The following is a 72,089-nucleotide window of genomic DNA, read 5'->3' as shown; positions in this document are numbered from 1 at the left end:
TCCCTTCTGCTAGTCAAGTTGTACCACAAACTTCTCTTCTCCCCAATCCTATTCAGTACCTCCTCATTAGTTATGTGATCTACCCATCTAATCTTCAGCATTCTTCTGTAGCACCACATCTGGAAAGCTTCTATTCTCTTCTTGTCCAAACTATTTATCGTCCATGTTTCACTTCCATACATGGCTACACTCCATAGAAATACTTTCAGAAACGACTTCCTGACACTTAAATCTATACTCGATGTTAACAAATTTCTCTTCTTCAGAAACGCTTTCCTTGCCATTGCCAGTCTACATTTTATATCCTCTCTACTACGACCCTAATCAGTTATTTAGCTCCCAAAATAGCAAAATTCCTTTACTATTTAAAGCGTCTCATTTCCAAATCTAATTGCCTCAGCATCACCCGACTTAATTCGACTACATGACATTATTCTCGATTTGCTTTTGTTGATGTTCATCTTATATCTTCCTTTCAAGACACTATCCATTCCGTTCATCTGCTCTTCCAAATCCTTTGCTGTCTCTGACAGAATTACAATGTCATCGGCGAATCTCAAAGTTTTCATTTCTTCTCCATGTATTTTAATACCTACTCCGAATTTTTCTTTTGTTTCCTTTACTGCTTGTTCGGTACACAAATTGAATAACATCGTTGAGAGGCTACAACCCTGTCTCACTCAATTCCCAACCACTGCTTCCCTTTCATGTCCCTCGACTCTTACAACTGCCATCTGGTTTCTGTACAAATTGTAAATAGCCTTTCGCTCCCTGTATTTTACCCCTGCCACCTTCAGAATTTGAAAGATAGTATTCCAATCAACATTGTCAAAAGCTCTCTCTAAGTCTACAAATTCTAGAAACGTAGGTTTGCCTTTCTTTAATCTATTCTTTAAGGTAAGTCGTAGGGTCAGTATTGCCTCAAGTGTTCCAATATTTCTACGGAATCCAAACTGATCTTCCCTGAGGTCAGCTTCTACCAGTTTTTCCATTCGTCTGTAAAAAATTTGCCTTAGTATTTTGCAGCCGTGACTTATTAAAGTGATAGTTCGATAATTTTCACATCTGCCAACACCTGCTTTCTTTGGGATTAGAATTATTATATTCTGATAGTATTTCGTCTGTCTCATACATTTTGCTCACCAGATGGTAAGAATTTCCTCAGGGTGGCTCTCCCGAGGCTGTCAGTAGTTCTAATGGAATGTTGTCTACTCGTGGGGCCTTCTTGCGACTCAGGTCTTTCAGTGCTCTGGCAAACTCATCACTGAGTGTTATATCTCCCATTTCATCTTCATCTACATCCTCTTCTATTTCCATAATATTGTCCTCAAGCACATCGCCCTTGTATTAACCCTATGTATACTCCTTTCACCTTTCTGCTTTTCCCATTTTTGCTTAGAACTGTGTTTCCATCTGAGCTCTTGATATTCATGCAAGTGGTTCTTTTTTCTCCAAAGGTCTCTTTAAGTTTCCTGTAGGCAATATCTGTCTTACACCTAGTGAGATAAGCCTCTACATCCTTACGTTTGTCCTCTAGCCATCGCTGCTTAGCCATTTTGCACTTCCTGTCGATCTCATTTTTGAGACGTTTGTGTTCCTTTTTGCGTGTTACATTTACTGCATTTTTGTATTTTATCCTTTCATCAATCAAATTAAATTTTTCTTCTGTTACCCAAGGATTTCTACTAGCCCTCGTTTTTTTACCTACTTGATTCTCTGCTGCCTTCAGTCACTGCCAAATGAAGATGTTGGCATGCTGTGGAGGGATGTCGGACATGGATGAAAACTGTCAGGATGCGCCATATTAAAACTCGACCATGATCCTCAAGTGTTTCATTACTCCCAGCTACCGTGTCGTGTTCCTCTCTGTCTATGTCCCATGGTCCTGTGATGCCGCAGACGCCACTTCGCTGTCCGCAAAACAGCTTGGCATGGAAGGGCTACCTCAGCAACCCGTGCAACATACTGCGGTGTGCCGGCCGTGTACAGCTGCGGTGTTTTGATGACATCAGGATGCGCCAGTAGCCGACTCAGCGGCCTTCATTCCTCTTGCCTCAGCGCCGCTCGCTAGGAGCTGCAGGGTGGTCCGCTGTGTGCTTCTTCGCCGTCGTGGTTAAGATCACGACGACAACAAGCGCCTGCCATCCGACATCAAATTTTGCGGCCCTCGCCTCGGGAAGCGTCTGGCGTGTGTTGGGAGCCCAGAAGACTGCCTGTGGTAGCGAGCCGTGGAGTGGCCCATCGCTGGCTGGCTACAGACCTTGCAGTGGCTTCAGAAGTTCGAACCAGTGACCCGCCGTAAACTGGAATACTGGCTATCCACCTGCTGCTGCGTGTAGCCAGTGGTTTGACTCGCCCCGCCGTCCAGGAGAGCTGTCACCCTTGAATCCTCTCGTCAGAAAACCGGCACCGATTTATACGCAGCTGTGCACCTCTGTTTTGCTATCATACCACTCCGAGTGAGGTACTCATAACACCAAGGTTGCGCCAGTGGGCGCATTCTACCAGTAACTTGCGCCATGCAAACCTCTGTATTTACTCTTTTCAGCGGTTGGACAGCTCTGTCACCTTCATACTACTTCACAACTGTGTAACTTACTGTCAACAGGCCTTCGCCTTACTGTAACTTGTGCGCTTAGAAATATTGCACCAAATCTAACTTTCTTATCTTAAATGGTGGCGCTGCTACAGATACTCCTCATACTTTTCTCTGAGCTGGTGGTAGTCTGGAACTTCATTCTTCAATGTACTCAAGATAGATTGATCACGTCTATATTCTAGCAATGAAGCACAAGTAGTGAAATAAATGAAGTGGTTAATTACTTTTAGTGTGCATTTCTTAACTCTGGCACTTATTCTATAATAGATGATCAACCTGTCGAGAAAGTCAACACCTCCCATATTTGAATTTTTGGTACTTACAATTGTGGGATGGTCTACTTGAATGTAGCTTTTTTCTTTCCTGCACCAGTGGCGACATTTATCAACTGGATTTACTTCTTCTCTACTGGACGTGGAGATAACAGGGCGATTGTCAAACCGATGCACTACACAAACTTGGTCATCATTTCTCAGTGACTGATCAGTGGATATCCTACCAATTTTTTCATATCCTTGTCCAGCGACAGGTGGAAGCCTTTGGAATTCTTGAGTTCTGTAATGTTCCAGTAGCTCGACACTCAACTTCACGGCGTAATTTGTCTAAAAGCGATTCCAATGTGAAATAACGGTTTTGTGTATGGTCATTCCTGGAGGAAAAGTGGCTGTCAGTTTTATAACAGCTTTTCCCTCTACATCCAAATTTTCATATTGAGCATCAATCACTATTGGATCACCTATCCCTTGAAAAAAGAAGAAGTCTTAAGGAACGCATTCAGTTGCAGCCAGTACAAAATTCTTTACTCAAGGGTGAGGTTTCGATTTTATGACTTGTGTTGTTGGACTGTGACCCCAAAATGAAATCATCTGTTAACCAACAAAAACGTTCGTGGGCCTGTCGTTCAACCTGCCACCATTCTGCTCACTTTCAAGAATAGGTCTCATTTTCCAAAACTGATTATTGGTTTTACTTCGAGGGGCACCTCATCATCATCAAGTTTCAGATGTTTTCTAATTGTAAAATATGTGTCACAGCAAATTTTCCTAGCAATACCTATCACCCCAGTCTTTTTGTTCAAATACATCCTAATCCTAGGATAGCACATGTATGACATCATCACTGTTGCAGAGATAAGCCTTTTCATTTAATCTACAGTGCATTTCAACTCTCTCTCAGTATTTTTAAGATACCTTCCGTTTGTATTTTAGGTAAGGATACTAAAAATATTTTCTGACGGATATTTACTCACATAGTCATGATGTGGTAATTTCAAACCGACAGCCACTTGTTCCTCATGTTCAGGTGCAGGTGGTAAAGGGAAACGTCCAAAGTCTTCCTCCAAAATGTCCTGTCGATGGTAGATTGAGTAGAGCGGAATATTTAAGACCTGCTATCGTCGCTGTCTGTAGATTCATCTTCATCTTCATTAGCTATTCCTGTTCATCACTGACACGGTTACATGGATCTGTATAGATATAATTTACATCACCAGCATTATCGCCATCATTTGAGAGCTCCAATTCACTAACATCTCCTTCAAATAATTCATTTACAAAATCTTCAAATGCCTTTGAATCACGAAAAAAATTCGAAATTAGACCTAAAAATTGTAAAATTGTTTACCTGTACATTATAGTTTCCTGAAACGTAATTAATATTAACCTGATATTCATCAAATAATATAAAATGAACAATTAAAATATTATTATTGTAAAAAAAATATATTTTGTTGACAAATCATGTTATACGTTGCACTAACTCCTGATGTTCCCTATGGGTCACAACCCAATTTCAATACATTTTTCTAGGACAATTGTAAAATTATTACAATTACAGTTTTAAATAATTATTCTCTGATTGTTCATTTACGTAATCCAATATAATTTATATTGTTTCAAACAGAATAAAATATTTTAAAAAAATTACAAATAGCCTCATCTCTGAAAACACGCTTTATTCAGAGAGCCATTTTCAGCCTGCCAACAATGTCGTTCAGCACAGCAAAGATCAGCTGCCCTTGCATGAGGTTCTGCCACGTCTGAACTTCCTTTAAAAATACTTTTCAATGTTGCCAACATGATACGAGCTCGGGGAAAAAATTTCAAATAATGCTATGTGTTATGCCCCCCATAGGGGACGGCAAGACTGAGGAAGTTAGGTGTGGTTGGTTGAACTGCAACATATTGTACAATTTTTGTAGGGCGGTGTGACAGTTATCAGTCTCTGCAAACAATGGGAAGTATGATCGTCATCATCTGCATAAAAGGATAGTTTATGCAACGTTGGCTAGCGTACTTTCAGGCACAACTAATAACACATTGATTTGTGTTCAGCTGGGGCGGTGTAAGAGGCTGCGGGCTCAGTGACACTGCGACCTGCAAAAGTCACCTACCGCCTTTTACTGCAAGACTTCAGCCGACGCTGCACTCCTTCTGGTGGCAATTCGGCCTGCTTTTAGATATATTTTAGAACAGGTGTCGCGTCCCAACTATGAGCTGTCAGATTTGGGAGGAATTCTTGATCACACTAAAATGGCAAACCTCTAATTGCAAAAGGTAAGCGCTGGAAACTGACTTGAAATAACCACTACAAGAAGTAGCACAGATTGAAAATACCGCTTTAGTTTTAAAGTTACTTTTATTTGAAGCTAGAAGAACCTTACGACTAAGGAGGTATTTTCGAACTTTGCTATAATGGTCAGTTGCGGATGTTCCTCCGACAGGATTGTTTGTCAACTACAAGTGTTTGTGACTTCTAAATTCATTCAGAAAACAGTTTATATTGTTGCTCTACTTGTTTGGAGGAGCTATACCCACGAATTTTCCACTCTCAGTACAGAGAGAGTTACTAGCTAGCACTATTCTTTCCGACTGAAATGAGACAGTCGTATTAACTGAGCCCACACTCAGTACGAGGCACACGGACTTCCCCAGTTATTCTCTTATGATTTTATTAACAGCACTGATGTTACTGCAGCTATTTCTGCCTAGCCCTGCCTGGCTACTGCCATGCTTCTGTCTCTCTGACTTCCCTGACTCACTGCTCGGATCGCCCTGCTTCCGAGGTTTGTTAGAGTTTCCTTTTCACCCCCAACATTCCCTGATATAACATGAAATGGCGTCGAAGGCCTCACGCCGCCTTATTGAGTGCAATTTTGCCCTGCTCGTCAGTATGTTTCTAGGGGATGGGTGGAGGGAGGGATAGGTGTCTTTCCCTGTGTGGTGAAACTTCATTTCTTAGGCCTGCCATTGGATTTTCAAGATGTATCAGTGTCCCTACCAGTGACACTCTCTCTTTACCCCTTCCGTCCCTCTCTTCTCTCTCCCTGGCCAGGAAGTGCTGGATTTACTATAATTGTCGATATTTGTACTGAATGCACCATGTTGATAGCTTATAGTGTTATCAGTATGCCGGCCGGACTGGCCGAGTAGTTCTAGGCGCTTCAGTCTGGAACCACGTGACCACTATGGTCGCAGCTTCGAATCCCGCCTCGGGCATGGATGTGTGTGATTTCCTTAGGTTAGTTAGGTTTAAGTAGTTCTAAGTTCTAGGGGACTGATAACCTCAGATGTAAAGTCCCATAGTGCTCAGAGCCATTTGGCCCATTTATTATCAGTATACTTGGTCACACAATATGTTGGCACCTGGCTGGATCATTGGGTGCCCTTTGACTTTTCATTGCCAGGACCTAACACCCTTACAGCTTCTATAGTGGTTAATATTTTTGTATTACACATGGCCTGTTCTGAGCGGATATTACGCAGGGAAGACAATAATTAAGCACTCAACGAGTCAGATGTGGACAGACTCGTTTCAGCATACAGAATACATATATAATTCACAAGCTACTTTGAAATGGCATGTTGTCTAATTACTAGGCACATTACGTCATGCAGCAGCCGCTGCTATTACGAATGTAGTTCTACTACCCACAGAGTATGGTAGCGTGGTCTGTCGCTGTCTAGGACGAACGACTCAAAAACTACAAATTTACCATCTAAATATAATGAAGTGGAATAAGCAGTACTAGTTTTTCACAATCACAGGTATTTGCTTTAATTATCTTCGTACTCTTATCCAGCATTAGGTGTCAAATCTAAGTTTTATACACCAGAACTGTAACTAAATAAAAATATGTGCGCACCTCGCGCCACCTTATGCATTTATACATCACATATCAGCTACCAATTTCTTTTTCGCTTACGAAGTGAAACTTGGGAGTGAATGCCATGGCCCCAAGAGCCGGAAATGTTGCTAGTTGCGGAGTTGTGGCTAAGAGCTGACAAGGATGGATCTACTTCCAGAGTGTAATATCGTAGCTGAATTTTTCTCTTGTGTAACTTTGTCTGTTTAGTTTAAGCAAGGTGTGTTCTTGTGTCACTGGGAAAGTTACTTCTCAGCTAGTGAGTCGTTCTTAGTTGCAGCTGATGAGTGGCAATACAAGTAATAACTGCAGTTAGTTATTTCTCAGTTTTGACAAGCGTTCTATCGTTTTTCGTCATCATCTGAAACAAAGTTAGTCAAAGCATCTGTCTGTATGGACTGGCATTCCCAAGTCGTCACGGCGGGGAAAGGACACCTGGTGCTGGTGTTCTCTCAATGTTTCAGGACAGAGGCCAACGACGGTCGCCGCCTGTCTGTGGAAGGGAGGACCAGCGCAGCTGGGGGAGCAGCACGCCACCTGCTGCCCTCCCTCCTCCTCCACACGCTCACGATGCGGCAGCCAGCTGGTGGGTCTAGTGACGTCAGCGGTCCTCGGTTGAGGTGAGGATTGTCGGTCGTCCCAGCAGGAATCTGGTCACCGACACTGCGCCTACTGTTGCTTAAAATTTTCCGTATTGCGATTGCACAGAGAAGGAGGAATAAGCATATTATACGATATTTATCTGAGGAGAAATATCCATTGTGATGATGAAATCATGAACTGAAACACATAATTTCCTGAGGCCATTAGTGTAAAACAACTGATCAGAAAACCAATGTTTGGGTTGTTAAGCAAATACCCTGCCGGCCTTAAAATGTAGACACGAAAGCAAAGTCTTTTCTTCCGAAATTCATTTTAGTCTTCCGGAAGTTGTATCTTGTGTAACATGGATATCAATGCTACAACCGTAAGAATCAAGCTTTTTATTATTTTGAATATATTGAAGAACTCCTTGTCGTCATTGAGTGTCACAAATTCGTAGTTCCAACCATCACTGACCCCCAAGTAAACTCATGAAAAAGACAAAGAGGAGAAACGATTTATCATTGTTGCTTTTAGGGTTCCCTACATCAGTCGGTAAAAACGTAACCCTCATAGCATCATTCTGTTATCGGTATGCTGCCTTCCTGACTGTTTGTCTGACTGTTCAAAACCCTTTTTCCTGGAACGTGTAGACGTGTGACGTTAAAATAGATGTCACATATTAAGATCTACGTTCCCCTTGGGATGTAAAACCGTCAAGCAACTAAAGTCAATGCTATCGAAAAACACGGACGCTTTTGCGATATATTTTGATGCTCGCAAATTAACGCATCACAGCCTTCATGGTACTTCTTGTTGACCAATAATCATGCTTTTTTCGAAGAAGCGGGGCATCACGCTGTAACCATAGAAACAACTCGGAAACTGTTTATTTGTAACTCATCACACGAAAAAAATTTATTTGCGAACTTTCCGGCCGTCCGTCAAATCCTATTTTTCTGAGGAATGGTTTGAAGTATCAGGTTTACATTTGTCACACGTACTGAGGTCCACAGTCATTATGCGGTGCAAACATTTCAAGTTACTTGGTCAATGCAATAAGAAGGTAAGGCCATTTATGTTACATATTTCGATACTTGCAAAATCACTCATTAAAACTTAAGGGGTAATTCTCCACCACGTAGAATCGTGAAATTTGACTAGAAGAAACGTTTTTCTGTTCAGTTAAAGGAAATAAGTCCGATATTGTAATTTGTATTTAAATTATATTAAAAAAACAATTCTTTTTCATTTGCTGTCTGACTTCACATTTAAAACAATCTCAAAAACCTTGGGATCCCTGGAACCGATATCGTGCCGGTATCAGTGTCGATAACAGCCGAAAATCATCGATATCCTCTATTCCCTGAGTGAATAAACTGTCTTTATACGTAGGTAATTTAGCACGGAACACGCAGCGCGTTAGTCCTTCTCGCAAATGGTCGTTTTATGTTTTTTCTTTTTTAGGATTATTCGCATCCTTTGTAGTTGTTTGTTCTTTTCTTGTAGCGATATAGCTTCTAGAAATTTTCCTTCAATTTTGAAAGCTCTTTGGTCGGGTGGCATAATTTTTCCAAATTCTGCAATCAAAGAAGTCGGTGGTAGATGAATTATGGACGATTTTGGAAGGCAACATTCTCACCAGATGTTTCTCTTCCTTCGGATGGAATGTGATAAGAGAGAGGGGGCGAAAGGGATTTATACCAACTCTGCAATTGGAATTCCTCCATCCACTTCCCTATCCATTTGCTATCGTAACCTGTACAGTTATTTCATCATGCGCAACTGCAGAGAGAGGTTACAAACATCAGAAATTAACTCGCTGGTGTTCCCTAGCACATCTTAAAAATTCTCCCGGCTATCCGTAAAACAATATTTTCTGTCAGCCATCCCACAGAGTCCTTTACCTCCCTTACACGGGGAAGCATAATTTCCATATTTTTACCGTGAAACCCGTTAACAATCATCATTAAATTTCCAACATCTTCCTGAAAGTGTAACTAGTCGCTCTTTTGCTGAAATAAATTGATTTTACGTTTCTACAAGTATCACACCTTCACGTTTAATATTTCCAACTTTAGAGTGTCAACTCCCCCTTTACTACGCAAGAAAAGGTGCAGGATGACCGGGGCTGTTCACTCCTTTCTAGCGTCACAGACAATGAGAAATTTAAATTGCAGTTGGCGCTCTTGGCAACTTAGTGCATCACGTAGTATAAGTTGCTTCGTGTAACACTGATACTAATATTAAAAATAACTTAATACAATGGGTACAAACAGCAATAGCGTAAATTTCATTTCCTTTTCTTTGGCACCGAACTACCCATACGTTAGTACTGTTGAAATCACAGTGGGATCTCGCTCCATTATATTCACTCACTAGGTTTTCTCTATTGAGGGCTATGTAACAGCTTGTGTATACAACTCTTTGAACTATTATCCTCCAAAGGCAGTTTTTTCGAGGGTAAAGTGTTTCAGATACATTTACGTAAGGTTAGCCCTGTTTTCAGTAATTTACATTTTATTATTAATTTCAGTAGCCATACATTGGCCATAACTTCTATAGATTCGATAGTGGTTTACTGTATTTGCATTTCTGGGGTGCTGAAAGTGAATTAATTATTCACATGTGCATATGGATGCAACTGTGCACATACATTCTTACATAAACTCATTGTTACAAACGGATTTTTAAAAAAAGAAAACCTCTCACATCATCTACCTTTACTTTCCAGTGAAAATTACTTCCATTTCCTGAACTTATCTTTTCCAGCAGAACCACGGAACATGTCAAAGTAATTGGTTACTGATCAGACTGTGATGGATAGGCAATCAAGTTGGCTCTTCGCTTTCAGGAGAAATACTCGAGCTTTTACCTCAACCGATGTAAAGAAATCAGCCTTCAGCTTTTTCAATTCTTCTTCAACAACCATTAAGCAGATTTCTTTACACATGAAAAAGCGTTGTATAACTGGCTTCATTACGTTGCTACCAGGGAACCAGTAGGTTACTATGGTCGATAAACTCAGTAAAGTCACAACATATCCTGATAAGCTGTAGACGAAAGTCTGTCTAAAATAAACAAAGTTTCCACGTCAGGTTTTTTTCCGTTTTCCACGCCGTTTTCTGTCGCTTTAACAAAACAGCACATAACCTTCGAATATTCAATATTTCTTGTTATGCCAAGAACAATGAAAAATGTAAAAAAAATGCGATTAAGATATGCGCTTGTAGCAATAGCACAAACTGGGTGGCAACAACCGCAAAAAAGTTGACGCGAACGTATCCACGAATCTGCTTTTTCAGGTATGTTTTTTTCCTGTGATGATAAATCACGTATTTCAGTAATTTTCACGTCATATGTTACGTGAGCAAGGGCCTAACGGCACTGAGTTCAGTCGTTTTGTCGAAGATAATTCACGGTGAAATCCACAGTACTAAATACTATGCGATATTCAGTAATATGACGCTGACCAGATGGAGTGCAGAAACGCACACATTGGGTGGGGCTGTCAGTGGTTGGTGGCCGGTGCCCACTCCACTGAGACGGAACTGTCGAGCACAGACTGACTGATCTAGGCATGAAGCCGCGAGCTCTTTCCCCGAAAGGTTTTTCTTAAATTCCATAAGGAAGACACTCTTAGCAGACAGACGAAATGCGGTTTAAAAATTTGAGAAATGTGTGGGTTCTGATATCTCGGCCTTGTATTCACACTACGCAACGCTTACCTCGAACTAATGAACACATGCAGCACCATTGCGGCTCACGTTGAATGCAACACTTCCTACTGATCCTCAATTCGTTCGCGAATGAACGTGGGCATCAGCCCAGCATTCACGTAACCGGGTGTGGCAAACACTTAACACCCACATCGATGTTGGACAGAAATCAGTTCATCGTCGTTGATCTGCCGGGCGGATGAGAAACGGACCCAGCACGCAACCCAGAATTCCGGGATTGGTGGGCTTTCAGAAAAGGTTCTGACTCCATGTCAACGACAGTCGGTACCTAACGCTGCAATAATTTGTTCTGTCGGTGAATGCAATGCCATTTCTTACAGCAGCACGTGAAGCTGGATATCTGCTCTTTGCCAAGCGACGTTGAAACCGCACACCAGTTCAATAGAGTCGTGCGGAGTGGGCTGAGGAGTTTTCGAATAAATACGCCACTCGCCGACTAAATTACTTCTCTGATGCTTTGGAGGTGTTTCCCCTACCATGTGACGGGTTCGCCCATTCAGGTTACTGTGAACATCAACTGGGATTTGTATTTAAACATCGTTGAGAAACCAAGTGTTTACTTTTCTTCTACAGGTCCATCTACGACGATGGCTGCAGTCATGTTGACAGGGAAGCACGTCTTCGTTCACGGTCTGACAAATACTCACATTCCCTGTCACATCTAGACCAACTCGCAAAGTCACTCTCTCTACGTTCTGTAGAAAATATCTGGGGCTGCTTCGAACAGTGGACAAAACTAACAAGCAGTGTTCCGAGAGTTTGATAACTTTGTGGCATCTAATTATCAGTGAGTGGCTAGAGCTGGATAAGGCCTACGTGCATAGACACGTACCGTCTCCTGCTCATCAAATTCGACCCATCATCAAGTGCAGAGCCGATGTCAGATGGGGCTAGCATGAAGTCTCCTAGGAGGGACTAATTTAAGATGCCCCCATAAACGAAACTTTCTACCAGTCTGGGATTCGAACTCGAATCTCGTGGTAATAACAGAAAGTAGACTGGGCAAATTTATCTTAAGGTGGGAAATGCATCAAACGCATAGTCTCTTGTTAATATACAGTGTGATTTAGATATTAAAGATGGATAAGGAAATTTTTCTGCTTTTCTTTGTATTAGTGCAATACCACTCCAAATTCAGTTTTCAAAATTTCTATTCCAAATTATAAATTATTATAAAATAATCATTTTTAATACACCTCTTATAACTGATTATCTCATTTCTCTCATCTTCTCACTACCAAAATGAACTGTGTCACTTCTACATCAATGTATGCTGCTACAAGTGACCAGTTTGGAATATCAATGACAAAGAGTTTTCGTAAGATTTTACATTTAACTAAATGTTATAGTTTAAACAAAACACAGGGAAATTTGTTTGCTACACTTATAGAGATCTATAGTCCAAATAGCAAGGGATTACATCTAATGTGCTCTGAGAAATAATTATGCAAGTGTCACAATACGTAATTTCCAGAAAGATTAATTTAAAGGTCAAACTTCTTCAATTGTACATCCTCAGAATGTTCCTGGATTGCAGACACGATCTTCTATGTCGTCAAGATTTGTCATTTAATTTCTTTTGTTTTGACATGTGTCCTTTGGTAGGCCATGAACAGACATGGCAGCTGTAGATTAACGATAGCGCTAATTTTCGTCAATAATTGTTAGAGTGAGTGCACGAGCGTTGAAACCGAAACGCTGTAATACTTTCCGCCCACCAACGTTTCGTAATTAAAAACAATTATGGTATCATATGTTGCAGATTTTACAACTGTTGATGACGAAAATATTATCTGGGGGCACATTCCAGAATAAGAATATTCGGAAACTCATTTGCATTTTGAGTAATGAGTTTTCTGATGATTACCCTTCTTTAGTAAATCAGAATTTGCCAGGAACACAGATGTGACCTTCGCAGCATTCATTTGACATTAAAGGATGATTTTCTTCTGGTTGTAGAAAGTGTTATAGCACAAACATCAAGGAAAGGGGGCGTGACGAGTTAAGATCGACGATTTTCATCGTCTCCCGTAATACTTCTGAAATGAAACTTCGAGAAATATTTCTCAATGAAGTTTGTTACTGTCTACAAACCAATTTGGAAAAAAAAAATTTGGCATTGCAAACGTTCTCCCTAAAGGTGTTCTATCCTTTCCCTACTACAACATTTATCCACTGCCCATGAAGCTTTCCAGGGATTTTTTCTAGGGATATCTTTCGTAGCAACCCCTCCCCCAAAAATGTATTTGTAGCTCAGTATCTAATTAATATGCCGAATGGTGCAGTAGTGGATAATTTTGCATCTTGGCACACTGTTCAGACTTTAATATATTTTTGGTCCCTCTTAAAATGATAACATTAGTTTCATATGTGTTGCACTCGTTTCTGCGATTAAAAGAGTTACTCCAGGAAAGTAAGCTTTTTCCAAAATTCAGAAACTGTTGTATAGTGGAAGTGTACCTAGGAACAAATATTTTATTCAAATTTATAAGTGTTTCAATCGAGACGAAACTGACAGTGTTGTATTTAATATTAAATGTATTTCATTATTTCTGTACTACAAATCAAGTAGCAGTAAGTGAATTCAGATTTTATGAAAAAAGTATTTTCAAAATTACGTAATCTAGAGAAGAGTTACAAGATGAAAACAATTTGAAGTGGAAACTACTGTCAGGCAAACACATTTTGATTTTCGGCTTTCAGAAGATTATTAAGACATTAAATTAACTCAGTTCGCTTACAAATGCTGCACAAAACACAAGCTCACGTCTTAAAACAAGAACAAACGTAGTAACCAATGCTGAAACTGCTCTAGTAGCTTTCTTTCATATCATTCCAAAATCGGTCACAGGACTGGTGCACCGACCAGGAATAGTCATGTGTCCCTGAGTACACTATCCTTCAGGTACGGTACTGTACCCTGTTCGATTTATTGTGTTTTCCAACTGGTTTGTAGATATATTGTTCTTGTATGTCAATGTGTTGGAGAAAAAGACATCATACTGATTGTCGTTTGGACTACCATAATAAAGCGTAATACTTACTGAAGTTCACAGAGAAATGAAGAGGGCCTCAGAGTAAGACGAAAAGTTTCCATTACTTGCTTCGAATATCATAGGTATAAACTATTTCGGCAATCTGTTATCGCCCACAAAGTTTACATATCGATTGAGATGCAAAACGAAAACGCTCGTCTGCTTTCCTACGACATTTGCCTACATACAGAAAGAATTCTTCTCAATGAATTAGGAGTGATGAAAGCTGTTGGCATCGATTCAAGTAAAAAAAAATTTCCTTACTTGTTTACAGAAACGTCATCTATTACTATCTCTGAGCATTTGTTTATTCATGCTAGAAATTGGTTATCATTTCTAGACAGCAACTTTTAACCATTCTATATTCCTCAGTTAATTGTTATCACAAAATTAACTACTTTGCTACATTATAAGTTCTAAGTATGCTTGTGAACCCTTTAACTTTACAGTACCACTGCATTCATAGTTGCCACTTTAATATTCTTCCTGTCAGTGACATTAATCTCAATAAGTCAAACAATTAATGATTTATATCTCTCTGTAAATAAGCATCACATTATTCAACACCTGTAACAAACTATATTTTATGAGCGATTTATTCTAACATTAACATCATATCTGAATGAATATAACATTTGAAATGTTCATCAACACTCTTATTTAACTTTAACACCTCATTCAATAAAAAATTATCATCACTATCATAAAAATTCCATGAATTTTCAAACTTATCAGTACAATAATAAGTTCTTACAATAATCTTCATTACTTGAATTAACACTTACATCTCAGATAACTACAACACCTCAACCATGATCCTCATTAGCTAATACATCAGTAATTATCTAATTACTGCTCTACAGTGGACAAAATTTTTTGTACATCGTAAATAGTGCACTTTCAACAAAACTTCATCCTAATGATGAAGAGAACATAAATCACACACGTTTCAAGATTTACGGTTTTTTGGCTTGAATCTTCTCATATTCTAGTGATTAATACTGACTTTAAACTATGAATGAAACTGTTCTGAAAAGGTATTACCTATGATATTCTACATTTCCTACATAATTCTTGCATAGCCTCTGGAATCACTGTCTTCTTGTATATATCATTGCTGTTACCACACATAAAAATTCAATTCATACACAGTGTTGTCAATAACAGTGGTACACTTATATAACCAGATAATTAGTAGAATTCAAATAATGCAACTTGTGTGTCAGTTTAGCCTCAAACAAGATGGAGTTGAAAAGAATTCTGTTCAGCTACAGAAGCTATAGACAGAATTGATTCTGTAAGCTCAAATATACACATGGGATAATATTAAAACACTGAAAAAATAACCGCATTACCACAGATAGAGTTAAAGCAATAGAAAGAGATAGTTGGATAGAAAATGGAGAAGATGACAAAATAGACACAGAAATGGAGAGTAAAATAATGATACCTTTTTCAGTGTCCAGTAGTCACAGGGATACAATGTCTTTATTTAACATTAAGCATTTAGCAAATAAATGAGTTATTTAAAACATACCACATCATAATTATCAATATCTTTAAAATATTACATACAACTTAAATCATGTTAGTTCATCCTTAGGAAAAATCTCAGTATATAAACCGAAAATCAGCACCATGTAACGTAGAAAGCAACATAAGCATGCAAAATTCAAAAGCCTACCTAGCATCACAAATGAAACTAACTTAATGATCTAAATTCTACTATGTTTGTAAGTAATGACACAAAAACAAACTCTGTTGCATACTGACACTCGAAGTTCAAGTGGTTCAAATGGCTCTGAGCACTATGTGACTTAACTTCTGAGGTCATCAGTCGCCTAGAGCATACAACTAATTAAACCTAACTAACATAAGGAAATCACACACATCCATGCCCGAGGCAGGATTCGAACCTGCGATCATAGCAGGCGCTCGGTTCCAGACTGTAGCGCACAGAACCGCTGGGCCACTCCGTCCAGCGACATAGAAATAGCTGGACTCTGCACATTGATGCACTTTTGTAATGGGTTTGTATGTTTTGGAAATATACAATTTTAAGTAAATCTTCTCTTTGATGTATTCATATGTTCACCGATTCCTCATACACAAACAGCAGTTGACCGGCGTTGCCTGGTGAAACGTTGTTGTGATGCCTCCTGTAAGGATGAAAAATCCGTATCATCACGTTTCTGACTTTGATAAAGGTCGGATTGTAGCCTATCGCGATTGCGGTTTATCGCATCGCGACATTGCAGCTCGCTTTGGTCGAGATCCAATGACTGTTAGCAGAATATGGAATCAGGTGGGTTCTAGAGGGTAATATGGAACGCCGTGCTGGATCCCAACGGCCTCGTATTACTAGCAGTCGAGATGACAGGCATCTTATCCGCATGGTTGTAACGGATCGTGCAGCCACGTCTCGATCCCTGAGTCAACAGGTGGGGACGTTTGCAAGACAACAACCATCTGCACGAACAGTTCTACGACGTTTGCAACAGCATGGACTATCAGCTCGGAGACCATGGCTGCAGTTACCATTGACGATTCATCACAGACAGGAGCGCCTGCGATGGTGTACTCAACGACGAACCTGGGTGCACGAATGACAAAACGTCATTTTTTTCGGATGAATCCAGGTTCTGCTTACAGCATCATGATGGTCGCATCCGTGTGTGTGGGACATCGCGGTGAACGCACGTTGGAAACGTGTAATTCGTCATCGCTATACTGGCGTATCACCCGGCGTGGTGGTATGGGGTGCCATTGGTTACACGTCTCGGTCACCTCTAGTTCGGATTGATGGCACTTTGAACAGTGGACGTTACATTTCAGATGTGTTACGACCCGTGGCTCTACCCTTCATTCGATCCCTGTGAAACCCTACATTTCAGCAAGATAATGCACGACCGCATGTTGCAGGTCCTGCACTGGTCTTTCTGGATACAGAAAATGTTAGACTGCTGCCCTGGCCAGTACATTCTCCAGATCTCACGAATTGAAAACGTCTGGGCAATGGTGGCCGACCAACTGGCTCGTCACAATACGCCAGTCAGTACTCTTGATGAACTGTGGTATCGTGTTGAAGCTGCATGGGCAGCTGTACCTGTACACGCCATTCAAGCTCTCTTTGACTCAATGCCCACGCACATCAAGGCCGTTATTACGGCCAGAGGTTTTTGTTCCGGGTACTGATTTATCAGGATCAATGCACCAAAATTGCGTGAAAATGTAATCACATGTCAGTTCCAGTACACTATATTTGTCTAATGAATACCCGTTTATCATCTGCATTTCTTCTTGGTGTAGCAATTTTAATGGCCAGTAATGTATAATGACTTCTCAACGCCCGCAGAATATTGTGCTTTCGGTGTCAAATTAAGGCGATTATCAACTGCTGGCCGAGGCAGTAGTCACGGACTTGATGAACAGATAACGCCTTTTGTCCACTCAAGCTTCCTCCTCTGCCTTGACCCTACCTTTTAGCCACAGTAGCATTGCAAGAAGAAAGGAGTCAGTTTTTGTATGAGTTTAATATTTGGCACATTCATAGACAGATAATCAAATGATCTCAAACTGACTGTAGCTGAATTTAGTATCTTTTACGAATTTTTACAAAATGGCAGGGAGAGTTGGACTACAGAATCTTGTCGCAACTGTTATCATAGGAAATCTGGACAGGAGTAGAAATAATTGGTGAACATATGAATACATCAAAGAGAAGATTTACTTAAACTGAATATCTCCAAAATCATATTGACTCATTACAAAAAGAGCATCAATATGCAGAGTCCAGCTATTTATATGTCAACAACGCTGGACGGAGTGGCCTAGCGGTTCTAGGCGCTACAGACTGTAACCGCGTGACCGGTACGGTCGCAGGTTCGAATCCTGCCTTGGGCATGGATGTGTGTGCTGTCCTGAGGTTAGTTAGGTTTAAGTAGTTCTAAATTATAGAGGACTGATGACCTCAGAAGTTAAGTCCCATAGTGCTCAGAGCCATTTGAACCATTTTTATGTCAACAACGGTGGGGCACCCGGAAGCAACTGTGACTGAAGCAGTCATACTGGAGAATCTCAACGTGCGAGTGGTGTGAGTGACATGAGTCAATCCAGGACTGGGATGCAGTCGTCCATATGCTTCAAATATCTCACATAAAATGTAGATTCCTCCGTATTGTACACTTTATTTTTAAGAAATCGGACCATACTCGCATTTTCACACCGCTAAGGTATCGTTACTTCTTGTGACAACCCAATACAACTGAATGGTATAGGCTATATCACCTGTACGTTCTCTCATCAGTTGAAATAACTATTCGTATCAGCTTAATATTCGCTACGTCCATCATCACGGGAGTTGAATATTGAACAGTTTTGGGTCATGACAAGGCGATAGGAGCACGTTCTACCTCTGTCACAAGATGTCTCCTCACTTTGGAACACATTTAATGCATTTAAATGCGTCATTACCTATGAAGTCTCTTAAGGTAGCAAAATAGCATCACAGAAGAGATGTACATGTAGGTTAATACCAAATGTCGCGTTATAAATCTGCTAATATAGCTGATTTTATTACGATGCCATTTTTCCCAGTGCAGATGAGAGATTTCGTTGAAAAATTTCGCTGCAGCGAGAAAACGCCTCCCGACAGCTCCCTCTAGCGAAACATATCTGTGGTAGTCTCGCCCTCGATTCCACCCACCTTGAGGCACGCCTCTGGTATCTAACTGTCTGAATAATTAATGAAATTGATCATGAGAGTCCCTATAAATGGTGAGTAAATTTTTTGCTCCAGTCGGATTAGACTCGCCAGGTCACCGTTGCAGACGCTTGTATTACGTCGCTTGGTGCTTCCTAAAGCTAGGTCGTCACTTCTTCCGATACCAAAATGGGTAGTATCCGGCGTCAAATAGCTGAAGATATGCATCGCTAATTACGTACTGCCTCTTGGTTACCTTGTCATACTAGTGGAACCAAGTCACTTAGAAATCCGGTATATTGCTCCCAAACTAATGCTGCTGATTCCTAGGGCTCTATAGGGGCAGGGAGGTATTTCATTTCTGCTCCATCCCCATGACACCTCCGCCACATCCCGGTCGCTGATTCCGGCTCACCTGTGAATATCTGCTACCGCTGACACCAGGTCACAAACCTCTGCCCACACATCAGGCCTGTACCGCTCTGCTCGTTGTGCTGGACAGCTGTTAATGATTTCCGACTCAGAAAAGTTGTCCTATCCTTGACGGAACTACTGGGCCCCTAAATGTCACTGGGGTAAATGCCAAGATGTTGAACAATATGGTTTCCCTCCTCCCACCTGCAAACCGAAACGTTCTTAGGTGTGTTTTCGAGAAATGCCGGGAGGACTGACCCAGTGAGCAATACCAAAATACGTGCCTGACCACCGCCCCATCCCAAACATGGATGAGCTTGCAGACTGGGATTTCTGTCAGAGTACAGCCCTCTTGAAGTGTTCCTATTGGTTCCTGCCAGATAAGTGGATGGGTGCTTGAGAACTCAAATGGCAATCCCTGGAGATAAGGCGAGAAATACTATCGAGAAAATTTAGAGTACCGACATATGAAGCTGACTGCAGAAGTATTCAACTCCTGACAACACTGAATTCGCATAGAGATCACAAAGACTGACTACGAGAAATGAGCATTCATACAGAGACCTATATTCATTCTTTTCTTCCATGTCGCTATATCTGCAATTAGAATAGGAAAAGAAATGACAAGCAGTGTACAGGGTACCTTCCGCCAGGCGCCATAGATGACTTGCGAAGTATGCATATAGATTTAGTTGTCCCTTATTTATCGAGAAAGCGAAAGACGGAACTTCTACTGCTGATTGTCTCTCAATAAAAATCTTCGTATCAGCCCCTAACTGCAGTCACATCGTGAGACGTGTGTTAGAGGCTTTTTTTATGGAGCATACATCCATAATACGAATCTAATGGTCACATAGCTTGCAATACACTATCCACTAAATCATTTACATCGGTGCAGCAACCTCATAACTCCACGCACAATTCAGAGCTACTGCAAGATTAGGGGATATTCGTGACTTAAACACAGCACTACCCACTTTCTACTCCCACATATTGCTCAACAGCGGATCGACCATGATGCTGTATTTTAACCCTGCGTAGTGCACATGTGCAAAGTGATGGTCATTTATTCAGAAGCAAATCAATTACTTACACGTTTATCCAACTATCGTACATCGAGAGCCAATTAACAAATAGTTACAAACCAGACCAAATCGTCATTGTTTTTTTACAGCAACAGCTGCCATGTAAGTACCCCTTACACCTAAATCGGAATTGTAGCACAACAGTCTCTAAGTGAAAAAGCGGCGGGATTTGCTGTAACTCGGCTTCTACAAATTCACATCTTAGTGTATCGACGACACACCCCTTAAAAATCCATGCAGATGAATTTGAGCTTGACATATTCTTCCGCTTTATCTCCACAACTAGCCAGTTTTTAGTGTTTGCATTTCTTCCCTCAAGATTCCCCAAAAAAAGTATCTGAACCTGACATGAGCATTCTATTCCAGCTCGCTCCAGATGCTTACTGCTAGGCATATTTTATCGGCAGTTAACGATTCCGGAGACAGTGTAAGGGATTTCTAGTCCTATTAACGTGCAAGAGATTTTTGTTACGTTCAGGTCAACTGCCAGCTGCACAACAAGTCGTCCAGCTTGCAGATATCTCCATCACCTACGAACATCCCCATCTAAAAGAAATAAACAGCAAGCGTCTGTAAATTGCGTGGTCGAGCGTTCATAGAACCAGTATTATCGATTACCCATCTGTCCCAATGTTACACGCTGAGTAAAAATTTGCCTATATACTTGCATGTATACCCTCAACCACCCCTAAATTTCTGGGAGAAATGTGTCAACTCTCCCCAATATTTTTTTCACCCGTGTATTCGAATGCAGTATGCCCACCTGTACGATGCTAGCTGCATCCACATGACGCTTATGCTTCGCAGACCATCGACCTAACATGAACAGATGTCCGCTCAAACGACTGGTAGATAGCGACTTTGATGTGTGGACCTGTCGAATCGACGTTGCTATTCACCAGTACACATCATTTCACCGTAAACTTGTGTAGCAGCTGACATTGACTTCAAAGGTATTGAGAAAATTGTGACTGTATAGTGAGGCATCAAGGTGGGGCTCTTTCACATACATTGAGGGAAACTATGCGTCAATGTGACATGTATATTGAGGGGCAGTTGGCGGCTAAGCGGGTTATGTTCTGTGCCAGGATTCATGTCTTCGGCAGTAGTAGTGTTATGCACCAAGATGTATTGTGCTTGGTATTGATGCGCAAAAATTAACTGCTTAGGAGTCATCACAGGAAGTATTTCTAAAGCAACGAAATTCTGTGAACACACATGGTCTGCAGATGTGGAATGTGCTACAGTGGTGCGCGAGTAGAATTGTGGAACTGTATTCCTTCAGATATTGGGAGGGCTGAGATGAACATGTACTGTTCGTTATTTCGATCACTCAGTTACTTTAAGTTCATTCAAGATGGTATACGTACTCTAACAGGTTTTGCTTGCAATAAATTTGGAATTTAAAGCACACAAAAATTCGCAAAAATTGCAAAATATGTCGCATAGCTTCGAAGCATCAGTCAATGTAATTTATGTACAGTGTTTGTTCTGTGTGTGGATCTCTCTACCACCATTAATAAAAGTTCTGTTAAAGCTACAGTCTTCCATTCCATGTACATGCTCATAAACTCCAGTCTGATTTCGATGCTTACGACGAACATACAGTTCATCCAAAGTAGCAATGGCATCAGATGTCTGTAACACAGCTACCAAAGGTGTGTCAGGGCTTTTTAAGTAAAATGATGATGCATATGCTGCTCAATCTTACCATTAACAAATGATTTATTATAACTACAGTCTTCCATTTCATACACAGGCATCTTGATGCTGTTCTAGTTTGGAATGCAGCTTGCTCAGGAAGAAAAGAATACCCTTCAGCACTACAGTAGTGTTAGATGAATGTAACTTCATCTCAGAACGTCTGTCAGGACTATTTATACACAGTGATGCTATGTGTGGTGATCCCTTCCACCATTTACAAATGATCCATTAAAATTAGAGTCTTCCATCTGATATACAGGCGTATTCTAATTTCAAAATGCAATTTTTCTAAGAAAAATACGCACTAATGCAACAGTGCACTGGAATCAGAAGCGTGTAATATTGGTCCCAAACAACTGTCAGGGCTATTTATGAACCGTGATATTGTGTGGTACCTCTCTTCTGTAATTCACTAACGAGCAATTAAACATTTATAGGAGAAAGTTTTTGTCAAACTTTGAAAAATAATGCGTTTATTACTTTCCTTATTACTAATATACGAATTTAATAATCTTAGAAGTGTTTTATGTTTTATTTTCCTTGGGACTGAGAGTAAAATACAGGTGCCTGAATTACAGACTACTGTCCATCTTGCGTGGGGGTTCGACTGCTGTGGATGGTGGCCACTTAAAAGACCACTTTCTTATGTCACAAAAACACGAACAAAGAAACATGCCATTTCGAATGCAACGACGATACAATAAATTAATTAATTTGCTCAATTTCAAAAATGGAACACATTACAATATTCAAGCAAGGTAACAGATCTAAACACAATGAAATATTACAAATTGCAGGGCCACACATTTTCTTTAGAATGAAATGGGTGAAGAAAAGAAGGCTGTTTTGTACTGCAGTGAGAGCACGCTTTGCTCATAACCTCGCATGAAAAATGTACCCCTTCATTCGTCACTATCTGTGGTTAAACGTTTCGGACATTTTTTCCATAAACTTTGCACTTGGGGATGTCTGTGTTCCATATTTCTTCTTGGTAGTAATATCTCCAGTTATTCCATTGGCCAAGATACTTCCTAATTTTAGGTGTGGCATTGGATTTCAAATATACTTCCCATCAAACTTGATTTTGTACCTCTGTCTCTCCATTTTGATATGGAAATATCAGGTTCCATAGTACAGCCATCCTGTCCTTATCTCATCTGCTTGTCTGCCTTCGGTAACATTTTAGGAAAATATCTACTATTTTGGAGCATTTTTCCACAGCCAAATGCTTCTCTAATTAATAATTTTGAAAGAAATGGTAGATCCGTAATTGTCTGTAAAAATATGCAATACCCAAAAATTGGAATGGTTTTTACAGAAAGCCAACGACCTTACCGCAGTGGTAACACCGGTTCCCGTCAGATCACCGAAGTTAAGCGCTGTCGGTCTGGGCCTGCAATTGGATGGGTGACCATCCAGTCTGCCGATCGCTGTTGGCAAGCGAGGTGCACTCAGCCCTTGTGAGGCAAACTTAGGAGTTACTTGATTGAGAAGCAGCGGCTCCGGCCTCGGAAACTGACATATGGCCGGAAGAGCGGTGTGCTGACCACATGCCCTCCCCTCCATATCTGCACCCAGTGACGCCAATGGACTGGGGATGACACGGCGGCCGGTCGGTACCGCTAGGCTTTCATGGCCCGTTCGGGAGGAGTTTTTTTACAGGGACAACTTTCTCTCCTAGGGGCCCTCCTTCCTTAAGTGAGAAATGCCTACATAAACCTGAAAGTTAACACTACCCTCCAATTTCACTTCCATGCTCTCGGATTTCTTTGTGTTATTACTTGAGTTTTGTATTTAGGATGTATAAACATATATATATAATGCAAAACACAACTATTAACCCAATAAATTTCCTACATTATTTTTAACTAATTTTCTGATTAACAAATCCTTACATGAATGAATATACGTCGGGCACACAAAATGGCGGCAAAGACACATTTCACGTGGACCGTGTTTCCTAGCCGGCTACCAACTCAAAAAGAACGTTCTATCAACCTCATACAGCGAAAGACTCAAGTAATCCATTTAGGAACACCTAATGTGTTCTTAAGGGCCAGCTTTCAATATAACAAGTTCGCTGTTTGACACTTATTAAAGGTGATCAATATATCAACCACTAGCCTACAAAGGATTACAACCGATGTTTTTTTGCACCATATACATCCCATATCGATTTTTGAAATGTACTTATGAACCGCAACATTTAAGCAAAATCAAACTCGTTACAATCAATTTCCATAGATACAAATTAGACCATTAAAATAAGATTCTTTTTAGTGGAGGGATCTCTATATCAAGTTACTACAGGAGCAGGAAGAGTCTGCGACACAGCCACTGTGAGGAAGGTAGATTTCCCTTGAGGAAGTGGGTTGTTGTTGTTGTTGTGGTCTTCAGTCCTGAGACTGGTTTGATGCAGCTCTCCATGCTACTCTATCCTGTGCAAGCTTTTTCATCTCCTAGTACTTACTGCAACCTACATCCTTCTGAATCTGCTTAGTGTATTCATCTCTTGGTCTCCCTCTACGATTTTTACCCTCCACGCTGCCCTCCAATACTAAATTGGTGATCCCTTGATGCCTCAGAATATGTCCTACCAACCGATCCCTTCTTCTGGTCAAGTTGTGCCACAAACTTCTCTTCTCCCCAATCCTATTCCATACCTCCTCATTAGTTACGTGATCTACCCACCTTATCTTCAGCATTCTTCTGTAGCACCACATTTCGAAAGCTTCTATTCTCTTCTTGTCCAAACTATTTATCGTCCATGTTTCACTTCCATACATGGCTACACTCCATACGAATACTTTCATAAATGACTTCCTGACACTTAAATCAATACTGGATGTTAACAAATTTCTCTTCTTCAGAAACGCTTTCCTTGCCATTGCCAGCCTACATTTTATATCCTCTCTACTTCGACCATCATCAGTTATTTTGCTCCCCAAATAGCAAAACTCCTTTACTACTTTAAGTGTCTCATTTCCTAATCTAATTCCCTCAGCATCACCCGACTTAATTAGACTACATTCCATTATCCTTGTTTTGCTTTTGTTGATGTTCATCTTATATCCTCCTTTCAAGACACTGTCCATTCCATTCAACTGCTCTTCCAAGTCCTTTGCTGTCTCTGACAGAATTACAATGTCATCGGCGAACCTCAAAGTTTTTATTTCTTCTCCATGAATTTTAATACCTACTCCGAATTTTTCTTTTGTTTCCTTTACTGCTTGCTCAATATACAGATTGAACAACATCGGGGAGAGGCTACAACCCTGTCTTACTCCCTTCCCAACCACTGCTTCCCTTTCATGTCCCTCGACTCTTATAACTGCCATCTGGTTTCTGTACAAATTGTAAATAGCCTTTCGCTCCCTGTATTTTACCCCTGCCACCTTTAGAATTTGAAAGAGAGTATTCCAGTAAACATTGTCAAAAGCTTTCTCTAAGTCTACAAATGCTAGAAACGTAGGTTTGCCTTTCCTTAATCTTTCTTCTAAGATAAGTCGTAAGGTCAGTATTGCCTCACGTGTTCCAGTGTTTCTACGGAATCCAAACTGATCTTCCCCGAGGTTGGCTTCTACTAGTTTTTCCATTCGTCTGTAAAGAATACGTGTTAGTATTTTGCAGCTGTGACTTATTAAGCTGATAGTTCGGTAATTTTCACATCTGTCAACACCTGCTTTCTTTGGGATTGGAATTATTATATTCTTCTTGAAGTCTGAGGGTATTTCGCCTGTTTCATACATCTTGCTCACCAGATGGTAGAGTTTTGTCAGGACTGGCTCTCCCACGGCCGTCAGTAGTTCCAATGGAATATTGTCTACTCCGGGGGTCTTGTTTCGACTCAGGTCTTTCAGTGCTCTGTCAAACTCTTCACGCAGTATCATATCTTCCATTTTATCTTCATCTACATCCTCTTCCATTTCCATAAATTTGTCCTCAAGTACATCGCCCTTGTATAGACCCTCTATATACTCCTTCCACCTTTCTGCTTTCCCTTCTTTGCTTAGAACTGGGTTTCCATCTGAGCTCTTGATATTCATACAAGTCGTTCTCTTATCTCCAAAGGTCTCTTTAATTTTCCTGTAGGCGGTATCTATCTTACCCCTAGTGAGATAGGCCTCTACATCCTTACATTTGTCCTCTAGCCATCCCTGCTTAGCCATTTTGCACTTCCTGTCGATCTCATTTTTGAGACGTTTGTATTCCTTTTTGCCTGTTTCACTTACTGCATTTTTATATTTTCTCCTTTCATCAATTAAATTCAATATTTCTTCTGTTACCCAAGGATTTCTACTAGCCCTCGTCTTTTTACCTACTTGATCCTCTGCTGCCTTCACTACTTCATCCCTCAAAGCTACCCATTCTTCTTCTACTGTATTTATTTCCCCCATTCCTGTCAATTGCTCCCTTATGCTCTCCCTGAATCTCTGTACAACCTCTGGTTCTTTTAGTTTATCCAGGTCCCATCTCCTTAAATTCCCACCTTTTTGCAGTTTCTTCAGTTTTAATCTACAGGTCATAACCAATAGATTGTGGTCAGAGTCCACATCTGCCCCTGGAAATGTCTTACAATTTAAAACCTGGTTCCTAAATCTCTGTCTTACCATTATATAATCTATCTGATACCTTTTAGTATCTCCAGGGTTCTTCCACGTATACAACCTTCTTTCATGATTCTTAAACCAAGTGTTAGTTATGATTATGTTGTGCTCTGTGCAAAATTCGACCAGGCGGCTTCCTCTTTCATTTCTGTCCCCCAATCCATATTCACCTACTATGTTTCCTTCTCTCCCTTTTCCTACACTCGAATTCCAGTCACCCATGACTATTAAATTTTCGTCTCCCTTCACAATCTGAATAATTTCTTTTATTTCATCATACATTTCTTCAATTTCTTCGTCATCTGCAGAGCTAGTTGGCATATAAACTTGTACTACTGTAGTAGGCGTGGGCTTCGTATCTATCTTGGCCACAATAATGCGTTCACTATGCTGTTTGTAGTAGCTTACCCGCATTCCTATTTTCCTATTCATTATTAAACCTACTCCTGCATTACCCCTATTTGATTTTGTGTTTATAACCCTGTAGTCACCTGACCAGAAGTCTTGTTCCTCCTGCCACCGAACTTCACTAATTCCCACTATATCTAACTTCAACCTATCCATTTCCCTTTTTAAATTTTCTAACCTACCTGCCCGATTAAGGGATCTGACATTCCACGCTCCGATCCGTAGAACGCCAGTTTTCTTTCTCCTGATAACGACATCCTCTTGAGTAGTCCCCGCCCGGAGATCCGAATGGGGGACTATTTTACCTCCGGAATATTTTACCCAAGAGGACGCCATCATCATGTAATCATGCAGTAAAGCTGCATGTCCTCGGGAAAAATTACGGCCGTAGTTTCCCCTTGCTTTCATCCGTTCGCAGTACCAGCACAGAAGGCTATTTTGGTTATTGTTACAAGGCCAGATCAGTCAATCATCGAGACTGTTGCCCTTGCAACTACTGAAAAGGCTGCTGCCCCTCTTCAGGAATAGGACTCGTGTAGCAAGTAGGTTGTGACACACTGAGCAAGTACAAATTTCACTGGGTGCATTTTTCAAATGTCTCTGCAGGCAGCTGACTTCCCGGTCTCTGTCAATAACCCGTTTCTTATTAGGAATGAGTCAGTAGTTAAAATGATATGAATTGAGTTTTAGTTATTCGGGGTTTCTATCTCTGTTTACAGCCTGTATCATTGCACACGTGGTTTAAGAATATCCTTGCATACAAAACACTGTGTACCTGCCATAAAAACTGTACAAATGGCAGAAAGTAGCGATAAGTTAAGGGCCTAAGATCGTAATCAGCGTGTGTAAATGAGCCATGCTTTATGTTTTTTCTAATAAAGATTTCAATCAACATTTTTCCCATAAACAACGCATTTAACACTAAATGCTATACAACCTCTAATGGCTAATGGCTGATGTAATAAAATGGCGACCATAGCATCACTCATAAAGCAGTTGGAGATCGTAACAATCTGAATCCTTGTTCAAAGATAACCTTCGATAAATTAGTTATCATAACAAAATAAACTTCCTGTTTACACTCTCTATGCAGCAAAGACCTGGGAGTTACGATCCACTAAGGCAGTTACATTTGAGGGCTGCTAGCAATATGTTAATGGTGTGACTTCGCACTTACAACTCTATCACCTAGCTGCTTTATTCTGGTGCACTGACTTCGCGTAGTGAACTTTCCTAGTCAGCCAGAAACATTCTGCCCAGTGTGCATTGCTGGTGTCAGCTGTTATCTGCACAAGCTCTTTGTTTGCGTTTGTTAATACTGAAGCTGGTGAAGAAATATGCCCATGGAGATACTTAAATGACAATTACTGTTGAGAGGATCGCTGTTATGCCTCACGTTACAGCTGAGCTTGTAGCACATCGCTGTAATGGTATGAATTCCTGAACCACGCAAGCTCATAAGAACTACTGAACGAGAAGTGCGTATAACGTAATTATGTAAGACATCTGAATTTCAACAGGCGTGGTTAGAGAGCCTGTATGCAGGGAGAGAGCGGCCTTAAGCGAAATCGCGCGTGATTGGCTGATCAGCTGCGACGCCATTTTCTGCCACCGGTATCTTTCTCTCTCTCTCTCTCTCTCTTGCATCGTATCGCTTTCCGAGATTTGATTATTGTTTTGGAGACTAACGGAAACAATCAGAGTTACAAACGTTGCTATTCTCTGTATAAATGTTTGAACTTAATTCAGACACCTTTTTGCACAGGTGTTAGATCTGCGAGCTTCAACACGAGTACAAACAAGAATGAGTTTTGTGGTGAATTCGGTACAGTTTTTAAGCAACTGCGATATTCACTTGTGCCATATGTATTTGACGATTTGTTGTTCATTCTGCCGCCATGTTATGCTGCTTCCTCATCTTCTACTTGGGAGAAGGTGGAGTTTGTGTGCTAGTATATTTGCAGAATGAGGAAAGATGGAAGCAGTGGAGAATTTCTGTGAACAGAGGTGCTAGAAGTCACTGAGCAGCCTTATGAAACGGACGAGGTATTCTTATCTATGTGAAGTAAGTGATTTTAGTTTTCCAGCAGCTTATAACACGAATTGCGTTATATGTGGTACTGTGAGACGTGACATTTGACATGTATGTTCGATTGTGTGCAATATTTTATAGCACACCTTATTAAACACAGAGTAAAAATAGGGCGATGTATCGAATGTGGACAGACTCTTCTGAGCTGCAAACACCTCATTGAGTGACATGCAGTTAGTGATACCATATTATTTGACAAGCCGTTCATCAGTTTATCTTTACTGTCTTTTCGGATTTGGTCTTGCTCTTTCTTTCTCTCTTCAGTTTAGTCGTGCCTATACATGTATTTATGATATCATGATACAAATTTTTTCTTTCCTTTCTTTATTGTAGAATGATTTCACTGATGACCAGGTGGAGAAAGTGAGTGTCAATGGCTCGATGAAACACACGTCCAACGTCACACCAGTAATTTTTTTCGAGTAGCTACAAAGCCTAAAAGGAAGAAACCCTAACTATGCCATCAGCATCCCACAGAAGAAAATGAGTGTAGTAACACCTCAGCAGAGGCAGCTGAAGAGGAGGAGGAGGAGGAGATTAGTGTTTCACGTCCCGTCGACAACGAGGTCATCAGAGATGGAGCACAAGCTCGGATTAAGGAAGGATGGGGAAGGAAATCGGCCGTGCCCTTGCAAAAGAACTATCCCAGCATTTGCCTGAAGTGATCTAGGGAAATCATGGAAAACCTAAATCAGGATGGCCGGACGCGCAGCTGAGGAAAACAGCAGTATGGAGAAGACCGAGGTTCCGTCTGAAAATGTTTCCCTTTGCGTGTAGTTTTGATACTTTTTCTAGACTGAACAATTACATCAAGATACACAGCCAAAAATTTTATATTTTGGACTCAGTTTACGAATGTCTAATTTGTGTTGAGTTTTCAAGTTTATGCTTCATTGTTATCCAGAAGTTCATGTTTTTCCGTTCCTATAAGTAGCTTTGCTAATTGTTGTCAATTTGTGTACTATCACAGGTACAAATATTGTGTGTATCTCGATATTTAGCAGTAATTAAAATGTAAACACACTTGTATTAACTTATGTGGTACATTCTGTGCTATCTTTAATGTAAACATGTAATAGTATTTTATACAGCGTTTTGCAACTGCGGTGTTTACATGTGCTTCATCTGCAAGAGGCTTCTCTTCTAGCTAAATGTTCTCTATGCTTTCCATTCAGTTTTCTGGCCAGGATATAAACATTTATTTTTTCTATCTCCATCGTTCAGTGCACATAAAGGTTCTTTAACAAAAATCCGTGGTCTATATCACTGGTTTACGCTTAGTTTTGATGACAACAGGTAATTTCAGCACTTGTATAAGATTTCTTTACACAGTTTAGTTATGAGGATTAAGTGTTAACACCATCTTTTTTCTTGATACTTTTTCAGCAGTCTTTGATTTCGTGTTGCGAGCATGCTTTTGGGCATTTAAACACACTGTTAACTGACACATATGTGTAATGAATGCTACTTTCAGTTTCTGCATCCAGCTAATCTGTATGTGCTTTTTATTTGTGCTCTTTAATGTAAAACTTAATTGTACAGTTAGTGATGTGTATTGTTAACTAATAACAAATACACTCCTGGAAATGGAAAAAAGAACACATTGACACCGGTGTGTCAGACCCACCATACTTGCTCCGTACACTGCGAGAGGGCTGTACAAGCAATGATCACACGCACGGCACAGCGCACACTCCAGGAACCGCGGTGTTGGCCGTCGAATGGCGCTAGCTGCGCAGCATTTGTGCACCGCCGCCGTCAGTGTCAGCCAGTTTGCCGTGGCATACGGAGCTCCATCGCAGTCTTTAACACTGGTAGCATGCCGCGACAGCGTGGACGTGAACCGTATGTGCAGTTGACGGACTTTGAGCGAGGGCGTATAGTGGGCATGCAGGAGGCCGGGTGGACGTACCGCCGAATTGCTCAACACGTGGGGCGTGAGGTCTCCACAGTACATCGATGTTGTCGCCAGTGGTCGGCGGAAGGTGCACGTGCCCGTCGACCTGGGACCGGACCGCAGTGACGCACGGATGCATGCCCAGACCGTAGGATTCTACGCAGTGCCGTAGGGGACCGCACCGCCACTTCCCATCAAATTAGGGACACTTTTGCTCCTGGGGTATCGGCGAGGACCATTCGCAACCGTCTCCATGAAGCTGGGCTACGGTCCCGCACACCGTTAGGCCGTCTTCCGCTCACGCCCCAACATCGTGCAGCCCGCCTCCAGTGGTGTCGCGACAGGCGTGAATGGAGGGACGAATGGAGACGTGTCGTCTTCAGCGATGAGAGTCGCTTCTGCCTTGGTGCCAATGATGGTCGTATGCGTGTTTGGCGCCGTGCAGGTGAGCGCCACAATCAGGACTGCATACGAACGAGGCACACAGGGCCAACACCCGGCATCATGGTGTGGGGAGCGATCTCCTACACTGGCCGTACACCACTGGTGATCGTCGAGGGGACACTGAATAGTGCACGGTACATCCAAACCGTCATCGAACCCATCGTTCTACCATTCCTAGACCGGCAAGGGAACTTGCTGTTCCAACAGGACAATGCACGTCCGCATGTATCCCGTGCCACCCAACGTGCTCTAGAAGGTGTAAGTCAACTACCCTGGCCAGCAAGATCTCCGGATCTGTCCCCCATTGAGCATGTTTGGGACTGGATGAAGCGTCGTCTCACGCGGTCTGCACGTCCAGCACGAACGCTGGTCCAACTGAGGCGCCAGGTGGAAATGGCATGGCAAGCCGTTCCACAGGACTACATCCAGCATCTCTACGATCGTCTCCATGGGAGAATAGCAGCCTGCATTGCTGCGAAAGGTGGATCCACACTGTACTAGTGCCGATATTGTGCATGCTCTGTTGCCTGTGTCTATGTGCCTGTGGTTCTGTCAGTGTGATCATGTGATGTATCTGACCCCAGGAATGTGTCAATAAAGTTTCCCCTTCCTGGGACAATGAATTCACGGTGTTCTTATTTCAATTTCCAGGAGTGTAGAAGTATCACATTCTATTCCGCTTACAGGCTTTTGTTTCCTGCATTTGACTGGTAGGCACATTTCTATATATTGTTAAACTGAAAATAAAATAAGATGACTTGGTCATTTTGAATGTTCTTAATAGGCTTGATATGGATGGATAATTAGGAGTTGTCTACTTTCCCCACACCCAGAAAATCTAACACACTATTTCATGAAATACTTTCTGAAATATTCGTTTAAATAATATCATGTACATTCATATTTATACATTAATGTCTGATTACGTTTTGTGCTCCCTCTTCTGTCTATTGTGGAATGAAAAACGTTATACAGCACTAGCATGTAGTGCTGCTGTCAGTCCACAACATTTGATTGCGTTACATGAATGAAGTAAGACGACACATGATGTTAATACTGCCCCACCTTATGATAATCACTGTTCTGAAAAAGAGGACAGGGAGAGAAGGAAGCACTGATATTAAAACAGACCACTGCTCAGAGAGTCCTTTCTGCACGGCTGTCTGCGCCTCCTTCCTAACCCCTCCCCACTCCAGTGTTTTTTTTATGTATGGTGAGCGGCAACCTCCGTCCATTTAGATTTTCTCCCTTACTGTGAGTCTGTGGGTCAATGCTTGTAATGTAATTCAACACTTTTTATGTAGGCCACGTGGGTAGAAAACTATATAAAATGGCAACTGTGAGTCTATGGGTCAATGCATGTGATGTAATTCCATGCTTTTTTTGATTCACGTTACAATGGTCTGTACACAGGTATGGCCGTTGCTGGCTTGTCAATTACAAATTTACTATCTCCGAACTATGCACGTAATCAGCATGAACCTGTGAGTATCGGCTTTAAAATTGTTTCATCAGCATTTGTGTGAATAATATTCTGCTTTTCTGTGTGCATTCGCATTATAAATAGTGCTTTAGGAGAATATCGCTATACCTATAGTTCGTTTTACGGATTTACACACGTTGCTAAAATTTTCTTATAGATTACATATTTCATTGAATCTCACATATTATTTTATTGTTTTGTAGACAGGAGGTGGTCTGGAGGACTGTCGCTGTGTACCACTGGTACACAGTTACTCCAGGGATGAGCTGGAGGCAGTTCTTAACTTAATTCAAGGCTCCTGTGGTGGTAAGTATCCTGTGGAAGAAGAAGAGAATCCCTGGGACGGCGACTGGCCGGGTTTGCCGGAATATTACTGTAAGTACCCACACCTCGTCTAGAGGTCAATTCTGTTGGTACTAAATGATTCAAGACGGTAGTACATTATCTGAGATTTTGTGCAGCTTGAAGATTCTAGAATTTTTTTGTTTCATTGTAACAGTATACTTAAATTGTGATGTATTCATAGACATATTTGAGGTGTGGAAGCGACTGATTCCTTTACGTAATTGGGGAATATTTGTGGAGGGATATTAACTACACACTAGCTTGAGAATAGTGAAGGAGGGAGAATCATCAGTTTTGGGAATACGCACCGAGAAGGTGTTGTTTCTAATTATGGTCTTCCTCAACACTTTATTTCTCTGTCTCCATTCTCATCGTAGTAGTAAGACAACTATTCCCTCATTTCTTGGGTTATGTAGTACGTATGTTCTTTAATGTGACTTAAATGCTTAGAACAGAAATGGTAGCAGTTGATACATGGTCATCAGGGCATTGATTTGCATAGTGATATCAGACAACTACGAAACAATCTCATTCTTACGTGATAATGCAATATTGTGAGACTACTGAGATGAAAAAGGATTTGAACACTCTGACAGCATTAATCCGGTTAGCTATATCGCATATATCTCTACGAAGAGAAACGAATTTGTCTTATATCGGTGTAAATTTTGTTCTTGTGTTTTGAGGAAGAAATAGTAAATGTGATGCGCTCTGCGCGAAAGCGTAAGTAAGAATGATATATAACCAGGAAGAAAAGAGAATCGTTTAATATATTGTGCAAATGACTCTGCGACGTAGCATTGTAGAGGACAAAGCGAGACAGGGGAGAGTATATCCGTTTAAAAGAAAGGTGTCTCGTGTATGTAATTCGTATGTAGTCATGATACCAGACCATTAGGTTGCGTACGAAAGTAGATCCCTGAAACTCAGAATGTTGGAAGCCCAGTTAACAGCGATAAATCACATGTGATTTATAAACAGTATAATAGCCAATTCTTCATCTGTCACGTTTATTCTTCCTCAGGTGGGGGTTTCGAGCAGCCGCCGCCACAGGAGGGAGCAGAGGACATTGTGCCCAGAGAACGCCGGCTGCTGGAGGTGCTGCCAGAGGAGGAGGAGCAATAAGAAGATGCAGAGAAAGGTAAGCAGTCGGACGAGGTAAGACATGGTTCAGGCCTTGTGCGGTGGCAAGCACTGGAAAACCTGGCAATTAACGAATGCGACACTGAAGAAGAAATTGATGACATAACATGTGGTTCAGGCGTCGTTCGCTGGCTGCTGAAATTCTTTTGTGTTCGACTCTCATAGAGGTGCTCCAGCACCTTTCGCACAGTTTAGTGCCATCCTAGGAATAATGTAATACAAGCCTTGTGTTAAATTATCTGTGTGCACCATTGTCAGTTTAAATGAAGCCTAAGTAGCTTTCCTATTGCATAAAAGTAAAGACAGCCAGAGGATAACATCTTACACCCATTGTTAATAAGTGAAATGTGATTATAAGCATTTAGTGAAAATTAACGCTAGTAATTAGTGTTTACCCGCCCGGATAGCCGAGAATGCTAAAGCATCAGCTTCCGGGACACGGGGAGGCGAGCCAGCCTCTGATTAAATCGCGGCTTAATGTTGAGAGCTGGTGAGCTGGCCAGCCTGGATGTGGTTTTTAGGCGGTTTTCCACATCCAACTAGGTGAATACCGGGCTGGTACCCACGTCCCGCCTCATTTAGATGCTACGCAAACATTCTGAAAATGTCTTCGCACTTCAACATATCTACACTAGACACAGACATATTGGGTACACAGTGTACACTCAAATTGAGTAATGACTGCTAGAAGGGAATCCTGCAGACAAATTAATGTCATTACCGCTGACAAAGATAATATAACAATGTTCACCCCTTAGCTAACAGTGAATGGATAACAGGAAAAACTCGTAGCATATTTATTCTGTCAAACACGCACCTTATAGTCGGTGATACAATGAGAGAGCTTAGCCCACACAGTATTTGCGGCTCCCCTTTTGAAAATTACAATGCATGTATTTCAGTTATTTAAGTGATTCGTTGTGGTTTATCATTAGAGTGATGATCTAAATGAAGGAAAACATAGTAGTAGAAGAAATGGTTATTGATTTTAACGTTTCACTACCGTGCTGCATAGAATTGAATTTTAAGATAATCAGACAAATCACAACGACAAGCATAATTTCAGAATCAGTTCGTTTAATACACGTATAAGCCATCAGTTTAAAAGACATAAAGTCAGAGCAAACCCAAGTAGCATAAAATGTGCATTATTATACAGACTTTTAGAAGTCAAGTAAGCACAGTTTGCTGTTGTTGTTGTTGTGTTTAGTCTGAAAAGTGGTGTAATGCAGCTCTCCATATTGTTCTATTATATGCAAGCCTCCCCATCGCCGAAATATTACTGTCACCTAGTTCCATTTGAACTTCCTTGCTGTATGCAGATATTGGTCTCTCTCTACAATTTTACCCCCCACACATCTCTCTATCTCTATCACTAAGGTGTTGATCACTTTCTGTCTTAAAATGTGTCCGCATGCTTCTTTATTGAAGTTTTACTGTAGTACCACATACAAAAACTTTCTATTCTCATCTTGTTTGAACTACTTTTCGTGCCTGTTTCACTTCTGTATAAATCTAAACTCCAGGCAAACAGATTCACAGCAGATTTTCTAATAGTTAAATCTAGATTACATGTGAACATTTTTTTCTATTTCGGAACTGCGTTTCGTGCTATCGGTAGTCTCAGTACTCCATCCATAATCAGTTATTTAGCTTCCCAAATATCAAATCACATCTTTTTCGCTTCAGTGTCTCATTGGCTCTTCTTATTGCATCAGTCCCACATGATTTGAAGCAACTACGGCCCACCATCCCTATTCAAAACTTATTCTTGTCAAACCTCTTTCCAACACGCAATTCATTCCATAGAGTGCTCTTCTACGTCGGTAACTCTGTCTCACAGAATTAAAATACCATCTGCAAAACTATTTCTTCCCACTGAACGAAAATTCCTTTTCCAATTTTCTCCTGGATTTCCTTTATTGGCTACCCAGCATAGAGAATTAATATCGTATGTGGATAGGCTACAAAACTGCCTGATTTCGTATTCAGTCACTACTTCGCTTTAATGCCCTTCGACTGCAGGCTTGTTTCTGTACAATTTGTTTATTGGTTCTAGTTTCATATTTTCTCGTTTGGCCAGTTACATTTTGTATTTTGTGCGTCATGTACGGTTTTGTACTCAGTTTGTCTTTCAGCCTATTTAATTATTTTGTCAATTGATTACTTCGAGTCCTAAGGCTACTCACTCGTCTTTTGTTGCATTCTTTCCACCTCTTTCATTCAATCGTTATCTGATGCTCTTCTTGAACCCGTTAACAACCTCCGCTTCTTTGAACCGATTCAGGTACTTCTAAACAAGATACGTTACATTCTTACCAACATTGCATATTGCTTTATTAGAAAGTAAATTAGAATCAGTTTCGAATACGCTACAGTAATTTAACAAAGTATTCATCTACTATACTTTCTTCTTTTTCTTTACATTGAGTGATATCCCCATATTCCTAAAAATTATTCGTTTCCAGCAGTTAGGAAGCCCTTTGTATTACCCAAAATCAAGATTTTTATATACATATTTATATAAATATTTGTAATTTATTTCATACAATTGACCAATGTACAAATAGCTCTCAAAGAAAGTATTAATAATATGCAATTAAGTCAAATAGAATTTCTTATTTTATTTAGTCACAAGATACATTTTGGCTCCTGTTATTCCATTATCTGGGTGGACGTCACTCAACACATTATTTACGGTGGCCCTTGAGCGAAGTCACGCAAATTGTATGTTTCTCTTGTGAGAATAGTAGCTGTTAAACTCCAAAATTTGTGGATCGAACAACGGAAAATGGAATAAAAAACAGTGAAACACTTGCAAAATGATCCAGGATAACGTTTTAAATTCTTCAATGTCAGGAATTTCCATTAATTGATGTCGCAACTGCACAACACATCACTCAAATCGCTCTCTTGTTTGTACACTTTAACCCACTTCACAAATATAATATAATGCAAGATGAACGAACATGAAGCGTCTTCTTATACTTTAGCGTTATAAAATAATTTCACACATGTAGAGAACGAAATTTGTTATAGTTCGTAAAACTTATTTAAATATTAATGTTTAACGACATCTTTTAATGGAAAAGGAAATATGATCTCATAATCTGCTTAATTTTTATGGGCGAGATTATCAGCAGAAAGAGGTCCAGCCATGTGCAGTAGTATATCAAGCTTCCTGGCAGATGTATCTCTGGTTCATTTAGAAAATAATGATTTTAGGGAGTAAATAGTCTCCAATAAAAACAGTATATTAACTGAACTATTTTGATGATAAATTGGATCTACATCATGACACAAGACAAGAAACTTAAGCACTGCTTACCCAATAAAATAGTTTCCACGATGGTATTATATTCATTGTGAGGCATGAGGATTACAATATCTTAATTTTCATTGCTATTAAACTTTACAACATACAACAAAAATTGATGATGCATAACTTCAACACATGCCACACAAACGCACAACAATTAGGCCCCACTCCACAAAGTACACTTGGTTAATTTGGAAAAAAACAGACTTACCAACGAATTTTGCACAATTATAAAATATTGCGATGGTCATTGGCTACACAGAAAGCAGAAAGATTATACACACAAAAGCACGAAAATAAAGCATCACTTACCTAGGCCCAATTTCGCAATTAATTGCTCAACTATTTTTTAAAATTAATGTTTCCTTTCTGCACTGTGAATGAGTTACGATACCTTCTAGTACACAGAATAAACGAAATTCCCTGAAATTCAGCAACAGGCAAAGGTCCCGAGTTCGAGTGTCGGTCCGGCACACAGTTTTAATCTGCCAGGAAGTTTCATATCAGCGCACACTCCACTGCAGAGTGAAAATCTCATTCTGGAAACATCCTCCATGCCATGGCTAAGCCAACTCCCCGCAATATCCTTTCTTTCAGGAGTGCTAGTTCTGCAAGTTTCGCAGGAGAGCTTCTGTAACGTTTCAAAGGTAGGAGACGAGGTGACAGATGATCTTGTGCACCTTGCGTAAAAATTAATTTGCTTCACAAGAGACCAAAATTCTAGAAATGGAAACATACGAATATCAATAACAATAGGTACATTTATTGAAACGAGTATGATGAAAACGGAAAAATACTCAGCAATTTCGCTGTCTAATTTCAAAACTTAGTTCAGTGTAAACGGTGACTTAATTAGCTAATTTTTACCAAATAACACAAGAATAATCTAAGCGTCACCATGTACAGTAACACAGAGAAAATCCACATGTACAGTTACTTAAATTAGTACCATGTAACGACCAAACATGATACTCTGGCCTCTCCACACTGTTCTCTACCGATTTCAATATGAAGATTTCTACTGCTCCACCTCTGGTCCATTGATGGTCAATTCCGCTTTAAATCATAATATTTCAATGATGATGAACTTCCTGAAATTTTACGTAAATATTTGGTCTGTTCTTGAGTGTTCCACATTTCTAGATAATTCGTTTGATAAGTCTGATGTGTTCACAAATTTGTTTGACAACTCATCGTCACTGATCCATCATGAAGCACAAAATTTTGTGTGTTCAAACAATTATCACTACAACATCACAAAGACTTGGTTTGCTAACCAAAATACAGAAGAAAAGTTCATAGCTGCTAAATCAGCTGATAGATGAGAGTGTAGTGCGTGGTAGGATCACTCATGGGAAAATTCCTGTAGCAGCGATGGGCCAGTACCCCACTCAGAGACGGAATAAACGTACTTGGAGTACCCAGACTGGTCTCGGGAACAGAACGGATAATTGGGATACGACATGGGTGGGAAACAGGAGCACGAGACATTGGGTTAATGAACCTGGGAAAGCTTCCTTCTAGTACATTTGGGAAATGATCTTAAGGGGCTCGAATCAGCTAAATATTTGAAACAAAACGAAACAAACTTTTCAGAAATAACAGAACCACGTAAGAAAACATCAGGAAGTCAACTGTAAATGGATATACTACGGTCTACAGCGGTGTAAAGCAGTGAGTAAGAGATGGTAAAAGTGTTGCCTCTACATCGTAAGAAAACAGTAAGCTAAAACACGTGACTATGACGCACTGTATTAATAGAGATTGAAGGTACAAGATCAATCCCAAGAACAATAGTACCTAATGCTCCAGATGAAGGAAATATTGACTACTAGAAACCCTTTTACAACCTATTACAGATGACATTGAGCACCTTCCGTAAAAATAAGATTTTCTCCACGGGAGACCAAGACGACAGAAGTGAAAACATACGAATTTCAATAGCAGTAGGCACATTTGGTGAAACGATTATTATGAAAACGAAAAACACTCAGCAATTTCGCTGTCTTTTTTCAAATATTAGTAAAGTATATACGATGTTTGCCTTCGAAGTATCGGAAGGTACTGACATTATGCAGGGAATATGGTTGCATAGTGCGGTTACTTTCGATGGGAAAGTTTACCAGAAGAAAGAAGGTCTTGCTACCACATACTGGCGCAAGAGATGAGAATGAAGTGTTGCTTACATAGTATCATATTATATGCAAGGAAATTAAAAATGAACAAATGTCGTACACAAAATCAGGCAACAGATATCTGGGCTAAACATCACTAATAATTGCCCAGCAGTTTTTAAAAACAACGATTTATTTCTCTGCTGCGAATGAGTTAGGGTATCTATTAGTCTAGAGCCTAAAGACTGGTTCCATAAAATTCAACATTGGGGTTAATAAACTATCATGCTCCATTTTACCGCCAACTCGGGCAGCAGTTTCGAAGCCTGGTTCCAAACACACAAGATTGCCTTCTTATCCAGAAATATGGAGAATCTACCATTAACTGGCCGCAGAAGAGTGTATTTTAGCTATGGGCCACAGAATTTCCGATCAATTCTGAAAACCCCCCGTGCTCACATGTATGTTAGTGTGGGCACGACCTTCAAGGTATTATGCGCAGTTCGCAAATGAGGCGTTCCCACCAAGAGTGGATTTTTGCGAGTGGTTACATTAAGAAATTCCGAGTGGTCTCTCATGGTTTTCCAGTGACAGGAAGTTTTAGTTGTTTCGAGTATTATGAAGGAGTGAACCAATGACTTCATCGCAAAACATAAAAAAATTACAAGTTAAAGACCTTCTTTGTGAAAATTAATCTATGAAAGTTACACGGACAAGACAGTAAGCAGTAGAGTGTAGGAAGGGATGGTTGAAACATTTCACAGAATGCAAAATATATTTTTTATCAGTTACAGAAACAAAGAAGAAAACATTTGGAAATGAATGTATAAAAAACTATACTTTGATCTACAGTAGGGGAAAAATGAACAAAAATGAAGTAAAAATGTTACCATCTCCAGGGCGAGAATATAATATAATAAAATACTTCACTAGGAAACGCAAATGAATGCATTGTATTAGTAGTACTTACAGGTACAAGTATAATCCAAAGAACAATAGAAACAAATGCTCCACAAAAAGGAAATATTGACTTTCACAAGTAATGTTTAAGAGCATGAATAAAAACCTCATGTTCTTTATGGGAGATTAGAATTTTAGCAATGGAAATATACCAACCACAATACTAGCAGGCACATATGGATGAACGTATGTAATAAAAAACGTAGAAATACTCAGCGACTCTGCTATTCTATTTAAAAATTTAGTAAGACATGAAAGGAAATCTGTCTCAGAAAAATGAGAAGTTACCGGCATTTGCAAATGATATAGTCTCACAGTTATCTTACTTTTAATGGGAAAGTTTATCAGCAGTAAGAGGGTCCTACGTTATTTAAAAATGTAGTAAAACGTAAAATTGTATCTGTCTCAATAAAATTAGAAGTTACTGGCATTTGCAAATGATACAGTCTCATAATCAGCTTATTTTTAATGGGAAAGTTTATCAGCAGGAAGAAGGTCCGGATCAAGCTTCCTGACAAATGTATCTCTGAATCATTTGGAAATTAATGTTTTCAAGGTAGTTAATAGGCTCCATAAAAACAGTATACTACTTCAGGTATTTTGATAATAAATTGCTTGTACATGATTACACTTGGGAGGGGACTTGAGCGCTGCTTACACAATGCAATATTTTCTACGATGGTATGAAATTAATTGTGTAGCATGAGGACGACAATATCATAAATTTCATTGCTATTAAAATCCACAACATACAATAAAAACTGAAGACATATAACACCAATTCGCGCCACACAAACATGGAGCATTTACGCACCACTCCGCAAAGCACACTCACTTAGTTTGGGAGAAAATAGAATTACCACAGAATTTGGCACAATAGTAAAATATTGCCATGGTCAATTGCTAAACAGAACAAATGCACTCTATGTACACAAATACAAAAGAATGAAGCATCGCTTATCTAGCCAAATTTCACAAATAATTGCTCAGCTATTTTAAAAAAATAACGATTTCTTGCTCCACCGTGAATAAGTGAGGATACCTTCTAGTCCACATAATAAATAAAATTCTCTAAAATTGAGCAAAAGTGTGGTATATAAGATATCATGCTCCAGTTTACTGGCCCCCCATTCAGAAGATTCAAAACCTATGTCGAAGCACACAAGACTGCCTTCTTACCGAGAAACTTCGGAAAATTTGCCTTTAATTGACCACATATGAGTGCATTTTAGCGACGGCTTCGGAATTTACGATGAATTCTGGAAAGCCCTGCAGCACATATCTTATTACTTCTTGAGTATAAATAGCTAGTTGTGCTTCAGAAGAACAATATTTTCTGAAACCGTACTGATTATGTGTCAATAAATCGTTATCGTCGAGTTATTTCATAACGTTCGAATACAGTATATATTTCATAACCCTACTGCAATTCGACCTTGACTTAATACAACGCTAGGAAATTTAATATACGATGTATATCCACATTCCTGACTGAAATCCCTGGGCTAGCAGGACAGAACGGATGCGGTTATATTTGTGGTAAGGGGCCAAAATAAGTTACTGTCAGTTGCGCTCAACATATAAACTTTATTTCTTAAAACACACAATCATACAAGCAAGAATGAAACCTCTCAACATTTTAACGAAAGACCTCCTCTGATTTAATTAAATCGGCTGAAGGCCACATCGAAAATCCAAGGCACAAGACCTAAGCGAGGAATTGAGGTACAGGAGTTCCTCTGGAGGTGTCACTTCTTTAGAATTTTTTTTATCTTCAATATAAACAGTCTGAAAGCATAAGCTAAAATTTTTCCCATAGAACTCGGCTGAAGGCCTCACATTAATCAAGAACAGCGTTACGGCTTAAGGCCGAGATAAAGATGTTCACGGTTTAATCTAAATAGGCTGAAAGTCGGCGAAGGCCGCATATCAGCAAAATAATTTAACGGCTTAAGGCCTAGGAAGAAGAGCTTTCAATTTGAAAAGTCTGGAGACCTTATTTTAAAATATTTCGTGTAAACTGAGCAGAAGGCCTCTTACTAAAGAATAACAATCTTGTGACTGAAGGGCAAGACAAGGAATTCGAATTTTTAATTTAAGAGAGATTAAAACTCAGCCGAAGGCCACACACAATGCAGAAAACTATTTTACGGCTTAAGGCCTAAAGGGAAGAGCTTCTAAATTTCAAGTAAAGTCGGCTAAAGGCTTTATCCTAAAATGCTTCACACAACTCTCGCCTGAATCCCACATACCAAACAAGAAACAATTTTTTTTTTCACGGCTTAAGGTCTAAGAGGAACAACCTTGCAATTTTAATAGGCTGCAACTCGGCTGAAGGCCACACAGCGTACTTAAGACTAAAAAGGAAATCAGTATGTAAAACACAAGGAACGGCGCTGACAAGGTTCCAAGGATCGGCCTCGGAAGGTAACACTACCGCACGTTTACGTGAGACAGGCAGCCAGACAGACAACCTCTTAATCGGAAGGCAGCACAACCTAGGGACGGTTCACGACCGACCGATAATCTGACCGATTTCCAATGGTCGGATACAACTGCACAATTAATGGAAAATATCGGCCGAAGAAGTATAAACCAAGATACCAATAATTCCTAACTCGGCCTCACCAAGATCAAGGCACCAAACACCACTGAAGGCAAGTTTAAAAGAATACCGAAAACCAAATGACAGCTGTCAAGTGACTATGGGAGGCTGCAGATTCTTGGCAACAAAACACATGACTTGTCATCACACGCGTCAACGGCTGAGGAAACAACAATCCACAAATAACCAAAAAATCGTAATAGTCGCGTTTTAAGAACAGGTAACTAATTACTCAATTTGAGGATCCTGCTTCGGAGGAAAGCGATAAGCTACTCACACACCTAGCGTCGTTTCCAATTGCATAGCGCGTGCCCGCCGCCAAATTCCGCGGCGTGGCTCCACACTGTGGAGACTACGTCGCTGCTCAGTCCTAACGAACCAACGAGGACCAACCACATCCCAACTCTGGAAATGGTGTTCGTCCTGAGGGTCCAAGGCGTCGTCTACTGAGACGAGTGGCTGAGCAAACGACCAATGGCAGCCCATTTTCGCCCACAGTGATCCCGGCGAATACTAACACCATTCGGACCCGACTGTTGCAGGCTACCCACTATTGCCCGACTGATATTGGTGTCTGTGATCAGAATACCACATGTCGCCATCCGACGACAAGCCGACTGACCGAGCAATGGCGTTCCGTCTGCGTCAACCACGGTCCTGGGGCGTACTTGCACCGTGCGGACCTGCCTGCTACTGACTGCCAACTCGTCCGACAGCCGAGTAACGACGAACCCGACTCAGTCCACAAACCAAAAGCGACTGAGACTCAGAGCCGACTGACTATCATGCGACTGTCTGCCTTCTGACTGACTCTGTCGACTCACTGCACACTCCACCGACTCTATCCACCGACTCACTGCTGGTCCGTCCCTGACTTCACTGCTGCTGCGTTCGGAATCAACTCGTACGCACGACGACCTGGAGACGATGGCTCAGATCCAACCATGCAGAGGGAACACCGGCCCATTGGCCACCCGACATCTCTGCACAAGGAAGGAACCGACCCACGTCTTGCAAGATGACCAATTGAAAGGGCCCAGAAGCGATCGGAAAACCAAATACACGACACCCGATGACAAGACCGACAGAACTACCAACCAACTGTCGTCTCCGCTCAAATGTGCTTCCGTCGGATAGTTCATGTGTGTGGCCAGCGGTCGCCAAATCCAGGCTGTGCCCGACTTCACTTCTGCTGCGTCCCGACTGAGCTGGCAACTGAACTCCAGACAGACGACGACCTGGAAATACTATCGGTCGCTACAGAGATGGTACGGCAGTGCGCTTATCGATAAGCGCTGCTGCTTCCACTCACGGCAGATAAGGCAGGAAGTTAGTGACGCCAGTAAACGGAATAATAAAACGAGGCGGCAGTACCGTAAGAGAAGATGACAAACAATAAAAGGCATGAACACGAACCGCGCACGGTACCATGACAGAAGTGAAGCGAAAAGGCATAAAGACGTGTAAGACATGACAGCAAATGATACATATGTGAAAATAAATGCATATAAAAATATACTCAAAGTATCGGCAAACGTCACTGCACATTTGGTGTTATAAACGGTGGCCGCAATGAGCTTACAAGTTGTATTTCCAACGGCAATTGAAGCCATTATCAAAAGTATTAAAAACCAACCTCCTGCTCCACTGATCTGGTCATTAAGTAATCGGTCATGGAAGCGCCTTATATGTATGAAAATTTCTAGGTCCTCTGAGGTATCCAAATTAACATCTCTACTCTTATAATGAAGAATCTGTAAATTGTTTCCGATGTCACGAAGCTGATTGATGAACTGACATAAATGATCTCATTGTTTACTCTCACAGCCAGGATAATCGGTTCCCTATGTCGAGTTCTGAACTGCTTTCAAGTTTGTGCGATCTAAAACTTGCCACAATCTACACACTTAATTTTATAGACCACCAATTTGCAAAATTTATAAACCGACAGTCTTATATTTTGTCGTGGGAGCTTCCCCAGTGTGTTAATTGCATATAAAATTTTCACTTCGCGCATCTTTGACAGAGTTTTATTACCCATTTCCTTTCTATCACTTTCTCTAAATCCATTTACAATGCCTATCTTTACAATGGAGGCTTTCTCGATGCAGTTGCCACCAGGTCGGATGCAAATAATTTTAGCCAGTGAAAAACTGAAAGATGGAATGCTTTCTTCCGTAGTGGACGATGATCGGAATTCGCAGCAATAATGACAATTTTGCTGTCGGCTTACGAGAAACCTCGTATTCTGAACACTGGCCATTCTTACTTACGTGTAAATAAAAATTTAAGAGAGCCCTCAACATGAAAGTCCATAGTGAAATGAAACTTGTGGTATAAAGAGTTAAAAGCTTCTTGTAGTCTGAGTGCCTCGTTCTTATTTCCATTATACAACGAATATAGCGTCAACATAATAGTATGGTGTTTGGGGTCCCTTGTTTGTCCCACCGCCAATTAATTGATGTTTAAGACACAGTAAGTCATATCGTTTCATTTTTTACTTGGGATGCAGTATTATGCCCTCTGACTATTTTATGAGTATCCCTTGCAGGTTCTTCACTTACCACCATTTACATAGTAATTTGTCGGCCGTTTTTTGCCTCTGGTAGAGATTTTTGATACTGTCATAAATACATCTCATATATCACTAGTGCTACTTAATCAATAGGTGTACTTGATATGTCGTATCGCGAGTTTTTAATTTGAGTGCGGATACTGTTTCCTAAGAACAAGAGTGACTCTCATTTGTAATGGTTGTGGATATAATTTTAAAAAAGCTAGACAAGCATTATTCCTTTGTGATTCAGAGTTTGTAGACTTTCTAATTTATGTTTCTGAAATGTTTGACATGTTCTATTATAACTCTGTGATGTCAAAGCAGTTAGTTTAGTTGCTAACCAGCAGGTGTACTTATTCTACTTTGTTGTGCGTTGTGTGCACAGATACACTTCATAACACCGCCCAATGCATTCTGTAGGTTTTTGAGAATTTATCTCACTACGCTTCATTTTCTAGAATATCAATTTTACTTACTTATACTAGATGTTTTTAACACGCAGCCGCCTGGAGGTGGAGTTAATGGATTGCCGAAACTGGTCTTGTAAATAAAATAACCATTTCTAAAAACGTATGGGTGTTTAATGATTAGGTTTTCATAAATAAATGACCAGCCGCTGTCCCGCATCCACGATGGATCAACGGAGACAACCTTCAACTTCTCCTGTAAGACTTAATTGTCTCTGACAGAACCAGTTTGTCAACTCCAATGACTTTATTTATTCTCCCTGAACTTTTAGTCCTACTCAAAACTTTTCCGTGGTTTTGATTACAGCTTGCCCAGTGTACGGACTGAGTAAGATCCAGGATAGGCTACAGGCCTGTCTCAGTTCCTAATCAACCACTGATTCCCTTTCATACCCTGCGACACTTGCATCTGCCGTCTGGTTAATGTAATAGTTCTAAATAGTATTTCACTGCCTGTATTTCACCTTCGAAAAGATTGTATTCCAGTCAAAAATATGAAAAGATTTCTGTAAGTGAATAGATGCTGTAAAAGTAGGGGTGGCTTTCCTTAAACTATCTTCCAAGGTAAGCTGCAGGCTCGGTATTAAACATGTGGTAATACATTTCCAAATAAATCCAAACTGATCTACTCCAAAGTCAGCTTCTACGAGTTTTTCCATTCTTCTCTAAGAAACTCGTGTTAGTATTTGGCAACCATGACTTATTAAACTCACAGTACGGTAATATTCACGTCTGCCAGGAGCTGTTTTCTTTGAAATTGCAATTATTATATTTTCCTTGAAGTCTGACGGTAATTCGCATGTCTCATACATCTTGCACACCTAATGGAAGAGTTTTGTCTTTTTTGGCTCTCCCATTTATGCAGCAGTTCTGACGGAATGTCGTCGACTCCTCTGGCCTTGTTTCGACATAGGTCTCTCAGTGCTCTATCAAATTCCTCTCGCAGTATCAAATCTTCCGTCTCGTGTTCATCTACGTCCTCATCTATTTCTATAATATTGTATTCACGTTCATCTCCCTTATATAAACCATCCATTTATTCTCATCTTTCAGCTTTCCATTGTTTGCTTAGGGTTGTTTTTTCCATCTCAAGTCTTGATATTTACACAGCTACTTCTCTTTTCTCCAAAGGAACCTGCAGACGGTATCTATCTTGCTCGTAGCAGTATATGGTTCTAAATACTTACATATGTCCTCTGGCCATTCCTGCTTAGTCATTTTGCACCCCCTGTCATCCTGATAATTTAGACGTTTGTATTCCCGTTCGCCTACTTCATTTGCTCCATTTTTATATTTTCTTCTTTACTAAACTGAATTCAATATTGTCCTACCTATCTAATGATCTGCTGCCTTCATTATTTCATCTCTCAAATTGATTGGCGACTCCATGGGGTGCTGTGTGCACAACTACCGTATCATAAATAAAATTAGAAGGAAGGTCAGCAGTAATTATTATGCTTTATTAACAGTAAAATCGATGTTCGATCACATAATGATCATTTTCACTGCTTTTGAGTACAAATTACAGCTCGTAGGTAACTGGTGTCTAGTTATTAGCAGTAACAGAAGTTACGAAACGGTCACTACTAATAACTAGACACCAGAGCTTACGAGCTTTAATTTGTACGCTAAAGCTCTGAAGGTGATCATATTGTGATCGAAAATCTATTTTGCTGTTAATAAATCATCAAAATTACGGTCAATTCTGCCTTCCTTCCAATTTCATCTCTCGAAGCTACTCATTCGTCTTCTGCTGTATTCCTCTTCCCTGTTACAGTCAATCGTTGCCTAATGCACGCTATGAATCTCTCAGCAACCTCCAGTTCCTTCACCTTATCCAGGTCCTATCTCCTTAATGTCCTACATTTTGGCAGTTTCTTCACTTTCAGTCTATAGTTGACAAGCACTAAATTGTGACCAGTGTCTGCATGCTGACTGACGAAACGATATTGAATTCATTTAAAGGTAGGCCAACCCTCTGCCATCCAGTATATGTTGGCTTGTATAAATGCCTTCACCACGGAAACATACATAGATGAGCCAACTCCCAAGCTATCGGTCGAACGGTGTGTAACTCTGTTGTAAGGTACCCTCCGCAATACACCGTATGAAATTTCACATAGACGGTGAAGTTCCCCTTGTTTTAATGATCGAAGGTACAAAGTTTAATCAAGATCAGAGCAACACTGTGGCTTCTGTTGAAATCCGTAAGTAAAGTACCCTCCACAACGCACTGAACGAAGTTTCATGTAGATCGAAACCATCCTGTTGGTTTGGGAAACAGAGATTCATTTTTATACACCCCACTCGCTCTATGCTGACTTAGTTGCGAAAGATAAATAATAGATTCGAACAACAGAAATCATGTAATGAATTCTGTCGTATAAGGGGCAACATAGCTATTAAATAAGAGCAACGACATTACGAGAGCAGTCACTTTCAGTGTTACGTAATATAACGCTATACCTTGTAAATTATCACGACACAAAATGAAGATGATAAGCAATGTGGGACTTCCTTCCGTTTGCGTTTGAAACTCTCGGAGAAATCCTGTATGGTGAGGAGGTTGGGAGGGGGCAGCAAGGGGAGCCTCTATTTGTTTTGCCGGCCCGCGCCTCTGACAGGTTTAGTGCCCCACTGCTCGTAGGAAACCCAACTGTAGGAAACGCAATTTTTGCGGATATTTCGCGTTAATAACGCGCCGTCATTTCTCCAGTGTTGCCCATTACCATTCCCCAATGGTTAAAACACCAGGGTCAGTGAAATCTTCAAGCAATGGGCACCGGTAACCAAAACAACAAATTGCTGACCCTTGAACTTCTTAGGACGAGGGGACGACGGATGAAGTGTTGTTCATTCTCCGAAGAGTGTCTGCGAGCGTTGGTTTCGGCAGCTATGAAATGAATAACATCGCAATTATTCTGTTTGGATGCGTTTGGTAGTAACGTCGACATAATTCACATTTGTGCATTTACGGCGTGCACTTCGGGAAGTCACGAATCCTACACAGATCCGTTGCCTACATGTTAGTGTTTACAAATGTGCACTGAAGCCCCGCTACCTTCCATAAACACTCAAGTGGAAATGCCCTCAAACGCAATTTTTTGATCACTCCTTTGATCACTCGTTATATAATCAAACTCGCCGGCGAGAGTCGGTAAAAAATTGTTTCCACTATGTTCATTATTGTATCACCCCTAATTGTGTTACGACCATTATTTTACCAGTATTTGAACTTAGTCTACTTGACAAAGTGTCAAGAGCACCTTCTTCCTAGCATATCGACATTTCAATAATCTCAAAGGAGTTCCCACGTTTCTGAGTCGGACCCATGTGGCAGTGTTATGATATTCGGCAATCCACTGACCGATATTTCTTTTCAGAAATGTATGAGCGCATGGCGTATAAGTCGCCGGTGTCTGCCCCAAATTTCTTCCTTTTGTCGTGTATACTAACTTCGCCTCAGCTTTCATAAATAGTTACAAAATCCAAAAATTCACCATAAGAAAAAATGCCTAAAAGCTCTGCACTGTACACATTACTTTCTACGACACATAGTCGAAAGTACAGAAACAAGTCGCCTGTGATATCTGGTGTGTTGAGCATGCAGCACAGTCCTGGCATCCTGGATAAATCACGAAAATCCACCGATGTAACATACATCGAGTCCTCTGCTCGGAACCCAAAGACGGGGCCTGGATGTTAGTGGAAAACGGCACACCTGATATCGGCAGGTAGGATCCGTCAAAAATCTCCGCAAAACTTGCCTGCAGTTTGTCTCTTCACAAAAATCGCCTCCTACGTGGGCAAGATGTTGCACAACATATGGGATAAACTTAACACATCAGAGAGTAGACAGAAACCAGTTTGGTTTATCACACAATCAGATGAATTGTTAGTCTCTTCATCTTCTGGAGCATACAGCAATACACCTGCATAAAACCACAAAGCTTGAATTAACGGGCACCTTCGGCTACTGATGGTTATTTTAGTAATTTAAAAAAAGAGTCGTTTAAATTAGCACTTTACATGGGTTATGCTGTTTGATAGCGCTACTATCTGGCACTACATAAAAGCATCATTTTGATCTTCTCATATGATGTTCTATCTGCGGGATATAGAAGAAGTTGTGTGCGTAGAGTTAAATGCTGTGCAGTTGCCCCATGAGCAATAAACGTTTGCTGACATTACATATCTTAAAATAGTCTGACAGGACCCTTTTGGAAGTTTTCCACTATTTTTCATCTCCTTCGACATTGTTTAAATTGAGAATTTATAAGCTTAATATGTAACCCTCTCACAACAGGAACGCACGTTTCGCATCATCTCGGTGAAAAGCTGCTATCCTAAGTAGTTACGTAACGTCTTGACCCTGTATACAATTGAATATGTGATCTTACCACAGATGATTAACGTGATATTCACCGATTCATATACTTAACATACGCGCAATGGTGGTAAATATCAGTAGCTATATATTCTAAACAAAAATACTAGGTAAGCACACAGCAAAAACATCTCCTAAAGTTACATAATCAGTAGTTTTCTGATTACAGAGAAAGGCGATGCTCATCGTATGTGTAGACTCACGAAGTATAACTAGACAATTCTACAAATAAGCTAGTGAAGTCGTAATGGGATTTAAAATCGAAATGTCCACATACTTTTGGAAACAGTGTTCCTGACTATCGTGTATTGCACAAAATATCTCATTGTTTTACAAAAACACAATTTATGCCCTAAGAAAATCATTTCATAACAGCAACCAGTGAAATAGCTCTCCCGCTTGTAATATGATTAATACGAAGCACAGGTATGTATTATTAATGGCCTGAAACGGTAGGAAAGGACTGAGTTATTTAAACATTCGCACCGTAATTGAAATTTGATAAGAGGAAGCCTGTAGATAAGATGGTTGCATGGCAATGGAACCATTTCATAAATGCCAATAAAAGAACGGCTCAAATTGAGTGAAGGGCTCAGCAAAAGGTTAGGGAAAACGTTAATGGGCACACTGGACACGAAATGCGTTGTGTGACTTAATAAAATATAACATTTTCGGTGACGCGAGACGTTATTATTCATATTTCATGTGTACTGAACACGGTGATTTTCGGAACCACAAAATATGATTACAAGAATATTGTCGATTTTTATAAAAGAGAAGTAGTATTTTTTATCATTAAGCAATGAGGTATAAATTATTGGGTCATTCCAGTATGAATGCTACCTGCTTTGTCCTCTTTGAATACAGTTTAGGAAGTGAACTAATTAATGTTGCGCTATTACTAATTTTTTTTTCCAAACTACTGCCATACTAGTTTCCTGCGTCAGCAGATGCCTACATTGTAGTCGCTTGCAAAATGGCCATCATAGATGTCCCTATTAGGCAGGGTTGTGTGACAGAGTTTTTGAATGCAGAAGGTGAAACGCCCATTCGTATTCATGAAAAACTGACAACTTCGTACTATAAAATGCCCATTTGTATTCACGAAAGACTGACTGCGTACGGTGATGCAACAGCGGATATCACCAATCTTAGGAGTTGGATTCCTAACTCAGTAAAGGCAGTGTGATAACGATTACTCAACAACTGGGATACTCATATGTTTGCACAGCTTGATTACGAAGAACTTTATCCGACCACAATAAATAGGTAAGGAAAAGAAGTGCGTCCCAACTGATGCATCGCTTTCGTTAGGAGGGAGAGGCTATTCTGGAAAAAAAAATTTCATAGACGAAAGTTCTTTCAATTTTTTTTTAACCAGAATGACACAGGCAGTAAAAGAAATGGCATCACGCAAACCTACTGAAGGAGAGCAATTTCTAAACTATGCTATCGCCGGGGACATTATGGTTGCAGTAATCTCGAATGAAGAGCGTATGATTATTGGAATTAGGAATGTTTATATTGCAGATGAACATCTATTGTACGGTCGATTTGAATGCAGTGTTACCGGAAACTTGATAAATATCCGGCATGTCAGTTCCATTTAACACTCCTGCCTCTCTGCCAGCTCACGATTCCATGCATACATAAGATTCTCACTGTTTTATAGGTAACTGGTAGTGAGTACTATTCTCACATCTATAGATGCCGCCCAATCATAATATTCACGGGTGTTCATCTACATTGTCTGTACTTTAAATATATGTTTAAGTGTGATACTTAAGAAAACATTAAAAATTTAGTTGATCCGTGACTTTTAGCACCGATAGTATCTGGTATTTGAGTGGAGAGTGGAATTCCGATGGCATGTGTAACCGAATACAAATCCCAAACTATAACATTTAAGTATCGTTGAGACATCTAAATATCTCGTGTATCTTCCATCTGTAAAAAATAGGGAAACGCAACAAGGATTGACAAACTGACGCACCATTGGATATGTCAATGTCAATTTGTGCCTGACGTTGGATGAAACAGCTACGAAAAGCAGGGAAGGAAGTTAGCGCTATCTTACGCTGTTTTATTATCTTATAGGTAAAACCGCCTCACGGTGCCGGGAGAAGAATTGTGCTGTATAATGGATAGATGTGCTAATGGCTCGAGCAAGTCAGAAGTGGTTTAGTCGACTGCAACCTGTAATTTGGCCCTAATAGACCAACATCCGATCTGGTCGGCCAACGTTTACAGATGTGGGGTGGCTTAATGATATGATAGTCAATAATCCACAAATGACAACGCGGGTGTCGGCTTTTGAGCTCCATGACGGTCGTGCTACTGTAGCCAGGAACTTGAAGCTGGGTTCGTAAAGATTCGCGATGCGTGGGTTCCTCATGAACTGAGAGAAGCGAATTTGATTCACAGCGTGAGCGTCTGAGACTTCTTATTGAGACGCAGTTACAGTGATTCTTTTCGTTAATGACTGGTAATTGAAGATGGAAAGTGGATCGTGTACAACAACGCCCGGAAGAATAAATCGTGGCGCGAGGCATAGCGGCCACCACTATCGGGTCATAAGCCAGGGATGCTTCTCGGAAAGATTCTGCTATGCGCCTGGTGGGATTGCTAAGACGTCTTGTATTACGAACTTCGTCCGCATTAGACAATCATTTCAGAGCTCTAGTGTTAGCAGTTTGATAGTTGCAAGGCAGCCATTAAATGACCGGATTTTGGACTCGATATCATCTTTCAGCACAACATCGACAGACCACATATCTCTATGGCGACCCATCAAAAGCTGAGTTCTTTCTTCGGGATGTGTTGCCCAACCACCTTAATCACCGGACATTGCCTATTCCGAATTTCATCCACTCCGTTCCCAGAAGAATTTCCTCAATGGCTAATACCTAAACTCCTTCGAGAACTACAGACCTCAAAAACCCCAACATTTTCGAAAAAAGGCATTTACAAATTATCGGAGAAAAGGCAATATGTCGTCGAAAATAGCGATATACCCTGCATGAAATTAACAGTTTCGTTTACAAAATCGATCCGTATTTTGGTTATGTTATACCCGACCTTATGTGTGAAGTGTATGAGGTGACAAACTGGCAAACTCTGTGCCATAGCTGTGTGCAGGGAAGTGTCTTCTCAGGCGTTCTGTGTGATTCCACTGTCACGAAAGCGAACGAACTTTCGAGACAACCCAATCTATTTCTACAACACTTGGCTGTCTTGTGTCTATATTACACATGGAACACCATAATTAAGTACTCCACTAGTTTTTTACAATTATATTGCATTTGTTGAGTGTGTGTGACCCACAATTAATGTAGAATCGTACGTCAACATTATGATATACGTCGCTTGTGTTCAATAACAGACTCCAAGGAAACTGTTTTGGAATGTCTTTGGGTCGTTCGTTACGCCTTGTTTTCCAAAAAAAAATAGGAATGGCTGTTTGTACAAAGAAAGAGAGGTGGAAAAATTGAGCACAAAACTGACTACCTACGTTGTTTTACTGTAGAGAAAGAGTTATTGTTATGATTAAATCCGGAAATTAAATTTGTGTTTCCCAGAGGCCATTTGTGGTGAACAGCAAATGATCAGAAAACTGATGGAGGCTGGCCAAGCAACGCCACTTTAGGTCTTAACTTGAAAACTCGTCAGCGAAAATTGGATTCCGAAATTCAATTTCCATCATGCGTGAGTCATATCTCGTGTAAAAGTAACAAGTACATCAGTCTCCTCTGTTTGCTGGGAAACAGAAGACGCCATTTTCTCCCATAATTTACGCTTAGTATGTGTAACCAAAGCTACGACGTTAAGAATCAAACTCTATTCTTTTGAAAATATTGACCAGCTCCTCGTACTCAACCTGACTACGAAAACCATGATTCCAACACTTAGTGTATAAAAAAAACTTATGTCACACAGCACCAGAACTAATGATATGTAAATTTATTGTCCTAGACTCTTGCGTAATATTTATATTCTTTGTGGTTGTATGTTCTGTTCTTTTATCGATACAGCTTCTAAAAATAATCTTTAATCTTTAAAGCTCTTTGGTAGGACGATGAACGTAACTCGGATTTTAGCATTTCGGAAGACAGTGACAGTTGAATTATGGATGGCTGTGAAGGGCAAGATGTTCACCAGCTGTTCCTCTTGCTTCGGATAGTATATGAGATGAGAGAGGGGGCTAAGGGGATTTTTACCATATCAGCAATTGGAATTCTTCCTACCTATTCCCTACCCATTTGCGATCTCAACCCGTTGTGTCATATCCCGAAGTGTAACTCAAGTGAGAGACTACAGATATCAGAACTGACCTCGCTGGGGTTCCCTAACATATCCGAAGAACTGCTCTGGCTATCCACATAAAAATATTGTATGTCAGCTATTACACGGATTTCTTTATTCTATTATTATTAATTGAAGACAACATTCTTGCTTGTTTGAGTATAATTTACGTAGCATTGCAACGAGCGTTGAAGTATCGTCATCAGATTTTCAATCTTTAAGTGTTTGCTGTATTTGCTGAAATAAACTTAATCGACGTTCCTGCGAGTATCATACTTTCAGGTTTACTGCATCCAACTTTGCGGCGCTGCAGCACTTGCGCCAATGCCACAAATCTTGTAGAATCACGTTCACATGAACTCATATATTCCTATACTGACGCTTGCTCAGTTGTTGGTTAACATACACCTTAATCAATAATTAATTTATTGCAACTAGCATCTTTATATTCTACACTGACGGTGCAGGCCACTCATTCCATTCTTATGTCACACACAACAAGAAAATAATATTACACTTATTGACTTGGAAGCTTAATCCATCATTTGGCACACATTTCTTTTACTTTACACTTATAACAATGTTAAAATATTTAAAGCCACTTCTTGTAGGAAATGACTTTGTACTGGTACTATTAATTCTAATAGAATAACCTTACTTTCGTTTTCCATGGTGGAAAGCATCGTACACTTCAGCAGTGGTGTCTGACGTCATCACATTCAATCACGAGATTTACACTTACAAAGCCCACCTTACAGCTCGAGAGTGCAACTGTTTGAACTATTACCCTCCATAAATTTTTATAGCAAGTGGAATGTCTTTCAGAAACCGTTAGGTTTAGGTTAGTGATGTTCTAAATAATGTAACTTTTATTTGATCTTTCATCACCATGGATTAACCATAACTGTAGTGCATTAAATGGTGGTTTATCATATTGGTATGTCTGGAGAGTTGATAGTGAAGCAGTCACTCACATGTGGATGTCCTTTCCCACTTCGCACAGTTATTTTTAAATAAATTTGTGGCGAGAGACGATTTAAGAAAGGCCCTCCCATACCACTTTCCTTTTCTTTCTAGTACAGGCTTCTTCAATTTCCAAAATTATTGTTTACCTGTAGAACCACGAACAATCCAAAACTTACTGGTTTCTGATCTTTAACGTCTATTTGTCAAAATTTGCAGAGCTATCCCACGAATCTCCTATAGCAAGATAATAAATGGAACATTGTCCATAATAGCCTTTCATTCTTGGAAGAACGCCTTTAAAGCCATGAACTCAGTCCCTCAGAACTATTCTCTGAGCACTAACGACGTATCACGAAAATACAATTCACTGCTAACATTTAATGCATCACATGAATTTCATTTCATACCACTGTTTTGATAAGCACTAAGACATTTTCCATCAGTTCGTATTGTTTCAACCATGTGGATATGCTCAGAATTACGTCCTAGGCGTCAATAATCAAATCACATATTTATTGTAATCAAAATCCCGGCTCCGTTGTCCCGACAAATAGACAAAAATGATATCTTGAAAGCAAACGATACTAACAAAAACCATGATGTAAACCTCTATTTCCTCGATTTCTGAGATGCGCGTTCTGATAGTTATTTTATTTTGTTAAGTTTTTGCTTAGTTTGTTAACACGACCAGGGCACTCAGTTTCAGTTACTACAGTCTCATTTAACTTTTAGGCATCAGGAATCGTACGCACACTGCCGTCTCCATTCGAAACGATAACCAACATACTCACTTTGTTCGCGGCCAGTAATTTCCCATTTTTACATTCAGTTTATTTCCTTCAATGCTGCTTCCTCTTTTCCAAAAGATGCAGGCTACTTCCTTTCATCATTTAATTTATGTGTTATTTATTGTGAGGTGACGAAAGTAATGCAGCAACTCATTCCACAGACTCAACAAACCCCTGTTGAAATACTGAGCCATGCTGCTTCTTTACCAGTCGATAACAGCAGAAGTGTTGTCGGTACAAGGTTTTGAGCACGAACTGACATCTCGATTATGTCCCATAAACATTCCGTGGGATAGAGGTTGGGAGGCCTGGGTGGCCAAGTTATTCGCCTGAATTGTCCAGAATGTTCTTTCGCGAAAAATTGTGCTCCGATGACATCGCACATTGACATCCATAAAAATCAATCGTTGTTTGAGAACATGAAGTCTGTGAATGGCTGGAAATTGTCTCCAAGTTGACGACAGTAACGATCTCAAGTCCATGATCAGTTCAGTTGGACTACAGGACCCTGTTCATTGTATATGGTGTTCGTGGTGTCTGTGTCACATTTGGACCGTCCCATCAACTCTTAGCAACTGAAGTAGGCACTCATGCGACCAAGCCACGGTTTTCCGGTCATGTAGAGTCGAACTGACGTAGTCACGAGCCCTAGAGAATCTCTGAAGGCGATGTTCTGTTAGCACAGGTATTCGTGTCGATCGTCTGCTGCTATAGCCTATGAACACCAGATATACCGTACTATCCTAACGGAAACGTTCGTCACACGTCTTGCATTAGTTTCTGTGGCTGCGGTTATTTCACACAGTGTTGTTTATACCGTAGCACTGAAAACTCTACACATACACCGCTGCTCTCTGTCGTCAGATGAAGCCTTCGCTCTCTGCACTGTCCATTGTGAGAGATAACTGCTGAAATTTGGTACTCTCGGCGTACTGTTGACACTGCGGATCTGGGAATACTGAATTCCCTAACGATTTCCGAAATGTAATGTTCCCTTCGTCTTGCTCGAACTACCATTCCGCGTTAAAGGTAACTTATTTCCCGTCGTGTGTACCATAAACACGTCACAACCCGTTCGACATGAACCACTTGAATACAAGTGAGAGATCGGCCAGTACCCTGCCCTTTTGTACCTTGTGTGCACCATACTGCTCCCATCTGTACACGTGTTTATCGCTATCCCGTGACTTTAGTAACCTCAGTGTGGTTCAGATTAATTTGCGGCGCGGAAGATCTTCAATAGACACCCTGTAGCAACAACGGCGTTGTGGACTCTCCTCATGCGGCATATGATTCATGGAATACTGAAGTATGGTATATACCACTGCAGGCAAAAATAAAATCGGCGCATATGTTCGTAGAGATTTTATAAGATAATTATCAGCCCACTTGCTATTAGCGTAATTGTGAAACGACACACTTTATTTGATGTTCTAGATTAACTTCTTGGGCGATATGTTGAATGTTACATATATGAAAATATTCAGGAGCCTTGTTTAAGCGTTAAAAGTTGGAATACAAAAGAGGAAAAGTCTGTGATTTGAGACGTTTTCGTTTCTTCTGATTTAGTGCCAGGGTTGAGAGGTGGCATGAGCCCCCTCTCATATTTCTATCTTACGATTTTCCTCTCTAATTGCATACGGTGAAAAGTTGCTATTCCTTCACACATGGACTTCCCACGCAGCGTCTCTCGTCACCCGGGTGGTCCGGTGACAGGCGAGCTCCGCTGATTTTGAAAGGGTAAGCCGACAGGTGTAAGGGAGTCGAGTGAATGCTTTCCAGACGCCGACATTGTAGAATAGCGGCGGAGACACGCTCGCAGGCGCCTGAAGTAGCGGCTGGGCTAGAGGTTCCGTTACTTCGCAGAAACTTAGCGAAAACACTTTCTGGCGGGCTACCAGCGAGGCGTGGGAATGACTTGTGTACCCAGGCAGTTGTGGCGGGCAAATTCCCGCGCTTTCTGCAAAATCATAACTGTGATTGGCTTGCTCAGGGCATAGCTCCGTGACGTAGCAAAATCAGCGCAGAAATTGGCGCCAAGAATCTCCATTGGTGGAATGGTAGTGCTCTGGCAATAGAGTGGAATTTTCCGCCGGTTTTCGAGTTGCTGGTTGGAACGTTTAACCACGGCCACTGTCGTGCGGGCGGGAATGTTCTGTGTTCGGTTTGTACGGGTGCTCTTGTGGGGAGTCGGCTCTCGCCTTTCGGTCGGAGTAGGTTACAAGACTGAGCTCTCGCTGCTCTGGTCAGCCTGCCTTCCGTTGGCTGTCTAATATACTTTTATTTAATTGTAACTGTTTGACGAAGTTGCTGAAGTTTCGACTTCAACGTAACTTTCCGAGTACAGTTGGCAATTGAGCGTTCTGCGTACAAGAGGCCTATGTTGTCTGTCTTGAGAAGTTTTGGCTAAAGTTGACTGTATCGGAGTTACTGGGTGACTTCGCTTGTTAAAATCAATCACTGTAGCATCAGTGATTGTGTGGCGAGCCTCCTTCGTCTCCCTCAGAGCCGCATTTGTATTGCTGGGAAGTCTTTAGTCTGGAACAGCCACACCAGGATAACTTGTTTCAGGCTATACTCGCGACATTATCATCACCACGACGACGGGACGTCGAAGCAACCAGCCATCGCCTCCGGTATGCCAGATCGTGTCCGTGCAGTTAAGAAGACAGCTTGGTAATGTACGTCCGCAGCACCAGCAAATCAGGCAATTTTGCTAGGTGATAATCCGAGCTCAGCAGAGCGCGCCTGTTTGTCTTTACTAACTTTGATCTGTCTTGGGTGTTCATTGTCTGAGTTCTCACTAATGTAGCAGCAATTAATGCTGGGTTGGCTGTGTGTCTCTCTTAAGACTAGAGTTGCAAGGAATTAGCTCCACATACCACTTCGTCATAAATGTCACAATCTAGTTTAGGGACAACTTCACCTTCACAGCATTTATTTGGGTATCCAATTTGAGCCAATTTGATGTATTCTAAATGTTTCATGTGTTTTTGTTTATTATTTTGAGTTATAATAAATCATATTGTTATTTTGGACAGAACTTTCATTCTGTTAATCGGTAGAGCAACCCTATCATTTCTCACTACATTAATGAAACTTTCCTTTATTTAACTTATTTATCAAATTAAATTATTGCAGGTGCCAAACTCTTTTCTACTCCACTTGCAGGGTCGATTACAGTCAGTTCGCGTTTCCTTTTCATCCATGTGCAACAGCAAAAGTCGGAGTTAGAATAGGGGGGGCCTGGAGCATCATTTACATATGTGGATTCTAGAAGAATTTAGTGTTAAATACACTGCTAACCCCGGCACCTCGCAGGGTGAATGCAGTTCTGCGGCATGAATATGCTTGTGTAGTGTGAGCGGTGAATAGCATTAAATTAATGGTGTGAGAAAACAATATTCCAGTTTAGAGTAGTATCATTTCGATGTGAAGTATTCCGCGCGTGGTTGAAGAGCAACAGGCTTTGATGAAGTGTGTTTTTTATAACTTTGAATTGGGATTTTCGTCAGCGTACGCGATAATTAGCAGAGGGGACGAACTGCGACTATTTAACCACTGTGTGATACTTGCAGTCAATGAGCAATGTTGGAAAAAAGGAATACGAGGAAGATTAGCGACAAAGTCCGTCAACTACAAAGTCATCCGAGACAAGGATCCGGAAGGATATTTGCTGTTTCCTTTAAATGGAAATAATCGAGGATGTACCTCAAACCCTTCTAAGGGAATCAACGAGAGCATGTATCATTATGATCACATAGGAACTTGAACCACTATATGTTAACTCCGTAAAAAGAAAATGAAGATTGAGCCCTTAGAAAAGACAACCAATTTTAATCAACAAAACGGGTTATGCACAAGGTGACAGCAAGTAAGTGTTTTACGTAACAAATTTCTTTATCGTGGCGCGTCCATCACAGCTGTATTTGTTGCGAACAGTCTAATCAGAAGAGAACAATCAAAAGTTTTGGATAATGTATAGCTACAGTACGATATCGCCTTCTGCACTCTGCTGGGAGACCGATGACCACGCTGTCTGGTCTCCTTCCCCAAACAACCAAACCAAACCAAACCACTCTGCTGGCTTCGCATCAGAATTTATCCGCGAGTCACCACTCATCGCCCTTTCTTCCTGAAATTCCATAATGTTCACCTGTCTACATTCTTATGCAGCAACCATAAAGAAAATTTCTTTACTGATAAAAATGCGTTCTCCAGTGTGCATCGTGACATTGTTAGCAACGAACCAGTACATTTCTACGAGCGATACGATCAATAAAGTAACAATTTATCACGACAACCATACGACGAAAATCTGTCTCAATCAAACAAAGTATCCATATCAATTTTTCCCGTTTTCCACTACATTGTCTGATGCTTAAACAGCTTAAACAACGCACCTCATAACCTACGAATACTCAACATTTTATCAAAAGTACAAGGCTAAAGTGTCAAATTAAAAAAAAAGATGCAGTTGTGATATACACGTATGGCAACTGGGTAACCACAATCAAAGCAAAATTGACGCGTACGTGTGCATAAACCTTACTTTTGTCGGATATGCGTTGCCTGAGATAATAAATTACACACTTGTAAGCTGCACGTCAATTGCTGCATGAGCAAGGGCCTGACACTGCTTTTACGGCACAGTTTTCAGTCGACCTTTCGAAAATATTTCGGGCTGAAGACTACAGTACTAAATAACATACAGTATTAAATAATTTGGTGCTGGGCAATGCGAGTTCAGAAACGCACACAGTAGGCCTGGCGCTGTGCGGTCATTGCTCGGTGGCCACTGCCCGCTGCATTGAGGGGGAACTCCCGAACACAGATTGTCTGGTCTTGGCACGAAGCCGCGATCCCTCAGGCGATTTTTTTTCGTAACTTCCGTATGAATGGTACTCTTAGAAGACAGTCGTAATGCGGTGAAATAATTAGAGAACTGAGCGGGTTTGTTATCTCCTTGTCACTTTATTTTATTTAATTTTTAATTACGCCAGTCTTGCATCACAAGACATGCGAGAAAAAACTTTTTTTGCATTTATGGAACCAAGAATTACTTTCTTTTCACCCTTCCATTCTTTCTTAAAAAAAATTCAGATATGCAGCTAAAGCCCACACAAACACACGAGGGACTTCAGCATGATATCCCTCATATTCCATATATATGCGAAACAATACGATAATTAGTGAAAAAATATAAATAAGAAAACAAAAATTACAGGACGAGTGGGACAGTTGCTGCAATTTCTTCGCTACTACTTTGAGAAGGGGAATGCTCTGTGTGACATAATATACATTACACAAAATTACGTATCCAGTCTGTGAGCTATCTTAAAAGTAGTAAGCGAGTGCCGTTCATGTTCCAGTACGACGCCCTGAATTATGTCAGTAAGAGATTTCCAGTTGAAAACTGCCACCTGTAATGCTCAATCATCGACAATAGCCCCCACAGGTGAATATCGATCATCAAATCGTGGTAAAGAAATGACAGCGTCCTCGAAGCCGTGTAGGTTGAGAAATTTCTTCATTTAAGTGCGCACATATAGTAAAACAAAAATCATTAATTATAACTTTTAACAATGGGACTTCCTTACTTCGACGTAGGAAGACCAGCGCTTCATCGGCAAACTACCTGCCTGCAAGATTCTCCTCTGAGAGTTTCAAACCTGAAAGCTGAGCACCAAACTGACCACCGCAACAACAGGACAAGCAAAGACGTAGAGAGTCCATCAACCTGTTGCAAAAAGCGGAAAATCCAGGTTCGCGTTCCGGAGCACCACACGTTTCCATTTCATTCCAGTAAATTTTACAGCTGCGGAAACGCCGTATTCCAATTTTCAAATGGTTGTCAGTATTTAATACGACTATAAATAGTTTGCAGTGTCTGTTCCTTCCGACATACATACGTGAGTGAAGGAACAGTGCGCCATCCTTTACAGACACGTTCATATACGGACACTGCACTAAAGTATTTCATGCCCAAGCCAAGGAACGTTGTCGAGAAAATTAAATAATCCTCTCCTGGTGTAAGAATCAAATAATAGTGGTAGCACTATAGGAAGTGGAAAGTGGGACATATTGAACTTTGTGTCTAACCATGGCACATGCTCGGATAGCCGAACGGTTAATGGGATCGTTCGCATGAACCGGGAAATCTGGGTTCGAGTCCCTGGCTGGCTCAAAGTTTCATTTGTTCCCAGTAAATTATATAGTTGTGGTGTTTCAATATTCACACTTTGTGAATACATTTAACGATGTAGTATTGTTCTATTTCGTCATCAAAATCTCTTCCTTTGGACATGCATGCATGTTTGAAACAAGAGTGCATCCAGCTTCACAGAACATGCATGATTGCCTGATGAACACTGCATTGAACTCTACAGAGGCTGTCAAATACAGACACAGCTTTAACGTAATTTATGTGAAAGACAAAACAACCCGACGAGACAGCTAACTTCTTTCCACGTGGGGGAACCAGATTATTATGCATGCACTATGGGAACGAGGATAATGGAATGTAGTCGAATTAAGTCGGGTGGTGGTGAGGGAATTAGGTTAGGAAATGAGACACTTAAAGTAGTAAAGGACTTTTGCTTATTTGAGGAGCAAAATAACTGATGATGGTCGAAGTGGAGGGGATATAAAATGTAGACTGGCAATAGCAAGGAAAGCATTCCTGCAGAAGAGAAATTTGTTAACATCGAGTATAGATTTAAGTGTCAGGAAGTCGTTTCTGAAAGTATTTGTATGGAGTGTAGCCATGTATGGAAGTGAAACATGGACAATAAATAGTTTAGACAAGAATAGAATAGAAGCCTTCGAAATGTGGTGCTACAGAAGAATGCTGAAGATTAGATAGGTAGATGACATAACTAATGAGGAGGTATTGAACAGAATTGGGGAGAAGAGGAGTTGTGGCACAACTTGACTAGAAGAAGGGATCGATTGGTAGGACATGTTCTGAGGCATCAAGAGATCACCAATTTAATATTGGAGGGTAGCATGGAGGATAAAAATCGTAGAGGGAGACCAAGAGATGAATACACCAAGCAGATTGAGGAGGGTGTAGGTTCCAGTAGGTACTGGGAGATGAACAAGCTTGCACAGGATAGAGTAGCATGGAGAGCTGCATCAAACCAGTCTCAGGACTGAAGACCACAACAACAACAACAATGGGAACCAAAGACCGGGACATACTGATTTTGGATCTGTCTGCGATACGTGCTCTATAGCCAAAGTGGTGCCGTTTCCCTTTGTCTCTGCAGCGGTTCAGATGTGCTGTTTATTTCCTCACAGCGAAAGGTGTGCCCATGATGTGTACTCAGTAATTGGCTGTTTCGTGTTCGCCTGTTTAAGCATATAGATCAACATGGTAAAGCAATAAAGAAGGTCAACGCTCACATTTCCGTACCCAAGCGAGTTTGCTCATCGAAAAGCATTAATGTAGGTAGATGATTACAAGAAAAGTCAATTTCCAGGCGATTTACAGCATCAGCATATATTTATCTGTCCTCAGCAGTATAGTCTATTTAAAAATTATCACAAACACAAAATGGACAGACTCTTTTGGAGAAGAAACAGGGTCTCAGCGTGTGCCACGCTTATGGCAGTGTAGGTACTGTGGACGTCAATCATCGTCTGCACAAGGAGGACACTCGAACTTCCATTTGAACTCCCAGCAGAAGACGCCGAGTCGGCATTTCTCCCATCTGGCATGTTAGAAAGTCATGTCGAGGAAAGATGGACGTAATTTCGAACATAACTTTTCATAAATAGAGTCGGACAGGCCTGAAGTGAACTTAAAATACTACACATGTTCGACCATCTATCTACATCACTAGCTACCATGCCATCGTCATTTACGACGGACAACTAAAAAGCTTCTCTCGATGAGGGAAAGAGGCGCATCTCCAATTAGAATGCATCCACTGTAGGATCGCGCAAGTACCGCTGGTGGATGTAGAGCCGCTGTAGCAGCTGACACTGCTTCCTGTGACTTACGTTTTAGCCCCCACGACGATTGCCACTTCACCATGTCATCTAACACTCCCTGACTACCCGTCCCAACCTTCTCTCATGCACTGGGAGGATGAAAAGTCCGTTGTAAGTATCGTGTAATTCACAAAGACGACGCCACCTCTGTCGAGAGGTGATGAGTTTCATAACTGTTGCCTTTTTGACATAGCTTTGAGAGTCATTGCCGCCACCTGACATAGAAAGACACTCCTGAATGAATTGATCGCCAAAGTACTGTAACCTGAGGTGCCAGGGGAGCTTCAAAACAACCCACCAGAGGACATCTTAGGCTGCCAGAACATTGCTCTCAAAGAGGCAGCCGCAGCCAGTTGCAATGTGGGAACACAGAAAGGGACACAGAAAGCTTTGCATGTACTTGCAGCTGAGCGATCATAGATTGATACGTGAGAAGTTTGCTGACCCCCATGTGTTGAAATGAGGGTACCGATCCTGTGGGCCGAAGAGACAATGTTCTGTGTTCAATGGTGTGGGGATGACAAGATTACAAGCGCTGGTGGCGCTGGCACTTTAGGAACGGTTCCAGCCAAGGTGCTGCGGGCGCCCACAGGTGCAGACATAACTTGATGCTCAGTAGACATTGCCGACCTAATCAATAACTTGGCTTCCACAGCTCGGCGACATGTTTATCCTATCGCCACAATTAATCATAATAGTCTCGGAACAATGCTAAAGCTCCATCTGCTGCGAGGGACGATTCGTGTGTGAGATATTGACTATGCTTCATTCCAAGAATTATGCATTGCATCCCTTAGCCGCTTCTGTGATAATGTCACATATATGACATGGGTGATCAGATTGGAACAGTATGGCGTTTCAACTGCATGATGTCATTGAAACTGTCAGAGGATGACAATCACGGCGCTGGGTACATGTATTTCTATCTTTCATACTTATCAAAAACCCACAAATGCAGCAAGAGATCACAGATCTATTCAGTCTACTTAGAGGGAGTCACTCCTCTCTGTCTTGACTGCTAGGATCAATAAATCCGTGGCGGTGATATTAATTACGTGCTCCACTCTAAAGATCAGGACCCACATGTTTCGTCTTGCGAATAGTTTTCGATACTGGTGTGAGACCTGCTTCCATTTGACATTTGGGAAGAAATGCAATTTAACCACCCTGGATACACATATCTTATCTGTAACTTTGCCAGTTGTTTTGATCGCCCCTATCACCCATATATTCTTGCGCCAGAGTTGTCAGATGCCGAACGATGGCTGCTTGGCTTCTCACACCATAGAACCTTCATGTGTAGTGTCACCCTCCAGCCACAACAGGTATGACGCAGCCATTGGATGTAGGAGGTGAATGCGACACACCTCTGGATGAAGAACTCCATCAGTTTATCACGACTATACGGATAGACTGACAATTCCTATTGATGTTGGCATGATGGATGTAATGTGTAACACTAGCGCTCCGGTGGCTGCTAATACAATATGGAAAGGAAATCACTGAACAGCATCGCCATACTTTGGACTTTTATTACCCGATGCTTCAAAACTCGCATCCCAACTGCAGTCACCAGACCGAAAAATGATGCCACCGAATTATAGCCAAAATATTGTTTCTTACACTGTGAAAATTAGAAGTGGTTGTTGTGTAGTCACAATATCAAAACAGAGCGAGAGACAAAATACCGTCTCTGGACAACATTTATGGCACGAAGGGCCCAATGGGCTACCCATCTGACTTCCTTGACAAACTTTTACTTCTCTTATGTGGTGCAACGTCCGTTGTACTGGCATATAATGTACCGCTGGCTTTTTGCCAATGTGCCTGTCGTTTCCTCAAGAATGACCACTCTCCATTACTTTGTAATCGATCGCATGGGCTAACTTCAGTGGACACGCCTTCCATAGCGAAGGGAATGCTGATGTTCTTTTACTGCTGGCCGATCGCATGATGTGGTGAGCTACAGGCTTCAATAGAACAAATGATACCGATTGATGGCGAGAAGGAACATGAATGTGTCCAAGACTGTGGCTTTTTATTTGGAAGGGGCCCCCAGGAGTGATACGTGGTGCCCCTCCCACAGGTGGATGTGGTCAGATATTTGGACATAAATTATACATGGGTTGTGTGTCAAACACCTACCACGAACTATAGATGACTGCACAGGTGATGCACACAGAATTTTGCCAGAAACTACTTTGACGCATGGACGTACTGCATCGTGCTGAATTCCTTAATCTTCACATGGCGACCAAGGTGATACACATGGCTCAAGTTGTAACACTACCGCCAGCGATAGCATGCAGTCTGCAGGCGGCGCTGGCCTATTACCTTACAGCTGGTTTGCTATTTAAAGTCTGGTATGACACCCTGACAGCCACTCCATATGACGACAGGTTGGAACTTGTTAATGTATGAGCGATGGCTGCAGCCTTATATTTGTGCACAATGGAGCAATTGTCGACCCATCAACACATACTCTCTTGTTGCCATACAGTGTGCCTTAGATATTAAAGATAAAGAAATGAAATTTTGTGTGATGGTTAACAGTACTACTACACAATGCCAAATTAACTTTTCATAATTTTTATGCGAATTCATAACTTGTTATAAATTATAAATGGTATTACACCTGATGTAATTAATGATCCTTTTTCTCTCTATCTATGAAACCAATCACTAGCAAATTAACTGTTTTATGTTTACACACATAAAAATAATAATACATAGGTAATTATGAATGAATTTTTGATAAAATAGGATTCCATGACATTTAATTTCTTTTTGCTAGAAATACATATAGGAATTTTAGGATTCAGAACAACATATTTTAGCTAATAAATGTTTGGAAATTCAGCTCTTTATGTTTGTTTGTTGAAATTAGAGAAGTTTATGGGTCAAATAATAAGCGATTACATCATAGGCATCGTGAAAAAAAGTGACATAAATGTCACAAAAATGTGGTTTCCAGGAAATTAATTCAAGTGTTAAACTTACATTTTTCTCACATGTCCTTTCTTATAACATGTACTCACGATCTTCAGCACCTTCAAGGTTTATTTTCTAACTTCTTTCCTTGTGCCTTGCATCCTTTGGTAGGTTCTAATGGTGCGGCATTTCAGCTCTAGACACATGATGACGGTAAATTTCATGTTAAAGTCAAAGCACCAGCCTTGAAGCCGAAACGCTGTAACACTTTCACTCATGTATGGCTCCATAGTTAAAATTAATTATAGCAGCATATTTTGAATGTTTCACAACTATAAATGACGAAGATGTTGTCACTCTTTTCAAACACTCGCATCGGGGTCCATTCTTTCCCTACTAGAACACTTATCAACTCTCCATGATACTTTCTGTATTCTTCACGGCAATCACCACAAACTACAAAGTGTTCTTAACGGACTATGTAACGCACATACTGAACCGAGCAGAGTCATCAAGGGACAGTGTTGTACCTTAGAACACTTTTCAGAGTTTATTAAAGCTTGTAGACATGTTTCGATATGATACCACTCATTTTATTTGTGCTGCACTCTTTCCTGAAATTAGAAAAATTACATATGGAAAGAAAGCATTTTCCAAATCTGATACACTATTCCAAAGTGCAACATTATCATGCGCCTAGGAACAAATGATCTATTCAAATTTTAAAAAAATATTCAAACAAGAAAAAATTGTCAATGGTGTATTTAGCAGTCCATGTGTTACGTGATTATTATACTACACACCAAATATCAGTAAGGGAACTCAAAAGAAGAAGATGCATTTTCACAAATCAGTTACAAGTTAAAAATATTTTAAAATTTAAGCTAATATCAACCAACGCAAATTTCGATTTTAGGGTCACAGAAACTTAAATACACGCAATTCCTTTGCAAACATTTACAAACACTACTCGAACGTAATCTCATGTCTCACAGGAAGAACGAAATCAGTAGGCAGTGCTTGAAATTGCTGTGGTTGCGTTCCTTGATATGATTCTACAATTGATCATTAGAATAAAGCACCAAACAGAAAAAATCATGTGTTTCTAGGGCCACTATCCTCCATACAACACTCTCCCCTGCTCGAATTAACGTATTTTATTATTCATTGGTAACTGTTTCTTGTAGTATTTCATAATGTCTGCGAAAGGGCGTCAATGTACTGTCATTTGGACAATCAAGAACTTGCTGGGAAAAGAATACTCAGCAGTGAGGCCCACACGAAAGCGGCGGTGGGTTCAGGATAACAAGAAATACTCTATTACTTACTTCGCATATCATAACCATAAACCATTTATGGATGGTTTCCGATCAAAAAATTCCCATATCGGTTGAGGTACAATACATAATCGCTTGCCTACTTTCTTGCGAAAGTTGCCTACATACTTAAAGAAGAATTTTATGAAATAGGACTGATGAGCTCTGTTGACATTGGTTTAAGTAACAAGCGTACATTTCATTTGTTTTTAGGAAAAGCAGCTCTAATTACCTATCATCACTTTCTCAATCATTTTAGCAACATGTTATCAAATACAGGCAGTGCCAACAAAAAAAAATGTTCAAATGGCTCTGAGCACTATGGGACTTAACATCTGAGGTCATCAGTCCCCTAGAACTTAGAACTACTTAAACCTAACTAACCTAAGGACATGACACACATCCATGTCCGAGGCACGATTCGAACCTGCGACCATAGCGGTCGCGCGGTTCCAGACTGAAGTGCCTAGAACCGCTCGCAGTGCCAACATTTCATCGTTTTATATTCCTTATTTAATCCATTATCACAAAAACTTTCTATTTTTGTCACACTATAGGTTCTAAGTATTCTTGTCTATAATTTTGTTTACAGTACTAGTGCTGTCATAGTTGCCAATTTTAATACTGTTCTTGTCAATTATCAAATCTCGATAACTCATATTATTAATAATTTTCATTTCTCTGAAAATACATGGCACATGTTAAAATATATGCAATACTCTACACTTCACAACTATCTATCCATTACTCTATAATTAAAATCTTGCCAGAATTAAAATAACATTTCAATTGGTTCTCATCAGCTTCACAAAACTTTAAAATTTTGCATAGTACAGCACTATCATCATTATCCTAAAATATCCATGAATTCTCTGAACATGCCAGTATAATCCTAACACATCACAAAAAAATCTTCATTCCTTGTACTTACACTACATTTCACACACCACGGCTCTTGAAAGGCAATTGTCTGTGCATCATAAATGGTTCACTTTTCAATGCAACTTTATCCTGAAATCACAAGATCATATATCACCTGACTGTTTCGACGTTTTTAGTTTTTATGCTGTATATTTATATGGAGAACTTTTCTCCTATTCTAGTGGCTAAGAATTACTTTACATTGTGAATGACATTGTTCCTAAAAGGTGTTACATATGATATTCTACCATACGTACCTTTACTTCCTGCGTAACACTTCAGACTAGCCTCCTTTAAAAGCTGGACATCTTTTAATTGCTATATTAATGCGAGGTATATGTCAATTTAGTCTTAAACAAGATTCATGAAAAAAGAGTTCATTCTGTCCAGTTCAAAAGCTATGGACAGATTTCATTACCTAAGCTCAGACGTAATCAGATTACGAGAAGACCTGGGACAATATTAAAACGCTAAAAACCTAATTAGAAAGATAGAAAGAATACAGCACTCAGTGAAGCTGAGGAAACTGTGCAACATGACTGAGGGCCTTGTACTCATTGGAAAACAATGTGTTTATGTAGCACCAAATGTTTTAAAAGGGAATGAGTTACGTAAAACGCTCTATATCACATTCATCAGTTAGTTGTAAACATTGCATACAAAGGAAACTATGTTAACTTGTACTTATTTTCAATATGTAATGACAAACTAAACAAAATCTCTATATATCAGTAAAAATTCAGCCATAAATAATATAAAAAACAACATAAACATTTTAGAATTCTGAAGCCTGTTCAATATCACAAACGAAACTTATTTAGTAACCTGAACTTTACCATGCTGAAAACCAATGATACATATTGATAACATACTGCTACAGACTGACCATACAAGTGCTATATTGGAGAGAAAACACTAGTAATAAACTCTGCTTTCACTCATTATTACTCAATGACACCTATACTTCATATTACCAATTAACATTGAGAAAAATCACATTTACCATTACATAAATTAGCATCATGAAAGGGCCAAACATAGTGTTTCGCCGGCTGAAGTGGCCGTGCGGTTAAAGGCGCTGCAGTCTGGAACCGCAAGACCGCTACGGTCGCAGGTTCGAATCCTGCCTCGGGCATGGATGTTTGTTATGTCCTTAGGTTAGTTAGGTTTAACTAGTTCTAAGTTCTAGGGGACTAATGACCTCAGCAGTTGAGTCCCATAGTGCTCAGAGCCATTTGAACCATTTGAACCATAGTGTTTCCTCCTCCCTATACTCCTTCTCGACTGATCAAGATATCAGATTTTTTCCTAGCTCTCACACTGCCCATTCACGCCCAGTTGCACTTTACATCCTGAAATCACAATAGTCCTGAGAATTTACACTCTCCCATCACAACTTGAAAATTTTATATTGCGAAACTTTTGGGGATTTTAAAGTAAATATTAGTACTGAGTTCCACAGCTCAGATTTACATAGAATTCACTGGACAAGATCTGTATGTGTACAGTTTTCTTTGAAAATACAGGGTTATTACACATGATTGAAGAGATTTCACAGCTCTACAATAACTTTATTATTTGAGATATTTTCACAATGCTTTGCACACACATACAAAAACTCAAAAAGTTTTTTTAGGCATTCACAAATGTTCGATATGTGCCCCTTTAGTGATTCGGCAGACATCAAGCCTATAATCAAGTTCGTCCCACACTCGGCGCAGCATGTCCCCATCAATGAGTTCGAAAGCATCGTTGATTCGAGCTCGCAGTTCTGGAACGTTTCTTGGTAGAGGAGGTTTAAACACTGAATCTTTCACATAACCCCACAGAAAGAAATCGCATGGGGTTAAGTCGGGAGAGTGTGGAGGCCATGACATGATCTCCACCACGACCGATCCATCGGCTTTCCAATCTCCTGTTTAAGAAATGCTTCTGCTTTAGCCTTTTCCGTAAGATTTTCCAAACCGTCGGCTGTTGTACGTTTAGCTCCCTGCTTGCTTTATTCGTCGACTTCCGCAGGCTACGCATGAAACT

The sequence above is a fragment of the Schistocerca piceifrons genome, chromosome 8 (genome assembly GCF_021461385.2).
Source record: "Schistocerca piceifrons isolate TAMUIC-IGC-003096 chromosome 8, iqSchPice1.1, whole genome shotgun sequence".
Taxonomy (NCBI): domain Eukaryota; kingdom Metazoa; phylum Arthropoda; class Insecta; order Orthoptera; family Acrididae; genus Schistocerca; species Schistocerca piceifrons.
Note: the sequence above shows the minus strand (reverse complement) of the source record.